Source organism: Salmo salar, chromosome ssa04 (genome assembly GCF_905237065.1).
Source record: "Salmo salar chromosome ssa04, Ssal_v3.1, whole genome shotgun sequence".
Classification (NCBI taxonomy): domain Eukaryota; kingdom Metazoa; phylum Chordata; class Actinopteri; order Salmoniformes; family Salmonidae; genus Salmo; species Salmo salar.
In genome coordinates this window covers 1,828,968-1,889,915 of record NC_059445.1, presented here as the reverse complement: position 1 = coordinate 1,889,915, position 60,948 = coordinate 1,828,968, and the positions used below count along the sequence as shown (strand labels likewise).

The following is a 60,948-nucleotide window of genomic DNA, read 5'->3' as shown; positions in this document are numbered from 1 at the left end:
CGTACCAGGCTTCAGGGCCTTCTCCAGGCCGTGGTAGTAGGACCAGTTACAACAGTGTTATGTAGGGTATATGTAGCGTACCAGGCTTCAGGGCCTTCTCCAGGCCGTGGTAGTAGGACCAGTTACAACAGTGTTATGTAGGGTATATGTAGCGTACCAGGCTTCAGGGCCTTCTCCAGGCCGTGGTAGTAGGACCAGTTACAACAGTGTTATGTAGTATATGTAGCGTAGCCAGGCTTCAGGGCCTTCTCCAGGCCGTGGTAGTAGGACCAGTTACAACAGTGTTATGTAGCGTACCAGGCTTCAGGGCCTTCTCCAGGCCGTGGTAGTAGGACCAGTTACAACAGTGTTATGTAGCGTACCAGGCTTCAGGGCCTTCTCCAGGCCGTGGTAGTAGGACCAGTTACAACAGTGTTATGTAGGGTATATGTAGCGTACCAGGCTTCAGGGCCTTCTCCAGGCCGTGGTAGTAGGACCAGTTACAACAGTGTTATGTAGGCTATATGTAGCGTACCAGGCTTCAGGGCCTTCTCCAGGCCGTGGTAGTAGGACCAGTTACAACAGTGTTATGTAGGGTATATGTAGCGTACCAGGCTTCAGGGCCTTCTCCAGGCCGTGGTAGTAGGACCAGTTACAACAGTGTTATGTAGGGTATATGTAGCGTACCAGGCTTCAGGGCCTTCTCCAGGCTGTGGTAGTAGGACCAGTTCTCAGGGTTTCTCTCCTGTAGACGGCGGTAGACCTCAGTAGCTTCATCCAGACGATCCAGGTTCAAAAACAACTCCTACAGGGGGAATACACTGTTAGTGATCTCTGTGTGTGTTCCAGGTGTGAGTGACAGACAGAGAGACGGTGACAGGCTTCAGTCTTGGTTTCTTTGTGGATCCAAATAAAGAAATCAAATTTGTGTGATGGTTGCAAACACACACATACACACACACACACACCTCGTGTCTCCTCGACGGCCAGTTTGTCACAGATCTGTTCCTCGTAGGTGGTGAGGTTGTCCAGAGCCTCCCTATAGAGTCCAGCCTCCCTCAGCACCTGGTTCTGGTACAGCAGCAGCTCACTGTACTCATAGTCCATCTTGTCTGGAGACGTCTAGGAGAGAGAGGTTATAGCAGGGTTATGTAGTGTCTATGGTTCTGGTACAGCAGCAGCTCACTGTACTCATAGTCCACCTTGTCTGGAGACGTCTAGGAGAGAGAGGTTATAGCAGGGTTATGTAGTGTCTATGGTTCTGGTACTGCAGCAGCTCACTGTACTCATAGTCCACCTTGTCTGGAGACGTCTAGGAGAGAGAGGTTATAGCAGGGTTATGTAGTGTCTATGGTTCTGGTACAGCAGCAGCTCACTGTACTCATAGTCCATCTTGTCTGGAGACGTCTAGGAGAGAGAGGTTATAGCAGGGTTATGTAGTGTCTATGGTTCTGGTACTGCAGCAGCTCACTGTACTCATAGTCCACCTTGTCTGGAGACGTCTAGGAGAGAGAGGTTATAGCAGGGTTATGTAGTGTCTATGGTTCTGGTACTGCAGCAGCTCACTGTACTCATCGTCCACCTTGTCTGGAGACGTCTAGGAGAGAGAGGTTATAGCAGGGTTATGTAGTGTCTATGGTTCTGGTACTGCAGCAGCTCACTGTACTCATAGTCCATCTTGTCTGGAGACGTCAGGGAGAGAGGCTATAACAGTGCTATAACAGAGTTACGTAGTGTTATAACAGGGTTATGTATTGTTATAACAGGGTTACATAATGTTATATAGTGTCTATGGTTCAGATAGAGCAGCAGCTTACTGTACTCATGTGGGGGGGTGAAACAGAAAAAGAGGAGAGAGGGAAAGGGAGAGAGATGGAGAAAGAGAGGGGAGGAGAGGTGAGAGACAAGTATAAAATCCTTTAACATCACAGGCTACATCATTGTACATCTTTACATAGGGCACCACTTCAGTAGAAATACATGCGGGGACAAAGGCAGGAAGCAGGTTGGTCTTATCAGGAGGCCCAGTGAGCACGCTCTATTGTGGTCGTGACAGACACGCCACATAGATTTACATCACCTTAGAGGCACAGGCTGACTGACTATACTGTGTCGTACCGTTACCTAGCTTTACTGTGTCGTACCGTTACCCAGCTTTACTTTGTCGTACCGTTAGCTAGCTTTACTGTGTCGTACCGTTAGCTAGCTTTACTGTGTCGTACCGTTAGCTAGCTTTACTGTGTCGTACCGTTAGCTAGCTTTACTGTGTCGTACCGTTAGCTAGCTTTACTGAGTCGTACCGTTAGCTAGCTTTACTGTGTCGTACCGTTACCTAGCTTTACTGTGTCGTACCGTTAGTTAGCTTTACTGTGTCGTACCGTTAGCTAGCTTTACTGTGTCGTACCGTTACCTAGCTTTACTGTGTCGTACCGTTACCTAGCTTTACTGTAATTCAGACACACCCAGACCCTGAACTGACGAGGGAAAACACTTTGTTGTGAGTGGTAGTCATATATTATGTTCTCAATGCTCCTACTGTTGCACTAGAGCAGTGGCTTCCTCTCCTCGCCCGCCCGCCCGCCCGCCCGCCCGCCCGCCCGCCCGCCCGCCTGCCTGCCTGCCTGCCTGCCTGCCTGCCTTCCTTCCTTCCTTCCTTCCTTCCTTCCTTCCTTCCTTCCTATTGATAAGATAGAACTGAACTGATCAATCAAATACTGTGCCTGGCATATTACTTCCACCTTTAATATGTTCACGTCATTGTTGTAAAATAGAATGCTTTCTCAATGACTTACCTGGATAGCCTAAATGAATAAGTGATTTTCAGAAACAAGGAGAGGAAGCCATTTTGGATTAGTGGTGTGAACGGTGAACCCAGTGTGTACCAAGGACAGACAGATTCAGCCCATAGGTTGGCTTGTCTCTGGACATACCGTACCTGTTGTGTTTTCCTGAACTCCTCTACTATCTTGGCGGCCATCTCGTAGTCCTCTAGGAGGTGATAGGCGATGGCGTAGCCGACCCATGAAGCCCTCTGAGCTGGCCGCAGCTGCAGCAGCTGGTACCTCGTCTCCTACAGGGGGACAAGGAGAAGTTAGCCGTTAGCTTAGCATAGTGTGCTAGTCTCCCATAGGGAAACAATGAGAGAGGGGCTAGCAAGTTATCGGTTAGCTTGACATCAAGTTCCTGTAACTTAAAATGGATTCTTCTTTTGTCCCTTCCGTGAAGTATCCTGATCTCACCAATGAGAAAACAAAGGCAGCAGAAAAAGAGAGAGCAAAAAGAGTAGTTGGCAGAGGAGGAAGTAGATTTAGTTTCTGCTGAGTCATGTTGCCAATGCTAGAATATGCTGACACACTTCTGCTCTGCCACGCTCTGTGCTTTCTTGGTATTTTATATGTCCCATGGACAACTAAATAGGTCGGTTGCCTTCCAAGAGAGCTGGTGTAAATCAAGGTAGTTAACTAAGTCCTGATGTTAGTGATGGATTGTGTTCTTTCTGAATGAATCGCCTGGGGCAGTAAGGACAGGTTTCTCCTTCCCTCACCCTCCTCCCACCATCCATCTCATCTGGATCTGCAGTAAGGACAGGTTTCTCCTTCCCTCACCCTCCTCCCACCATCCATCTCATCTGGATCTGCAGTAAGGACAGGTTTCTCCCTCCTCCCACCATCCATCTCATCTGGATCTGCAGTAAGGACAGGTTTCTCCTTCCCTCACCCTCCTCCCACCATCCATCTCATCTGGATCTGCAGTAAGGACAGGTTTCTCCTTCCCTCACCCTCCTCCCACCATCCATCTCATCTGGATCTGCAGTAAGGACAGGTTTCTCCTTCCCTCACCCTCCTCCCACCATCCATCTCATCTGGATCTGCAGTAAGGACAGGTTTCTCCTTCCCTCACCCTCCTCCCACCATCCATCTCATCTGGATCTGCAGTAAGGACAGGTTTCTCCTTCCCTCACCCTCCTCCCACCATCCATCTCATCTGGATCTGCAGTAAGGACAGGTTTCTCCTTCCCTCACCCTCCTCCCACCATCCATCTCATCTGGATCTGCAGTTGGGACAAGTCTCTGTACATAACCTCTCTCCACTTCACCCTCCTCCCTCACCCTGTAGCCCTCCAGGTCTCTGTACATCACCCCTCTCCGCTTCATCCTCCTCCCTCACCCTGTAGCTCTCCAGGTCTCTGTACATCACCCCTCTCCACTTCACCCTCCTCCCTCACCCTGTAGCCCTCCAGGTCTCTGTACATCACCCCTCTCCATTTCACCCTCCTCCCTCACCCTGTAGCCCTCCAGGTCTCTGTACATCACCTCTCTCCACTTCACCCTCCTCCCTCACCCTGTAGCCCTCCAAGTCTCTGTACATCACCCCTCTCCGCTTCATCCTCCTCCCTCCTCCCTCACCCTGTAGCCCTCCAGGTCTCTCTGTACATCACCCCTCTCCGCTTCATCCTCCTCCCTCCTCCCTCACCCTGTAGCCCTCCAGGTCTCTCTGTACATCACCCCTCTCCACTTCACCCTCCTCCCTCACCCTGTAGCCCTCCAGGTCTCTGTACATCACCTCTCTCCGCTTCATCCTCCTCCCTCCTCCCTCACCCTGTAGCCCTCCAGGTCTCTCTGTACATCACCCCTCTCCGCTTCATCCTCCTCCCTCCTCCCTCACCCTGTAGCCCTCCAGGTCTCTCTGTACATCACCCCTCTCCACTTCACCCTCCTCCCTCACCCTGTAGCCCTCCAGGTCTCTGTACATCACCCCTCTCCGCTTCATCCTCCCCCTCCTCCCTCACCCTGTAGCCCTCCAGGTCTCTCTGTACATCACCCCTCTCCGCTTCATCCTCCTCCCTCCTCCCTCACCCTGTAGCCCTCCAGGTCTCTCTGTACATCACCCCTCTCCGCTTCATCCTCCTCCCTCCTCCCTCACCCTGTAGCCCTCCAGGTCTCTCTGTACATCACCCCTCTCCATTTCACCCTCCTCCCTCACCCTGTAGCCCTCCAGGTCTCTCTGTACATCACCCCTCTCCATTTCACCCTCCTCCCTCACCCTGTAGCCCTCCAGGTCTCTGTACATCACCCCTCTCCATTTCACCCTCCTACCTCACCCTGTAGCCCTCCAGGTCTCTCATCTGGATCTGCAGTAGGGACAAGTCTCTGTACATCACCCCTCTCCATTTCACCCTCCTCCCTCACCCTGTAGCCCTCCAGGTCTCTGTACATCACCCCTCTCCACTTCACCATCCTCCCTCACCCTGTAGCCCTCCAGGTCTCTCATCTGGATCTGCAGTAAAGACAGGTCTCGTAGGATCTGCAGGTTGTCTTTGTCCCACTTCAGGGCGTTCCTGTAACACTTGATGGCCTCGCCGTACTTCTTATCGGAGCGCTGCAGCAGACCGTACACATGCCAGCCTGGGAGACCAGGGGTTAAGGAGACACATGGATGCATAACACAGGTAGAGACTCACCTACACAGACAGAGACACACACACGTATGTATGCACGAACACAAAACACACACACGTATGTATGCACGAACACAAAACACACACGTGGAAAATGCTATCTATTTATATTATCATTCCAAGCACCAGAAAGATAATTATTTATAGACATTATAATAGTTGTTATAATGCTTTGTCCTTCAGCTTCCCACATGTGGTGTGTTTCTCAGACCTGGGTTGAAATACTATTAAAAATAATTAAAATACTTTGGAGTGCTTGTTCTAGCATGCCTCGTGTTCTAGCACGCCTCGTGTCCTAGCACGCCTCGTGTCCTAGCACGCCTCGTGTCCTAGCACGCCTCGTGTTCTAGCACGCCTCGTGTTCTAGCACGCCTCGTGTCCTAGCACGCCTCGTGTCCTAGCACGCCTCGTGTTCTAGCATGCCTAGAACAAACAGATGGGTGGGTTTGTAGTTCTGCGACTATTCTATTGGTCCATTAAGCCAGACAAACTCAACCGATCGCAGACAAACTATTATGCATTATTTCAAATAGTATTTGAACCCAGGTCTGGTGTTGTGTTCTAACACTCAGGTGTTGACCTTGACACAGAAACACCAACGTGTGTTGATAACAGGCTGTGTGGCTCTCCTGTGTGTGGTGCAGAGTTGGGACGACAACAACCATTTATGGAAGACATTTTACTGATAAGTAAAATGGGGTGGCAGGTAGCCTAGTGGTTAGAGGCAGGTAGCCTAGTGGTTAGAGAGGCGGGTAGCCTGGTGGTTAGAGAGGCGGGTAGCCTAGTGGTTAGAGAGGCGAGTAGCCTAGTGGTTAGAGAGGCGGGTAGCCTAGTGGTTAGAGAGGCGGGTAGCCTAGTGGTTAGAGAGGCGGGTAGCCTAGTGGTTAGAGAGGCGGGTAGCCTAGTGGTTAGAGAAGTGGTTAGAGAGGCGGGTAGCCTAGTGGTTAGAGAGGCGGGTAGCCTAGTGGTTAGAGAGGCGGGTAGCCTAGTGGTTAGAGAGGCGGGTAGCCTAGTGGTTAGAGAGGCGGGTAGCCTAGTGGTTAGAGAGGCGACAGGTAACCAAGTGGTTAGAGGAGACAGGTAGCCTAGTGGTTAGAGAGGCAGGTAGCCTAGTGGTTAGAGAGGCAGGTAGCCTAGTGGTTAGAGAGGCAGGTAGCCTAGTGGTTAGAGAGGCAGGTAGCCTAGTGGTTAGAGGGGCAGGTAACCTAGTGGTTAGAGGGGCAGGTAGCCTAGTGGTTAGAGGGGCAGGTAGCCTAGTGGTTAGAGGGGCAGGTAGCCTAGTGGTTAGAGGGGCAGGTAGCCTAGTGGTTAGAGGGGCAGGTAACCTAGTGGTTAGAGGGGCAGGTAACCTAGTGGTTAGAGGGGCAGGTAGCCTAGTGGTTAGAGGGGCAGGTAGCCTAGTGGTTAGAGGGGCAGGTAGCCTAGTGGTTAGAGAGGCAGGTAGCCTAGTGGTTAGAGAGGCAGGTAGCCTAGTGGTTAGAGAGGCAGGTAGCCTAGTGGTTAGAGAGGCAGGTAGCCTAGTGGTTAGAGAGGCAGGTAGCCTAGTGGTTAGAGAGGCAGGTAGCCTAGTGGTTAGAGAGGCAGGTAGCCTAGTGGTTAGAGAGGCAGGTAGCCTAGTGGTTAGAGAGGCAGGTAGCTTAGTGGTTATAGCGTTGGGCCAGTAACCGAAAGGTTGCTAAATCGAATCCCTGAGCTGACAAGGTAAAAATCTGTCGTTCTGCCCCTGAACAAGGCAGTTAACCCACTGTCCCTAGGCTGTCAATGTAAATAAGAATTTGTTCTGAACTGACTTGCCTAGTTAAATAAAGGTTAAATAAATACTAGAGATGTGAAGTTTTAAATGAGTTAAGTCTGCTAATATGGGCTACTGCTAACAAGACAATTGATAGCAACAACATTCTAGTAGTTATTTTAAAATAAAACATTTACTTGTGCACATTAATGTTACAAATGTATCGTTCAATTGGTCTTTATCATGATAATTCAGTAAATGTGTTGTGAAATTGATTGTTGAGTGTGTTTATGTGTGTTGCGGTGTGTCTGTTGTGGTGTGTGTGCTGACTGGAGGCTGGATCTAGCCTGTGTGTGTGTGTGTGTGTAGTGGTGTGTGTGCTGACTGGAGGCTGGGTCTAGCCTGTGTGTGTGTGTGTGTGTAGTGGTGTGTGTGGTGACTGGAGGCTGGGTCTAGCCTGTGTGTGTGTGTGTGTGTAGTGGTGGTGGTGTGTGTGCTGACTGGAGGCTGGGTCTAGCCTGTGTGTGTGTGTGGTGGTGTGTGTGTTGACTGGAGCCTGGGTCTAGCCTGTGTGTGTGTGGTGGTGTGTGTGTGCACAGGCTAGACCCAGCCTCCAGTCAGCACACACACACACACACACACACACACACACACACACACACACACACACACACACACACACACACACACACACACACACACACACACACACACACACACACACACACACACACACACACACACACACACACACACACAGGTGAGACCCAGCCTCCAGTCAGCACACACACACACCACCACAACACACACAGGCTAGACCCAGCCTCCAGTCAGCACACACACACACCACCACTACACACACAGGCTAGACCCAGCCTCCAGTCAGCACACACACACACACCCACCCTTCATCGCCAGGGTCACACACACACCAGCACACACACACACACACACCCTTCATCGCCAGGGTCTCTGTAGGGAGAGAGAAACAATGAGAGGCTTTATAAAGGGGTCTCCATCTCATCTATCCCTCTATCCCTCCCTTACCTCCATGTTCTGTGAACTTGGGGTTGGACAGGATCTGCTTGCAGAACTTGAGTCCGTTTCTGTACTGCTTGTGTGGGTAACATCGCTGGGGAGAGGAAGAGAGAAAATAGTTGATCTTCCAGGTGTTTTGAATGGCTGAAAGCCTGCATGCACCTCCCACTCTAAAGACAATGATTCAGAGAGTCAGTGACAATGTGGTTTGTGCAAGTCAGGATCTGTCACGGTAGAAAAGCATTCTTTATTCATTTACCTCAGAAAAGCTGTTGACAAAAGACCCTGATATGAATGCCAAGAGTGTGCAATGCTGTCATCAAGGCAAAGGCTGGCCACCCTGAAGAATCTCAAATATAAAATATATTTTCATTTGTTCAACACTTTGTTTTGGTTACTACATGATTCCCTATCTGTTATTACATAGTTTTGATGTCTTCACTATTATTCTACAATGTAGAAAATAGTAAAAATAAAGAAAAACCCTGGAAGGATTAGGTGTTCTAAAGTTTTTGACTGGTACTGTGTGTGTGTAGGGATTGAACAGTGTTCCATCCATCCATCCATCCATCCATCCATTCATTACATACATACGAGTCGTGGCCAAAAGTTTTGAGAATTAAAATTAATATTTGTGTCTGCTGCCTCAGTTTGTATGATGGCAATTTGCATATACTGCAGAATGTTATGAAGAGTGATCAGATGAATTGCAATTAATTACAAAGTCACTCTTTGCAATACAAATGAACTGAATCCCCCAAAAACATTTCCACTGCATTTCAGCCCTGCCACAAAAGGACCAGCTGACATCATGTCAGTGATTCTCTCGTTAACACAGGTGTGAGTGTTGACGAGGACAAGGCTGGTGATCACTCTGTCATGCTGATTGAGTTCGAATAACAGACTGGAAGCTTCAAAAGGAGGGTGGTGCTTGGAATCATTGTTCTTCCTCTGTCAACCATGGTTACCTGCAAGGAAACACGTGCCATCATCATTGCTTTGCACAAAAAGGGCTTCACAGGCAAGGATATCGCTGCCAGTAAGATTGCACCTTAATCAACCATTTATCGGATCATCAAGAACTTCAAGAAGAGCGGTTCAATTGTTGTGAAGAAGGCTTCAGGGCGCCCAAGAAAGTCCAGCAAGCGCCAGGACCGTTTCCTAAAGTTGATTCAGCTGCGGGATCGGGGCACCACCAGTACAGTGCTTGCTCAGGAATGGCAGCAGGCAGGTGTGAGTGCATCTGCACGCACAGTGAGGCGAAGACTTTTGGAGGGTGGCCTGGTGTCAAGAATGGCAGCAAAGAAGCCACTTCTCTCCAGGAAAAACATCAGGGACAGACTGATATTCTGCAAAAGGTACAGGGATTGGACTACTGGGGTAAAGTAATTTTCTCTGATGAATCCCCTTTCTGATTGTTTGGGGCATCCGGAAAAAATCTTGTCCGGAGAAGACAAGGTGAGCGCTACCATCAGTCCTGTGTCATGCCAACAGTAAAGCATCCTGAGACCATTCATGTGTGGGGTTGCTTCTCAGCCAAGGGAGTGGGCTCACTCACAATTTTGCCTAAGAACACAGCCATGAATAAAGAATGGTACCAACACATCCTCCGAGAGCAACTTCTCCCAACCATCCAGGAACAGTTTGGTGACGAACAATGCCTTTTCCAGCATGATGGAGCACCTTGCCATAAGGCAAAAGTGATAACTAAGTGGCTCGGGGAACAATATATCAATATAATAATATATATTTTGGGTCCATGGCCAGGAAACTCCCCAGACCTTAATCCCATTGAGAACTTGTGGTCAATCCTGAAGAGACGGGTGGACAAACAAAAACCCACAAATTCTGACAAACTCCAAGCATTGATTATGCAAGAATCGGCTGCCATCAGTCAGGATGTGGCCCAGAAGTTAATTGACAGCATGCCAGGGCAGATTGCAGAGGTCTTGAAAAAGAAGGGTCAACATTGCAAATATTGACTCTTTGCATCAACTTCATGCAATTGTCAATAAAAGCCTTTGACACTTATGAAATGCTTGTAATTATACTTCAGTATTCCATAGTAACATCTGACAAAAATGTCTAAAGACACTGAAGCAGCAAACTTTGTGAACATTAATATTTGTGTCATTCTCAAAACTTTTGGCCACGACTGTACATATATATATTGTTTTCTTTCACTTTTTTTGGAGCGCAAGGATTTCTCCGTACCCTGTAATGACACCTTTAACCCTGTACATGTGACTATTAAACTCATTTCTAATCTCATCCATTATGCTGCTACTGCGGACTGGCCACTCGTGTGTGTGTGTGTGTGTGTGTGTGTGTGTGTGTGTGTGTGTGTGTCAGAGTCTAAAACACAGCTAAATTACCTCCGCTTTCCTCTCGAATAGAAGCTATATTTAGTATCACGCTGTGTTGCTTAATCGCTACAGGGGAGAGGGGGAGAGAGGGAGGGAGAGCAGACTGGGAGCTACTAGCAGAGAGAGGGTGGAAGACCGAGGGAGGCAGGGAGGAGAGAGAGGGGGAGAGAAAGGGGGGTTACCAGATGGCACTTCTGTGGATGTCCTCTTAATATCACTAATGGTGACGACACTGAAACCTTTCACATATTCTGCTCACATTAGCTAAGATCAAAGTAGAAGAGGCCACACACACGCTTCACTGAGAAGTCACACTCTTTAGGCCAAAGTAGACTCTTTGATTGACTTAATCTAAGCTAATCACCTACCACAAGCTAAGAGACAGGGTTCTACCAAGAGACTGTAGACTGCACATTGAGCAGCGAACCACAGGCCACCTCCGTCGTCAGAACTGGAGTTGAGGAACGACAGGCCACCTCCGTTGTCAGACCTGGAGTTGAGGAACCACAGGCCCCCTCCGTCGTCAGAACTGGAGTTGAGGAACGACAGGCCACCTCCGTCGTCAGACCTGGAGTTGAGGAACGACAGGCCACCTCCGTCGTCAGACCTGGAGTTGAGGAACGACAGGCCACCTCCGTCGTCAGACCTGGAGTTGAGGAACGACAGGCCACCTCCGTCGTCAGACCTGGAGTTGAGGAACGACAGGCCACCTCCGTCGTCAGACCTGGAGTTGAGGAACGACAGGCCACCTCCGTCGTCAGACCTGGAGTTGAGGAACCACAGGCCACCTCCGTCGTCAGACCTGGAGTTGAGGAACGACAGGCCACCTCCGTCGTCAGACCTGGAGTTGAGGAACGACAGGCCACCTCCGTCGTCAGACCTGGAGTTGAGGAACGACAGGCCACCTCCGTCGTCAGACCTGGAGTTGAGGAACGACAGGCCACCTCCGTCGTCAGACCTGGAGTTGAGATGAAGTAGTCGACTGTTGGAACCAGTCAGTCAGTGAACTGATTATCCAATTTGAGCTCCTAAAAATATGTTGAGACTACATTCCAGAATGATGCTGTCTGTCAGGTCTTATAGTGGGCTTAGCATCTAACAGTCACCAACGTGTTCTGTCAAATACCACGTCTCAGTCAGGGGATTAAAGCATGTTGTAGCTCGACCTTAGCCTGGGTGCCAGTCAGGTTCTGCTCTCTTTAGCTCCACAATGACAATAGGGAGCAGACAAAAGCACAAACCAATCAGGGACCAGGCTAGCTAGACCCGTCTCTGGGCCTAGTAGTAGTCTATAGTAACACAGAGTGAGACAGACACCATGATGTGTCAAGACACATGTGGATCCAGACTTCCCTTGTAGCTTTAACGTAACATTAGTAACCCCCAGGCAATGCATATCTGACGTCTTTAACACTTAGCCTGCCTAATCCCTAAAATAACTCTGCCCACGGTGTTGTGACGGTACAGAGCAGGGTGAGAGACAACACGATGCTGTGACGGTACAGAGCAGGGTGAGAGACAACACGGTGCTGTGACGGTACAGAGCAGGGTGAGAGACAACACGGTGCTGTGACGGTACAGAGCAGGGTGAGAGACAACACGGTGCTGTGACGGAACAGAGCAGGGTGAGAGACAACACGGTGCTGTGACGGTACAGAGCAGGGTGAGAGACAACACGGTGCTGTGACGGTACAGTGCAGGGTGAGAGACAACACGGTGCTGTGACGGTACAGAGCAGGGTGAGAGACAACACGGTGCTGTGACGGTACAGAGCAGGGTGAGAGACAACACGGTGCTGTGACGGTACAGAGCAGGGTGAGAGACAACACGGTGCTGTGACGGTACAGAGCAGGGTGAGAGACAACACGGTGCTGTGACGGTACATATACCCACAAACTATTAGCTTAAACCCCTGGATGGTTTACTGTAACACTGTTCAACCAGATATCCCTACACAGAACCCTCCTCTCTCCCTCCATACAGTCCTCCTCTCACCCTCCATACAGTCCTCCTCTCTCCCTCCATACAGTCCTCCTCTCACCCTCCATACAGTCCTCCTCTCTCCCTCCATACAGTCCTCCTCTCTCCCTCCATACAGTCCTCCTCTCTCCCTCCATACAGTCCTCCTCTCACCCTCCATACAGTCCTAGTCTTCTCCCTTCACACAGTCCTAGTCTTCACCCTCCATACAGTCCTAGTCTTCACCCTCCATACAGTCCTAGTCTTCACCCTCCATACAGTCCTAGTCTTCACCCTCCATACAGTCCTAGTCTTCTCCCCTCCATACAGTCCTAGTCTTCACCCTCCATACAGTCCTAGTCTTCACCCTCCATACAGTCCTAGTCTTCACCCTCCATACAGTCCTAGTCTTCACCCTCCATACAGTCCTAGTCTTCACCCTCCACACTGTCCTAGTCTTCACCCTCCATACAGTCCTCCGCTCACCCTCCATTCAGTCCTCTTCTCACCCTCCATACAGTCCTAGTCTTCACCCTCCATACAGTCCTAGTCTTCACCCTCCATACAGTCCTAGTCTTCACCCTCCATGCAGTCCTAGTCTTCACCCTCCACACTGTCCTAGTCTTCACCCTCTATACAGTCCTAGTCTTCACCCTCCATACAGTCCTAGTCTTCTCCCTCCACACTGTCCTAGTCTTCACCCTCCATACAGTCCTAGTCTTCACCCTCCATACAGTCCTAGTCTTCACCCTCCATACAGTCCTAGTCTTCACCCTCCACACTGTCCTAGTCTTCACCCTCCATACAGTCCTAGTCTTCTCCCTCCATACAGTCCTAGTCTTCACCCTCCATACAGTCCTAGTCTTCACCCTCCATACAGTCCTAGTCTTCTCCCTCCACACTGTCCTAGTCTTCACCCTCCATACAGTCCTAGTCTTCACCCTCCACACAGTCCTAGTCTTCACCCTCCATACAGTCCTAGTCTTCACCCTCCATACAGTCCTAGTCTTCACCCTCCATACAGTCCTAGTGTTCTCCCCTCCATACAGTCCTAGTCTTCACCCTCCATACAGTCCTAGTCTTCACCCTCCATACAGTCCTAGTCTTCTCCCTCCATACAGTCCTAGTCTTCACCCTCCATACAGTCCTAGTCTTCACCCTCCATACAGTCCTAGTCTTCACCCTCCATACAGTCCTAGTGTTCTCCCTCCATACAGTTCTAGTCTTCTACCTCCACACAGTCCTAGTCTTCACCCTCCGTACAGTCCTAGTCTTCACCCTCCATACAGTCCTAGTCTTCACCCTCCATACAGTCCTAGTGTTCTCCCTCCATACAGTCCTAGTCTTCACCCTCCATACAGTCCTAGTCTTCACCCTCCATACAGTCCTAGTCTTCACCCTCCATACAGTCCTAGTCTTCACCCTCCATACAGTCCTAGTCTTCACCCTCCACACAGTCCTAGTCTTCACCCTCCACACAGTCCTAGTCTTCACCCTCCATACTGTTCTAGTCTTCTACGTCCACACAGTCCTAGTCTTCACCCTCCATACAGTCCTAGTCTTCACCCTCCATACAGTTCTAGTCTTCACCCTCCATACAGTCCTAGTGTTCTCCCTCCATACAGTCCTAGTCTTCACCCTCCATACAGTCCTAGTCTTCACCCTCCATACAGTCCTAGTCTTCACCCTCCATACAGTCCTAGTCTTCACCCTCCACACTGTCCTAGTCTTCACCCTCCATACAGTCCTCCGCTCACCCTCCATATAGTCCTAGTCTTCTCCCTTGAAACAGTCCTAGTCTTCACCCTCCATACAGTCCTAGTCTTCACCCTCCATACAGTCCTAGTCTTCACCCTCCACACTGTCCTAGTCTTCACCCTCCATACAGTCCTAGTCTTCACCCTCCATACAGTCCTAGTCTTCTCCCTCCACACTGTCCTAGTCTTCACCCTCCATACAGTCCTAGTCTTCACCCTCCATACAGTCCTAGTCTTCACCCTCCATACAGTCCTAGTCTTCTCCCTCCACACTGTCCTAGTCTTCACCCTCCATACAGTCCTAGTCTTCTCCCTCCATACAGTCCTAGTCTTCACCCTCCATACAGTCCTAGTCTTCACCCTCCATACAGTCCTAGTCTTCTCCCTCCACACTGTCCTAGTCTTCACCCTCCATACAGTCCTAGTCTTCACCCTCCACACAGTCCTAGTCTTCACCCTCCATACAGTCCTAGTCTTCACCCTCCACACAGTCCTAGTCTTCACCCTCCACACAGTCCTAGTCTTCACCCTCCACACAGTCCTAGTCTTCACCCTCCATACAGTCCTAGTCTTCACCCTCCATACAGTCCTAGTCTTCACCCTCCATACAGTCCTAGTGTTCTCCCTCCATACAGTTCTAGTCTTCTACCTCCACACAGTCCTAGTCTTCTCCCTCCACACAGTCCTAGTCTTCACCCTCCATACAGTCCTAGTCTTCTCCCTCCACACTGTCCTAGTCTTCACCCTCCATACAGTCCTAGTCTTCTCCCTCCATACAGTCCTAGTCTTCACCCTCCATACAGTCCTAGTCTTCACCCTCCACACAGTCCTAGTCTTCACCCTCCACACAGTCCTAGTCTTCACCCTCCATACTGTTCTAGTCTTCTACCTCCACACAGTCCTAGTATTCACCCTCCATACAGTCCTAGTCTTCACCCTCCATACAGTCCTAGTCTTCACCCTCCATACAGTCCTAGTGTTCTCCCTCCATACAGTCCTAGTCTTCACCCTCCATACAGTCCTAGTCTTCACCCTCCATACAGTCCTAGTCTTCTCCCTCCATACAGTCCTAGTCTTCACCCTCCATACAGTCCTAGTCTTCACCCTCCATACAGTCCTAGTCTTCACCCTCCACACAGTCCTAGTCTTCACCCTCCACACAGTCCTAGTCTTCACCCTCCATACTGTTCTAGTCTTCTACCTCCACACAGTCCTAGTCTTCACCCTCCATACAGTCCTAGTCTTCACCCTCCATACAGTCCTAGTCTTCACCCTCCATACAGTCCTAGTGTTCTCCCTCCATACAGTCCTAGTCTTCACCCTCCATACAGTCCTAGTCTTCACCCTCCATACAGTCCTAGTCTTCACCCTCCATACAGTCCTAGTCTTCACCCTCCACACTGTCCTAGTCTTCACCCTCCATACAGTCCTCCGCTCACCCTCCATTCAGTCCTCCTCTCACCCTCCATATAGTCCTAGTCTTCTCCCTTCAAACAGCACTAGTCTTCACCCTCCATACAGTCCTAGTCTTCACCCTCCATACAGTCCTAGTCTTCACCCTCCACACTGTCCTAGTCTTCACCCTCCATACAGTCCTAGTCTTCACCCTCCATACAGTCCTAGTCTTCTCCCTCCACACTGTCCTAGTCTTCACCCTCCATACAGTCCTAGTCTTCACCCTCCATACAGTCCTAGTCTTCACCCTCCATACAGTCCTAGTCTTCTCCCTCCACACTGTCCTAGTCTTCACCCTCCATACAGTCCTAGTCTTCTCCCTCCATACAGTCCTAGTCTTCACCCTCCATACAGTCCTAGTCTTCACCCTCCATACAGTCCTAGTCTTCTCCCTCCACACTGTCCTAGTCTTCACCCTCCATACAGTCCTAGTCTTCACCCTCCACACAGTCCTAGTCTTCACCCTCCATACAGTCCTAGTCTTCACCCTCCACACAGTCCTAGTCTTCACCCTCCACACAGTCCTAGTCTTCACCCTCCACACAGTCCTAGTCTTCACGCTCCATACAGTCCTAGTCTTCACCCTCCATACAGTCCTAGTCTTCACCCTCCATACAGTCCTAGTGTTCTCCCTCCATACAGTTCTAGTCTTCTACCTCCACACAGTCCTAGTCTTTTCCCTCCACACAGTCCTAGTCTTCACCCTCCATACAGTCCTAGTGTTCTCCCTCCATACAGTCCTAGTCTTCACCCTCCATACAGTCCTAGTCTTCACCCTCCATACAGTCCTAGTCTTCTCCCTCCATACAGTCCTAGTCTTCACCCTCCATACAGTCCTAGTCTTCACCCTCCATACAGTCCTAGTCTTCACCCTCCATACAGTCCTAGTGTTCTCCCCTCCATACAGTTCTAGTCTTCTACCTCCACACAGTCCTAGTCTTCACCCTCCATACAGTCCTAGTCTTCACCCTCCATACAGTCCTAGTCTTCACCCTCCATACAGTCCTAGTGTTCTCCCTCCATACAGTTCTAGTCTTCTACCTCCACACAGTCCTAGTCTTCACCCTCCATACAGTCCTAGTCTTCACCCTCCATACAGTCCTAGTCTTCACCCTCCATACAGTCCTAGTGTTCTCCCTCCATACAGTCCTAGTCTTCACCCTCCATACAGTCCTAGTCTTCACCCTCCATACAGTTCTAGTGTTCTCCGTCCATACAGTGCTAGTCTTCACCCTCCATACAGTCCTAGTGTTCTCCCTCCATACAGTCCTAGTCTTCACCCTCCATACAGTTTTAATGTTCACCCTCCATACAGTCCTAGTGTTCTCCCTCCATACAGTCCTAGTCTTCACCCTCCATACAGTCCTAGTCTTCACCCTCCATACAGTCCTAGTCTTCACCCTCCATACAGTCCTAGTCTTCACCCTCCATACAGTCCTAGTGTTCTCCCTCCATACAGTCCTAGTCTTCACCCTCCATACAGTTCTAGTGTTCTCCCTCCATACAGTTCTAGTCTTCTACCTCCACACAGTCCTAGTCTTCACCCTCCATACAGTCCTAGTCTTCACCCTCCATACAGTCCTAGTCTTCACCCTCCACACAGTCCTAGTCTTCACCCTCCACACAGTCCTAGTCTTCACCCTCCACACAGTCCTAGTCTTCACGCTCCATACAGTCCTAGTCTTCACCCTCCATACAGTCCTAGTCTTCACCCTCCATACAGTCCTAGTGTTCTCCCTCCATACAGTCCTAGTCTTCACCCTCCATACAGTCCTAGTCTTCACCCTCCATACAGTCCTAGTCTTCACCCTCCATACAGTCCTAGTCTTCACCCTCCACACTGTCCTAGTCTTCACCCTCCATACAGTCCTCCTCTCACCCTCCATACAGTCCTAGTCTTCACCCTCCATACAGTCCTAGTCTTCACCCTCCATACAGTCCTAGTGTTCTCCCTCCATACAGTCCTAGTCTTCACCCTCCATACAGTTCTAGTGTTCTCCCTCCATACAGTCCTAGTCTTCACCCTCCATACAGTCCTAGTGTTCTCCCTCCATACAGTCCTAGTCTTCTCCCCTCCATACAGTCCTAGTCTTCACCCTCCATACAGTCCTAGTCTTCACCCTCCATACAGTCCTAGTGTTCTCCCTCCATACAGTCCTAGTCTTCACCCTCCATACAGTTCTAGTGTTCTCCCTCCATACAGTCCTAGTCTTCACCCTCCATACAGTCCTAGTGTTCTCCCTCCATACAGTCCTAGTCTTCTCCCTCCATACAGTCCTAGTCTTCTCCCCTCCATACAGTCCTAGTCTTCACCCTCCATACAGTTCTAGTGTTCTCCCTCCATACAGTCCTAGTCTTCACCCTCCATACAGTCCTAGTGTTCTCCTTCCATACAGTCCTAGTCTTCACCCTCCATACAGTCCTAGTGTTCTGCCTCCATACAGTCCTAGTCTTCACCCTCCATACAGTCCTAGTCTTCACCCTCCATACAGTCCTAGTCTTCACCCTCCATACAGTCCTAGTCTTCACCCTCCATACAGTCCTAGTGTTCTCCCTCCATACAGTCCTAGTGTTCTCCCTCCATACAGTCCTAGTCTTCACCCTCCATACAGTCCTAGTCTTCACCCTCCATACAGTCCTAGTCTTCACCCTCCATACAGTCCTAGTCTTCACCCTCCATACAGTCCTAGTCTTCACCCTCCATACAGTCCTAGTCTTCACCCTCCACACTGTCCTAGTCTTCACCCTCCATACAGTCCTCCTCTCACCCTCCATACAGTCCCTAGTCTTCACCCTCCATACAGTCCTAGTCTTCACCCTCCATACAGTCCTAGTGTTCTCCCCTCCATACAGTCCTAGTCTTCACCCTCCATACAGTTCTAGTGTTCTCCCTCCATACAGTCCTAGTCTTCACCCTCCATACAGTCCTAGTGTTCTCCCTCCATACAGTCCTAGTCTTCTCCCTCCATACAGTCCTAGTCTTCACCCTCCATACAGTCCTAGTCTTCACCCTCCATACAGTCCTAGTGTTCTCCCTCCATACAGTCCTAGTCTTCTCCCTCCATACAGTCCTAGTCTTCTCCCTCCATACAGTCCTAGTCTTCACCCTCCATACAGTCCTAGTGTTCTCCCTCCATACAGTCCTAGTCTTCACCCTCCATACAGTTCTAGTGTTCTCCCTCCATACAGTCCTAGTCTTCACCCTCCATACAGTCCTAGTGTTCTCCCTCCATACAGTCCTAGTCTTCTCCCTCCATACAGTCCTAGTCTTCTCCCTCCATACAGTCCTAGTCTTCACCCTCCATACAGTTCTAGTGTTCTCCCTCCATACAGTCCTAGTCTTCACCCTCCATACAGTCCTAGTGTTCTCCTTCCATACAGTCCTAGTCTTCACCCTCCATACAGTCCTAGTGTTCTGCCTCCATACAGTCCTAGTCTTCACCCTCCATACAGTCCTAGTCTTCACCCTCCATACAGTCCTAGTCTTCACCCTCCATACAGTCCTAGTCTTCACCCTCCATACAGTCCTAGTGTTCTCCCTCCATACAGTCCTAGTGTTCTCCCTCCATACAGTCCTAGTCTTCACCCTCCATACAGTCCTAGTCTTCACCCTCCATACAGTCCTAGTCTTCACCCTCCATACAGTCCTAGTCTTCACCCTCCATACAGTCCTAGTCTTCACCCTCCACACTGTCCTAGTCTTCACCCTCCATACAGTCCTCCTCTCACCCTCCATACAGTCCTAGTCTTCACCCTCCATACAGTCCTAGTCTTCACCCTCCATACAGTCCTAGTGTTCTCCCTCCATACAGTCCTAGTCTTCACCCTCCATACAGTTCTAGTGTTCTCCCTCCATACAGTCCTAGTCTTCACCCTCCATACAGTCCTAGTGTTCTCCCTCCATACAGTCCCTAGTCTTCTCCCTCCATACAGTCCTAGTCTTCACCCTCCATACAGTCCTAGTCTTCACCCTCCATACAGTCCTAGTGTTCTCCCTCCATACAGTCCTAGTCTTCACCCTCCATACAGTTCTAGTGTTCTCCCTCCATACAGTCCTAGTCTTCACCCTCCATACAGTCCTAGTGTTTCTCCCTCCATACAGTCCTAGTCTTCTCCCTCCATACAGTCCTAGTCTTCTCCCTCCATACAGTCCTAGTCTTCACCCTCCATACAGTTCTAGTGTTCTCCCTCCATACAGTCCTAGTGTTCTCCATCCATACAGTCCTAGTCTTCACCCTCCATACAGTCCTAGTGTTCTCCCTCCATACAGTCCTAGTGTTCTCCCTCCATACAGTCCTAGTGTTCTCCCTCCATACAGTCCTAGTGTTCTCCCTCCATACAGTCCTAGTGTTCTCCCTCCATACAGTCCTAGTCTTCACCCTCCATACAGTCCTAGTCTTCACCCTCCATACAGTCCTAGTGTTTCTCCCTCCATACAGTCCTAGTCTTCACCCTCCATACAGTCCTAGTGTTCTCCCTCCATACAGTCCTAGTGTTCTCCCTCCATACAGTCCTAGTCTTCACCCTCCATACAGTCCTAGTCTTCACCCTCCATACAGTCCTAGTGTTCTCCCTCCATACAGTCCTAGTGTTCTCCCTCCATACAGTCCTAGTCTTCACCCTCCATACAGTCCTAGTCTTCACCCTCCATACAGTCCTAGTGTTCTCCCCTCCATACAGTCCTAGTGTTCTCCCTCCATACAGTCCTAGTCTTCACCCTCCATACAGTTCTAGTGTTCTCCCTCCATACAGTCCTAGTGTTCTCCCTCCATACAGTCCTAGTCTTCACCCTCCATACAGTCCTAGTCTTCACCCTCCATACAGTCCTAGTGTTCTCCCTCCATACAGTCCTAGTGTTCTCCCCTCCATACAGTCCTAGTCTTCACCCTCCATACAGTCCTAGTCTTCTCCCTCCATACAGTCCTAGTCTTCACCCTCCATACAGTCCTAGTGTTCTCCTTCCATACAGTCCTAGTCTTCACCCTCCATACAGTCCTAGTGTTCTGCCTCCATACAGTCCTAGTCTTCACACTCCATACAGTCCTAGTCTTCACCCTCCATACAGTCCTAGTCTTCACCCTCCATACAGTCCTAGTGTTCTCCCCTCCATACAGTCCTAGTGTTCTCCCTCCATACAGTCCTAGTCTTCACCCTCCATACAGTCCTAGTCTTCACCCTCCATACAGTCCTAGTCTTCACCCTCCATACAGTCCTAGTCTTCACCCTCCATACAGTCCTAGTCTTCACCCTCCACACTGTCCTAGTCTTCACCCTCCATACAGTCCCTCCTCTCACCCTCCATACAGTCCTAGTCTTCACCCTCCATACAGTCCTAGTCTTCACCCTCCATACAGTCCTAGTGTTCTCCCTCCATACAGTCCTAGTCTTCACCCTCCATACAGTTTCTAGTGTTCTCCCTCCATACAGTCCTAGTCTTCACCCTCCATACAGTCCTAGTGTTCTCCCTCCATACAGTCCTAGTCTTCTCCCTCCATACAGTCCTAGTCTTCACCCTCCATACAGTCCTAGTCTTCACCCTCCATACAGTCCTAGTGTTCTCCCCTCCATACAGTCCTAGTCTTCACCCTCCATACAGTTCTAGTGTTCTCCCTCCATACAGTCCTAGTCTTCACCCTCCATACAGTCCTAGTGTTCTCCCTCCATACAGTCCTAGTCTTCTCCCTCCATACAGTCCTAGTCTTCTCCCTCCATACAGTCCTAGTCTTCACCCTACATACAGTTCTAGTGTTCTCCCTCCATACAGTCCTAGTCTTCACCCTCCATACAGTCCTAGTGTTCTCCTTCCATACAGTCCTAGTCTTCACCCTCCATACAGTCCTAGTGTTCTGCCTCCATACAGTCCTAGTCTTCACCCTCCATACAGTCCTAGTCTTCACCCTCCATACAGTCCTAGTCTTCACCCTCCATACAGTCCTAGTCTTCACCCTCCATACAGTCCTAGTGTTCTCCCTCCATACAGTCCTAGTGTTCTCCCTCCATACAGTCCTAGTCTTCACCCTCCATACAGTCCTAGTCTTCACCCTCCATACAGTCCTAGTCTTCACCCTCCATACAGTCCTAGTCTTCACCCTCCATACAGTCCTAGTCTTCACCCTCCATACAGTCCTAGTCTTCACCCTCCACACTGTCCTAGTCTTCACCCTCCTTACAGTCCTCCTCTCACCCTCCATACAGTCCTAGTCTTCACCCTCCATACAGTCCTAGTCTTCACCCTCCATACAGTCCTAGTGTTCTCCCTCCATACAGTCCTAGTCTTCACCCTCCATACAGTTCTAGTGTTCTCCCTCCATACAGTCCTAGTCTTCACCCTCCATACAGTCCTAGTGTTCTCCCTCCATACAGTCCTAGTCTTCTCCCTCCATACAGTCCTAGTCTTCACCCTCCATACAGTCCTAGTCTTCACCCTCCATACAGTCCTAGTGTTCTCCCTCCATACAGTCCTAGTCTTCTCCCTCCATACAGTCCTAGTCTTCACCCTCCATACAGTCCTAGTCTTCACCCTCCATACAGTCCTAGTGTTCTCCCTCCATACAGTCCTAGTCTTCAAACTCCATACAGTTCTAGTGTTCTCCCTCCATACAGTCCTAGTCTTCACCCTCCATACAGTCCTAGTGTTCTCCCTCCATACAGTCCTAGTCTTCTCCCTCCATACAGTCCTAGTCTTCTCCCTCCATACAGTCCTAGTCTTCACCCTCCATACAGTCCTAGTCTTCACCCTCCATACAGTCCTAGTCTTCACCCTCCACACTGTCCTAGTGTTTTCACCCTCCATACAGTCCTAGTCTTCACCCTCCATACAGTCCTAGTCTTCACCCTCCATACAGTCCTAGTGTTCTCCCTCCATACAGTCCTAGTCTTCACCCCTCCATACAGTTCTAGTGTTCTCCCTCCATACAGTCCTAGTCTTCACCCTCCATACAGTCCTAGTGTTCTCCCCTCCATACAGTCCTAGTCTTCTCCCTCCATACAGTCCTAGTCTTCACCCTCCATACAGTCCTAGTCTTCACCCTCCATACAGTCCTAGTGTTCTCCCTCCATACAGTCCTAGTCTTCACCCTCCATACAGTTCTAGTGTTCTCCCTCCATACAGTCCTAGTCTTCACCCTCCATACAGTCCTAGTGTTCTCCCTCCATACAGTCCTAGTCTTCTCCCTCCATACAGTCCCTAGTCTTCTCCCTCCATACAGTCCTAGTCTTCACCCTCCATACAGTTCTAGTGTTCTCCCTCCATACAGTCCTAGTGTTCTCCCTCCATACAGTCCTAGTGTTCTCCCTCCATACAGTCATAGTCTTCACCCTCCATACAGTCCTAGTCTTCACCCTCCATACAGTCCTAGTGTTCTCCCTCCATACAGTCCTAGTCTTCACCCTCCACACAGTCCTAGTCTTCACCCTCCATACAGTCCTCCTCTCACCCTCCATACAGTCCTAGTCTTCACCCTCCATACAGTCCTAGTCTTCACCCTCCATACAGTCCTAGTGTTCTCCCTCCATACAGTCCTAGTCTTCTCCCTCCATACAGTCCTAGTCTTCTACCTCCATACAGTCCTAGTGTTCACCCTCCATACAGTCCTAGTGTTCTCCCTCCATACAGTCCTCCTCTCACCCTCCATACAGTCCTAGTCTTCACCCTCCACACAGTCCTAGTCTTCACCCTCCATACAGTCCTCCTCTCACCCTCCATACAGTCCTAGTCTTCACCCTCCATACAGTCCTAGTGTTCTCCCTCCATACAGTCCTAGTGTTCTCCCCTCCATACAGTCCTAGTGTTCTCCCTCCATACAGTCCTAGTCTTCACCCTCCATACAGTCCTAGTCTTCACCCTCCATACAGTCCTAGTCTTCACCCTCCATACAGTCCTAGTGTTCTCCCTCCATACAGTCCTAGTGTTCTCCCTCCATACAGTCCTAGTGTTCTCCCTCCATACAGTCCCCTAGTCTTCACCCTCCATACAGTCCTAGTGTTCTCCCCTCCATACAGTCCTAGTCTTCACCCTCCATACAGTTCTAGTGTTCTCCCTCCATACAGTCCTAGTCTTCACCCTCCATACAGTCCTAGTGTTCTCCCTCCATACAGTCCTAGTCTTCTCCCTCCATACAGTCCTAGTCTTCTCCCCTCCATACAGTCCTAGTCTTCACCCTCCATACAGTTCTAGTGTTCTCCCTCCATACAGTCCTAGTCTTCACCCTCCATACAGTCCTAGTGTTTCTCCCTCCATACAGTCCTAGTCTTCACCCTCCATACAGTTCTAGTGTTCTCCCTCCATACAGTCCTAGTCTTCACCCTCCATACAGTCCTAGTGTTCTCCCTCCATACAGTCCTAGTGTTCACCCTCCATACAGTCCTAGCCTTCACCCTCCATAAAGTTCTTGTGTTCTCCCTCCATACAGTCCTAGTCTTCACCCTCCATACAGTCCTAGTGTTCTCCCTCCATACAGTCCTAGTGTTCTCCCTCCATACAGTCCTAGTGTTCTCCCTCCATACAGTCCTAGTGTTCTCCCTCCATACAGTCCCTAGTCTTCACCCTCCATACAGTTCTAGTGTTCTCCCTCCATACAGTCCTAGTCTTCACCCTCCATACAGTCCTAGTGTTCTCCCTCCATACAGTCCTAGTGTTCACCCTCCATACAGTCCTAGTCTTCACCCTCCATACAGTTCTAGTGTTCTCCCTCCATACAGTCCTAGTCTTCACCCTCCATACAGTCCTAGTGTTCTCCCTCCATACAGTCCTAGTGTTCTCCCTCCATACAGTCCTAGTGTTCTCCCTCCATACAGTCCTAGTGTTCTCCCTCCATACAGTCATAGTCTTCACCCTCCATACAGTCCTAGTCTTCACCCTCCATACAGTCCCTAGTGTTCTCCCTCCATACAGTCCTAGTCTTCACCCTCCACACAGTCCTAGTCTTCACCCTCCATACAGTCCTCCTCTCACCCTCCATACAGTCCTAGTCTTCACCCTCCATACAGTCCTAGTCTTCACCCTCCATACAGTCCTAGTGTTCTCCCTCCATACAGTCCTAGTCTTCTCCCTCCATACAGTCCTAGTCTTCTACCTCCATACAGTCCTAGTGTTCACCCTCCATACAGTCCTAGTGTTCTCCCTCCATACAGTCCTCCTCTCACCCTCCATACAGTCCTCCTCTCACCCTCCATACAGTCCTAGTGTTCTCCCTCCATACAGTCCTAGTGTTTCTCCCTCCATACAGTCCTAGTGTTCTCCCTCCATACAGTCCTAGTCTTCACCCTCCATACAGTCCTAGTCTTCACCCTCCATACAGTCCTAGTCTTCACCCTCCATACAGTCCTAGTGTTTCTCCCTCCATACAGTCCTAGTGTTCTCCCTCCATACAGTCCTAGTGTTCTCCCTCCATACAGTCCTAGTGTTCTCCCCTCCATACAGTCCTAGTCTTCACCCTCCATACAGTCCTAGTCTTCACCCTCCATACAGTCCTAGTCTTCACCCTCCATACAGTCCTAGTCTTCACCCTCCATACAGTCCTAGTCTTCACCCTCCATACAGTCCTAGTCTTCACCCTCCACACTGTCCTAGTCTTCACCCTCCATACAGTCCTCCTCTCACCCTCCATACAGTCCTAGTCTTCACCCTCCATACAGTCCTAGTCTTCACCCTCCATACAGTCCTAGTGTTCTCCCTCCATACAGTCCTAGTCTTCACCCTCCATACAGTTCTAGTGTTCTCCCTCCATACAGTCCTAGTCTTCACCCTCCATACAGTCCTAGTGTTCTCCCTCCATACAGTCCTAGTCTTCTCCCTCCATACAGTCCTAGTCTTCACCCTCCATACAGTCCTAGTCTTCACCCTCCATACAGTCCTAGTGTTCACCCTCCACACAGTCCTAGTCTTCACCCTCCATACAGTCCTCCTCTCACCCTCCATACAGTCCTAGTCTTCACCCTCCATACAGTCCTAGTGTTCTCCCTCCATACAGTCCTAGTCTTCTCCCTCCATACAGTCCTAGTCTTCACCCTCCATACAGTCCTAGTCTTCTCCCTCCATACAGTCCTAGTCTTCACCCTCCACACAGTCCTAGTCTTCACCCTCCATACAGTCCTCCTCTCACCCTCCATACAGTCCTAGTCTTCACCCTCCATACAGTCCTAGTCTTCACCCTCCATACAGTCCTAGTGTTCTCCCTCCATACAGTCCTAGTCTTCTCCCTCCATACAGTCCTAGTCTTCTACCTCCATACAGTCCTAGTGTTCACCCTCCATACAGTCCTAGTGTTCTCCCTCCATACAGTCCTCCTCTCACCCTCCATACAGTCCTCCTCTCACCCTCCATACAGTCCTAGTGTTCTCCCTCCATACAGTCCTAGTGTTCTCCCTCCATACAGTCCTAGTGTTCTCCCTCCATACAGTCCTAGTCTTCACCCTCCATACAGTCCTAGTCTTCACCCTCCATACAGTCCTAGTCTTCACCCTCCATACAGTCCTAGTGTTCTCCCTCCATACAGTCCTAGTGTTCTCCCTCCATACAGTCCTAGTGTTCTCCCTCCATACAGTCCTAGTGTTCTCCCTCCATACAGTCCTAGTCTTCACCCTCCATACAGTCCTAGTCTTCACCCTCCATACAGTCCTAGTCTTCACCCTCCATACAGTCCTAGTCTTCACCCTCCATACAGTCCTAGTCTTCACCCTCCATACAGTCCTAGTCTTCACCCTCCACACTGTCCTAGTCTTCACCCTCCATACAGTCCTCCTCTCACCCTCCATACAGTCCTAGTCTTCACCCTCCATACAGTCCTAGTCTTCACCCTCCATACAGTCCTAGTGTTCTCCCTCCATACAGTCCTAGTCTTCACCCTCCATACAGTTCTAGTGTTCTCCCTCCATACAGTCCTAGTCTTCACCCTCCATACAGTCCTAGTGTTCTCCCTCCATACAGTCCTAGTCTTCTCCCTCCATACAGTCCTAGTCTTCACCCTCCATACAGTCCTAGTCTTCACCCTCCATACAGTCCTAGTGTTCTCCCTCCATACAGTCCTAGTCTTCACCCTCCATACAGTTCTAGTGTTCTCCCTCCATACAGTCCTAGTCTTCACCCTCCATACAGTCCTAGTGTTCTCCCTCCATACAGTCCTAGTCTTCTCCCTCCATACAGTCCTAGTCTTCTCCCTCCATACAGTCCTAGTCTTCACCCTCCATACAGTTCTAGTGTTCTCCCTCCATACAGTCCTAGTGTTCTCCCTCCATACAGTCCTAGTGTTCTCCCTCCATACAGTCATAGTCTTCACCCTCCATACAGTCCTAGTCTTCACCCTCCATACAGTCCTAGTGTTCTCCCTCCATACAGTCCTAGTCTTCACCCTCCACACAGTCCTAGTCTTCACCCTCCATACAGTCCTAGTGTTCTCCCTCCATACAGTCCTAGTCTTCTCCCTCCATACAGTCCTAGTCTTCTACCTCCATACAGTCCTAGTGTTCACCCTCCATACAGTCCTAGTGTTCTCCCTCCATACAGTCCTCCTCTCACCCTCCATACAGTCCTAGTCTTCACCCTCCACACAGTCCTAGTCTTCACCCTCCATACAGTCCTCCTCTCACCCTCCATACAGTCCTAGTCTTCACCCTCCATACAGTCCTAGTGTTCTCCCTCCATACAGTCCTAGTGTTCTCCCTCCATACAGTCCTAGTGTTCTCCCTCCATACAGTCCTAGTCTTCACCCTCCATACAGTCCTAGTCTTCACCCTCCATACAGTCCTAGTCTTCACCCTCCATACAGTCCTAGTGTTCTCCCTCCATACAGTCCTAGTGTTCTCCCTCCATACAGTCCTAGTGTTCTCCCTCCATACAGTCCTAGTCTTCACCCTCCATACAGTCCTAGTGTTCTCCCTCCATACAGTCCTAGTCTTCACCCTCCATACAGTTATAGTGTTCTCCCTCCATACAGTCCTAGTCTTCACCCTCCATACAGTCCTAGTGTTCTCCCTCCATACAGTCCTAGTCTTCTCCCTCCATACAGTCCTAGTCTTCTCCCTCCATACAGTCCTAGTCTTCACCCTCCATACAGTTCTAGTGTTCTCCCTCCATACAGTCCTAGTCTTCACCCTCCATACAGTCCTAGTGTTCTCCCTCCATACAGTCCTAGTCTTCACCCTCCATACAGTTCTAGTGTTCTCCCTCCATACAGTCCTAGTCCTCACCCTCCATACAGTCCTAGTGTTCTCCCTCCATACAGTCCTAGTGTTCACCCTCCATACAGTCCTAGTCTTCACCCTCCATACAGTTCTAGTGTTCTCCCTCCATACAGTCCTAGTCTTCACCCTCCATACAGTCCTAGTGTTCTCCCTCCATACAGTCCTAGTGTTCTCCCTCCATACAGTCCTAGTGTTCTCCCTCCATACAGTCCTAGTGTTCTCCCTCCATACAGTCCTAGTCTTCACCCTCCATACAGTTCTAGTGTTCTCCCTCCATACAGTCCTAGTCTTCACCCTCCATACAGTCCTAGTGTTCTCCCTCCATACAGTCCTAGTGTTCACCCTCCATACAGTCCTAGTCTTCACCCTCCATACAGTTCTAGTGTTCTCCCTCCATACAGTCCTAGTCTTCACCCTCCATACAGTCCTAGTGTTCTCCCTCCATACAGTCCTAGTGTTCTCCCTCCATACAGTCCTAGTGTTCTCCCTCCATACAGTCCTAGTGTTCTCCCTCCATACAGTCATAGTCTTCACCCTCCATACAGTCCTAGTCTTCACCCTCTATACAGTCCTAGTGTTCTCCCTCCATACAGTCCTAGTCTTCACCCTCCACACAGTCCTAGTCTTCACCCTCCATACAGTCCTCCTCTCACCCTCCATACAGTCCTAGTCTTCACCCTCCATACAGTCCTAGTCTTCACCCTCCATACAGTCCTAGTGTTCTCCCTCCATACAGTCCTAGTCTTCTCCCTCCATACAGTCCTAGTCTTCTACCTCCATACAGTCCTAGTGTTCACCCTCCATACAGTCCTAGTGTTCTCCCTCCATACAGTCCTCCTCTCACCCTCCATACAGTCCTAGTCTTCACCCTCCACACAGTCCTAGTCTTCACCCTCCATACAGTCCTCCTCTCACCCTCCATACAGTCCTAGTCTTCACCCTCCATACAGTCCTAGTGTTCTCCCTCCATACAGTCCTAGTGTTCTCCCTCCATACAGTCCTAGTGTTCTCCCTCCATACAGTCCTAGTCTTCACCCTCCATACAGTCCTAGTCTTCACCCTCCATACAGTCCTAGTCTTCACCCTCCATACAGTCCTAGTGTTCTCCCTCCATACAGTCCTAGTGTTCTCCCTCCATACAGTCCTAGTGTTCTCCCTCCATACAGTCCTAGTCTTCACCCTCCATACAGTCCTAGTGTTCTCCCTCCATACAGTCCTAGTCTTCACCCTCCATACAGTTCTAGTGTTCTCCCTCCATACAGTCCTAGTCTTCACCCTCCATACAGTCCTAGTGTTCTCCCTCCATACAGTCCTAGTCTTCTCCCTCCATACAGTCCTAGTCTTCTCCCTCCATACAGTCCTAGTCTTCACCCTCCATACAGTTCTAGTGTTCTCCCTCCATACAGTCCTAGTCTTCACCCTCCATACAGTCCTAGTTTTCTCCCTCCATACAGTCCTAGTCTTCACCCTCCATACAGTTCTAGTGTTCTCCCTCCATACAGTCCTAGTCTTCACCCTCCATACAGTCCTTGTGTTCTCCCTCCATACAGTCCTAGTGTTCACCCTCCATACAGTCCTAGTCTTCACCCTCCATACAGTTCTAGTGTTCTCCCTCCATACAGTCCTAGTCTTCACCCTCCATACAGTCCTAGTGTTCTCCCTCCATACAGTCCTAGTGTTCTCCCTCCATACAGTCCTAGTGTTCTCCCTCCATACAGTCCTAGTGTTCTCCCTCCATACAGTCCTAGTCTTCACCCTCCATACAGTTCTAGTGTTCTCCCTCCATACAGTCCTTGTCTTCACCCTCCATACAGTCCTAGTGTTCTCCCTCCATACAGTCCTAGTGTTCACCCTCCATACAGTCCTAGTCTTCACCCTCCATACAGTTCTAGTGTTCTCCCTCCATACAGTCCTAGTCTTCACCCTCCATACAGTCCTAGTGTTCTCCCTCCATACAGTCCTAGTGTTCTCCCTCCATACAGTCCTAGTGTTCTCCCTCCATACAGTCCTAGTGTTCTCCCTCCATACAGTCCTAGTGTTCTCCCTCCATACAGTCCTAGTGTTCTCCCTCCATACAGTCCTAGTCTTCACCCTCCATACAGTTCTAGTGTTCTCCCTCCATACAGTCCTTGTCTTCACCCTCCATACAGTCCTAGTGTTCTCCCTCCATACAGTCCTAGTGTTCACCCTCCATACAGTCCTAGTCTTCACCCTCCATACAGTTCTAGTGTTCTCCCTCCATACAGTCCTAGTCTTCACCCTCCATACAGTCCTAGTGTTCTCCCTCCATACAGTCCTAGTGTTCTCCCTCCATACAGTCCTAGTGTTCTCCCTCCATACAGTCCTAGTGTTCTCCCTCCATACAGTCCTAGTGTTCTCCCTCCATACAGTCCTAGTCTTCACCCTCCATACAGTTCTAGTGTTCTCCCTCCATACAGTCCTTGTCTTCACCCTCCATACAGTCCTAGTGTTCTCCCTCCATACAGTCCTAGTGTTCACCCTCCATACAGTCCTAGTCTTCACCCTCCATACAGTTCTAGTGTTCTCCCTCCATACAGTCCTAGTCTTCACCCTCCATACAGTCCTAGTGTTCTCCCTCCATACAGTCCTAGTGTTCTCCCTCCATACAGTCCTAGTGTTCTCCCTCCATACAGTCCTAGTGTTCTCCCTCCATACAGTTCTCTCTCTCTCTCTAAGTCTTGAGGATTTTTCTCCAGCCCTATTATAATACACACACCTAATTCAGCTAATCAGCTGCTGATCAGCACCATGAATAGGCCTAGATGCATCAGGTGTGTTTTAGTACAGTGCTGGGCTGTAACAAAGACCTGCACTGTGCCGACCCAGTAGCTCTCCGGGAGGGTTTGGCCAAAGAAATAGAATCAGAACCCACGCTATGTACGGTGGGTTAGCCAGACATCTCTAGCACATGGTGATGAGTTGAATCCCCTGGTGACACCAGACAGGTGTTACGCACAGCAGGAAGCCACCAGGCTCAGACCAGGAAGTACTTCTTTGACTTCTGTGTGTTTCACAGTAGTGCAGGGGGGGCAACTTGATGTGGGGCACAAAAAACCTTAACCCATCATGAAGGTAGTTGTTCATTGGTACTAGTACCCACATCCAACCCCCAGCCTCTTGAAGTGGAGAGAAATTATTTATGTTTTAAAGTTAATTTGGCACAAATCTACACATTTTGCCATGAGAGAAAATGTTGCTGTTTTAAAGCAAGTTTGCTGCGATCCTACACATTTTGCCATGGGGCAGAGAGAAGATTTTGCAATCTTTTACTAATTTCACACAGTATTACACATTTTGCCACAGGGTGAAGAGAAATGTTTGTGGTTTTAAATATGATATCATAGTGAGACTGACTAATAAAATCAATGGGGACCCCCCTGGCCGGTAATTCAACCATGATAACAAGTTCAGCTAGCTGGCCACTAAACACATTTAGCAACCTACATTTGTTTTGCTTACAAGGGCTAATTGACTGACTACCAGTGACTGACATTACAAGAGAAACTGCTGATGCACAACGACGTTTTGAAACGTCACCTTGTGTTTTCTACTATTCTACCTGGCAACAGTAAATTGAGGCCCTGACTGAGTTCCCTAAAAACAAAAGCAGTTGCTAGAAGGTAAGCAGCTGAAAAGCAAACGTAACCCCTCTTCCAGGATCAAGAGTGAGGAAGCCAAACTGACCACACCATACATACATGCTATAGCATGCTATTGGCAAGGGCTGATCAATATGTAGTACCCTACATCAGTTAGTGACAGGGATTACATGTGTCCCATAAAACAGATCATATGCATCACAACGAAGACTGGTGTGTCAAAAAACATAAGCTAATTTCTGCTTTGAAAGTTTTCCCAGTTAGAGTTGAGTTCAGGACAGGCCAGGCTAGCTAGATGAACAGCTAACTCTCAGCTGTCATTCTGCAAGATAGATAGATTCTCTAACTAGTAACAACACTAGTTGGTACAACTTTACAAACACAGCTAGGTTAGCTAGCAACCACCAAACAGTCTATCAGTCTATCCAGCTATGCTAGCACAAGTAGCTGACTAGCTAGACTTGCTGACACAGGACAATGCTTTATTGTTTGTATGGAAAGCCTATGTGACTATTTAGAGAAATATAACTAGTCATCTAGATAAAACAGCTCAGATTTAGTTTTACTTGGTTAGCTAGATATCTACAGTTAACTAACTAGCTAACGTAGTTACAGTAGCTAAGACAACTTGCTACTAGCTAACTAACTATAGCCCATTTGAAGTTGACAGTTATGGTCCTAAGTAACTGTAGCTAACTAGCTAGTAAACTAATGTACCCCTGATATTAGTTCATTTAACGTTATATGTTTTATTGTCACATACACCGGATAGGTGTCGTAAAATGTGACGTTTTACCGGGACACTACTGATTCCACTTGTCATCCAAAAGTAATAGAACAAATCAAACCAATACAAACGTTACCAAACAGTTGTTGAATGAAGAAACGGGTCTTGGGGAACATTTCATGACTCTAACGACAAGCTGTTTACTAGACCTTGGCTTCCTGGTAGTTAGTTAACTAACGCGTTAGGGCTGCTAGATAGCAATTGTTTAAACTGCCTTGCCTAACTACTGTATAACTAATTACTGTATAACTAGCTACTGTATGCCTAACTACTGTATAACTAACTACTGTATAACTAGCTACTGTATAACTAGCTACTGTATGCCTAACTACTGTATGCCTAACTACTGTATAACTAACTACTGTATAACTAGCTACTGTATAACTAGCTACTGTATAACTAGCTACTGTATAACTAACTACTGTATAACTAACTACTGTATGCCTAACTACTGTATAACTAGCTACTGTATAACTAACTACTGTATGCCTAACTACTGTATAACTAGCTACTGTATAACTAGCTACTGTATAACTACTGTATAACTAACTACTGTATAATGAACTAGTGTATAACTAACTACTGTAGCTAGCTACTGTATAACTAACTACTGTTTAACTAACTACTGTATAACTAACTACTGTATAACTAACTAGTGTATAACTAGCTACTGTATAACTAACTACTGTATAACTAACTACTGTATAACTAACTAGTGTAGCTAGCTAGTCTCCATGGAGAGCGCTGATAACAGACTGAACACCACCATCCACGAACTGTCTTTATTCAGTCTGAGATTGCAGCCGGCCGGTTTACTAAACAGGCGGGACGACTGCAGTTTGTATTCGTGCGGATGGAGGAACCAAGCACCGGGCAAGGACTATGACGGTACCGGTGGCACTTTATAAAAACTGATAGCTACAGTTGCAACAACAAAATACAACAACAATCAAGTCACCACAATTCTTTTGAAGAGTGTGTTCTCTTTCTGCGGTAGGGTTATTGTCGGCATGTTGCCTCGTATTCAGCACATGTAAACAGAGAGTGGTTTAGCTAAATGATTCTCTCTCTCCGCCTTGTTCTCTCCGAGTCACTCTCCTCTCTCACGTGGTGGCAGACAGAAAGGGAAGGGGAGACAACCCAGGGGGTTGAGGGGGTCACAACCCAAAATGACAGACTAGCTTCTCCTCAGGGTCGAACGAGGCCGGTGCGTGTTCGTACGAGGACGCTTTCGAGCGTGCATTTCAGAGAGCTAAATACACACTAATATTGGTCATGTCAACAATGCAACTGTAAATGTTTGGGTTGTTGTCTGATTATGTGCAGCAGCCATATAGCTCTAGTAGCTGGTGAGGATTTGTTGTGCATGTTTAAATGGGTAGGGTCCCGGGCAAGTAGACTAATGTACCCGCACTCAGTGCAACACAACACAAGCTGTTATTCCATCCTAAATCGGCCTACTTTCCTAATACTAACCATTCAAACATGCTCAACAAACCATTATCAAGTAGGTCTATTTTGATGTAGGATGTAAAAAATTTTTTTTAATAATAATTCACCGTCCCAAAAAATGTAGCAAACAATCAACACATTTGATATTTGTTAAATAGTCTGTATATCAATATGCCGACCGGTTCAGACAGACAAAACGGTTTGCCTACCTGACATTTTCAATAACTACACACAAGAGGGCGCCATAGCAATACAAAACCAGAAAAACCTTACCCCTGCACCCGTGAACTGACGGGAGAAACTACCAGACTGTACTAAGTGCGTGAACACAAAGCAAGCTACTTAACGAGGAGAGTTTGTTTGAGTGGAAAAGAGAGAAAGACTGACAAAAAAAAACAAAGAGCGAGAGAAGAAATGTGTGTATGCGCAGCTGATTGAGTAGCCTATGTGTGTGTGCTTGAAAAAACTGAAAGCGATACTGTGTGTTTGTGTGTTATTTATTGTGCTGTGCAGAGGGCTAGTCACATCTCCCGTGTTCCGTAGTGTTATCTGGTGGCCTCATCCTCCTCTACAGCTCACACTGAGGCTTCTGCATTAATCACACTGCTACTTATACAGACTACAGACAGGACTCTACACACACACACACACGCTCTCTCTTCCTCTACTGTCCCTCTTCTCTCACACTCCCTCTTTTCCCTCTCCCGAAGAGCTCTTCCTCTTTTTTCTCTCTTTCTTCCCTCCAACTATTATTTTCTCCTCCCCCTCTCTTAATATATAATGATATACAATATATAGTAATATAGTAATAACATATCATAATATAATATATAGTAATATATAATATATCAATTCCATATATTTTCTCCCCCTCTCATCTTACGTTCTTGTACCACATGCAGTCAAAGCAGTCTCCTCTGTCCCTCCCCCTATATGTGACTACACCCCTCTCCTCCCCCTTATCTTCCTCTCCTCTATTCTAGGTGGTGTGTCCGTCTGTCCTGAGGATGAGTAATGATGTTGTCATCTCCATGATTTTCTATTCATCAACGTCAAGACAGAGAAAGAGAGAGAGGGGCTATACTGTAAAGAGAGAGAAAGAGAGAGAGAGGGGGTATACCGTAAAGAGAGAGAGTAAGAGAGAGAGAGAGGGGGTATACCGTAAAGAGAGGGGCTATACAGATGGAAAAAAAAGGGAGCGAGAAAGAGAATGATTGGTAGAGAAGGCGCATCAGTATGGTTTCTCTCTATCCCTCCAGGAGGACAGCGAGTATGAGTCATGATTATTATAATCTTCAGACTGAATTAAGGCAGCGCTGCTCTTTAGCAGATGTCATTTAAATGATGTAAATGACTTCCGGGGAAAAGCATGACTAAGCATTTGTATGTGTACATCATCAACCTCAAACACATTCATTCATTTTAGAGTAGGTGAATATGGAACAAAATGAAAGTTTGCATTGAATCTCTGGTAGTTCAGTTGGTCGTAACAGATAGTGTTTGTGTTATGCGTGCGAGCAATGAACAAAGGATTCCTACAAGACAAACACTCACACAACACTACAGAACCACAGAGGACAGGGGTCCCGTGTGGCTCAGTTGGTAGAGCGCGGCACCTGCAACACCAGGGTTGTGGGTTCCATTCCCACGGGGGACCAGTATGGGAAAAAGTACAACAATGTATCCACTCACTACTGTAAGTCTCTCTGGTTAACGTCTGCTAAATGACTCACATGTAAATGTTGTACTCTCACACATAAACCACCAGACTGAAGACATATTTAATATGATCAGCGAGAACATTCTCTCTTTATTTGTATCTTTTTAGAAAAACAAGTGTTTTGTTTTATTTTTTGTAATTGTCTTGTGTTAACATTTTCAGAATTCTGTACAGGATAAAAAGAAATCATCACTGCTTTAGGTACAGAGTCAAAATCTCAAACTAGAAAAAAATAACTTCAAAATCAACATTAGAAGAAGTTTACAATAGAAATTAGTAGTAAGACATCGTCAGAAGTGCAATGGCATAGCTCTGATGGGTTAAGAGTGGAAAAAATTACGGAAATAAAAATACTCCTCTATTTTTAATAAAAACAAACAAACGGTCATTTCTTTACAGAGTAGAGACAGTATTATCTGATGTAAAAACATATTTACAAATAGCCATTATTTATTCGATATATTTTTCCTCATCGTCATCACATGTACATCAGCACCAGTGAAAAACTCAAAGTGAAAGTAAAAAGACAAAAGAGAAAGGACAACAGTTAACGACAATAAATGATATCGAAAAATTACGTCTCACGTTTGACTTGGTCCCGGAAATAATGTCTGCTCCACAAATACCACCCTATTCCCTATCTAGTGCACTACTTTCAACCAGGGCCCATAGGGAATAAGGTGCCATTGGGGATACAGACAATGATATTTGGAGGAAGCTTCTTTTTTTTTGTTGGAAGGGAAATCCTTCACTTTGACAAAGAGGACCAAAAGTCAAGGGTCGCGACCTTACGTGACCTTTAGGATCCATAACACTGACCAGGAAGTGTTTAATTCTCACCCTTCACACTCGACGGCAGCCCCCTCTGAGTAGGACGAAGTTACGCCCCTTAGACACTGATCTAAGATCAGTTTTGTGTTTGTCCTCTCCCAACAGTGAAGGTTCGGGTTTAAGGATGGGAAACTGACCCTAGATCTCCCTTTAAGGGATACTCTGACCTGGAGCCGGTCTTTCTCACAACACTACAGAACCACAGAGGACAGCCTACATTCTCAAAATATCAAATAAAAACATTTATCAAAACAATTTCATGGGCATTTTACCAACCGTAGCTGTGCTTTGGAGAGAGGTCTTTCAACTCACTTAGATACACAAAAACAATGTGTATATTTGACAGAATATAATCAACAACATTTGTGTGGTTGCTATGGCGAGGAAGTGAACTAAACACGGGGTTAGTTAAGACTAGTAGAAGGCTTTTTGGCTGGTTTGTTGACATGACAGAATCCTCATGTTCTCATTACACTGACGTTTAGAGAAGCCTGGGGACAAACCTACCTCTTTCTCCATCCAACATCTCACCGTTGGGGGGGAAAGGGGGGAAACACTGGTAATAGAGTAATTGTACTAGCCACCACCACAAGCTCATTTTTAAACCTCTCCATCTCGTTAGGGTTGGAGGCCTGTATGTATTTCTCTTCACAGTCAAACAGTTCATGGTTGCAACACATGGAATCAACTAAACAGAGCTCAGATTGCCTGATTCATCAACAGCTTGTTGTATGTAGGCCTACTAGACTACAGCAACAGAGAAGAGAACAGAGATAGTATGAATTGCGTTGAAGGTAAAGTTAACTGTCAAAATAACATTTCATTTCAGACCAATTCGGGAAGAAATTAGAATTTAAAACAAATCGATAAACACATGTACAAAAACAAAAGGAGAAAAACCCCATGTCCGAGGGGATCCAAGATGGCCGACAACGGTTGTTAGTTTCTATTTCAAATGAAGTCACTTGTGGTGCTTGAATACATTCAATGCCTAGCTAATCCTTCTGCTATACGTGTTTTTAATCCATTTATATATATTTGATAATAACACAGACAGGATGATGTTATGTTGTTGCCACTACTCCCTTAACTGCCTGACTGACTGACTAACTGACTGACTGACAATAATCTACTTCTCCTTTCAGCCGTCGGGGAGTGGTGTGTGTGTGCTGTGTGTGTGGCATGTGTGCAACAGCTACCAGTGAACAGGAAATGAAGAGAAGCTCGGCTCAGAAAGAGAGAGCAGGCCGGTTGCTTAGCAACAGGACTGTGGGGCGACCACACAGCGCCTGCGCTAAATACCGCCACAAAAGAAGACCACAATCTGTTTTGTTTTGATGTTTTCAGTTACACACAGCCAGACGAACAAACCAACGAACGCAGACAAAAACACGTCTCTAGAGAGGAGAGAGGGGAGGGAGGGAGAAAGTGGGGAGGGAGGGAGAGAGAAAGAGTGGGGAGAGATGGAGAGAGGGAGAGGGAAAGAGTGGGAAGGGAGAGAGGGGAGGGAGGGAGGGAGGGAAGGGAGAGTGAGAAAGAGACAGGGGGTAGGGAGGGAAAGAGTGGGAAGGGAGGGAGAGCGAGGGGACGGAAGGAAGGGAGAGTGAGTAAGAGAGAGGGGGGCAGGGAGTGAGAGAGGGAGGGAAAGAGTGGGAAGGGAGGGAAAGAGTGGGAAGGGAGGGAGAGAGGGAGGGAAAGAGTGGGAAGGGAGGGAAAGAGTGGGAAGGGAGGGAGAGAGGGAGGGAAAGAGTGGGAAGGGAGGGAGAGCGAGCGAGGGGACGTAGGGAAGGGAGAGTGAGAAAGAGAGAGGTTGGGCAGGGAGTGAGAGAGGGAGGGAAAGAGTGGGAAGGGAGGGAGAGAGGGAGGGAAAGAGTGGGAAGGGAGGGAGAGAGGGGAGGGTGAATAGAAATGTGAAACAGGGAAGAAATGCGAGTAGAGAGAGAGTGATCTCAACCACTTCTCAGATAGACAGAGGTGACAGCTCTCTTCTGAGCTCTGACGGCTGTCACAGAAGTGGGTTGACGTGACGGCGTGTGTGTGTATTTATCTCCTTGTCTGCCTGTCTGTCTGCTTGTCTGTCTGTCTGTCTCTCGTCTGTCTTTCAAAGGGACCTGCATGTGTAGAAATGCTACGATCACACGCCATCACACACAGCATGAATATAACGTGGAGGGGATAGATGTCAAACCTGTCAGACACAATCCAATAACCCAGGTATCGAAGAAAAACTAATACTGGAAAAATACATATAGATTTCCTACCCCTATATTGAAAAACAAATATTAAAACGATTCTCCCCTGTTTGAGAGCTTGTAGTCAGTCTCTTGTCTTGTAGTCAGTCTCCTGTCTTGTAGTCAGTCTCCTGTCTTGTAGTCAGTCTCCTGTCTTGTAGTCAGTCTCCTGTCTCTCTCCTGTCTTGTAGTCAGTCTCCTGTCTCTCCTGTCTTGTAGTCAGTCTCCTGTCTCTCCTGTCTTGTAGTCAGTCTCCTGTCTCTCCTGTCTTGTAGTCAGTCTCCTGTCTCTCCTGTCTTGTAGTCAGTCTCCTGTCTCTCCTGTCTTGTAGTCAGTCTCCTGTCTCTCCTGTCTTGTAGTCAGTCTCCCGTCTCTCTCCTGTCTTGTAGTCAGTCTCCTGTCTCTCCTGTCTTGTAGTCAGTCTCCTGTCTTGTAGTCAGTCTCCCGTCTCTCCTGTCTTGTAGTCAGTCTCCTGTCTCTCCTGTCTTGTAGTCAGTCTCCCGTCTTGTAGTCAGTCTCCCGTCTTGTAGTCAGTCTCCTGTCTCTCTCCTGTCTTGTAGTCAGTCTCCTGTCTCTCTCCTGTCTTGTAGTCAGTCTCCTGTCTCTCTCCTGTCTTGTAGTCAGTCTCCTGTCTTGTAGTCAGTTTCCTGTCTCTCTCCTGTCCTGTAGTCAGTCTCCTGTCTCTCTCCTGTCTTGTAGTCAGTCTCCTGTCTCTCTCCTGTCTTGTAGTCAGTCTCCTGTCTTGTAGTCAGTCTCCCGTCTCTCCTGTCTTGTAGTCAGTCTCCTGTCTTGTAGTCAGTCTCCTGTCTCTCCTGTCTTGTAGTCAGTCTCCCGTCTTGTAGTCAGTCTCCCGTCTTGTAGTCAGTCTCCTGTCTCTCTCCTGTCTTGTAGTCAGTCTCCTGTCTCTCTCCTGTCTTGTAGTCAGTCTCCTGTCTCTCCTGTCTTGTAGTCAGTCTCCCGTCTCTCCTGTCTTGTAGTCAGTCTCCTGTCTCTCCTGTCTTGTAGTCAGTCTCCTGTCTCTCCTGTCTTGTAGTCAGTCTCCTGTCTCTCCTGTCTTGTAGTCAGTCTCCTGTCTCTCCTGTCTTGTAGTCAGTCTCCTGTCTCTCCTGTCTTGTAGTCAGTCTCCTGTCTCTCTCCCGTCTTGTAGTCAGTCTCCCGTCTCTCCTGTCTTGTAGTCAGTCTCCTGTCTTGTAGTCAGTCTCCTGTCTTGTAGTCAGTCTCCTGTCTTGTAGTCAGTCTCCTGTCTTGTAGTCAGTCTCCTGTCTCTCCTGTCTTGTAGTCAGTCTCCTGTCTCTCCTGTCTTGTAGTCAGTCTCCTGTCTCTCCTGTCTTGTAGTCAGTCTCCTGTCTCTCTCCCGTCTTGTAGTCAGTCTCCCGTCTTGTAGTCAGTCTCCTGTCTCTCTCCTGTCTTGTAGTCAGTCTCCTGTCTCTCTCCTGTCTTGTAGTCAGTCTCCCGTCTCTCCTGTCTTGTAGTCAGTCTCCTGTCTCTCCTGTCTTGTAGTCAGTCTCCTGTCTCTCCTGTCTTGTAGTCAGTCTCCTGTCTCTCTCCTGTCTTGTAGTCAGTCTCCCGTCTCTCCTGTCTTGTAGTCAGTCTCCTGTCTTGTAGTCAGTCTCCTGTCTCTCCTGTCTTGTAGTCAGTCTCCCGTCTTGTAGTCAGTCTCCCGTCTTGTAGTCAGTCTCCCGTCTTGTAGTCAGTCTCCCGTCTTGTAGTCAGTCTCCTGTCTCTCTCCTGTCTTGTAGTCAGTCTCCTGTCTCTCTCCTGTCTTGTAGTCAGTCTCCTGTCTCTCCTGTCTTGTAGTCAGTCTCCTGTCTTGTAGTCAGTTTCCTGTCTCTCTCCTGTCCTGTAGTCAGTCTCCTGTCTCTCTCCTGTCTTGTAGTCAGTCTCCTGTCTCTCTCCTGTCTTGTAGTCAGTCTCCTGTCTTGTAGTCAGTCTCCTGTCTTGTAGTCAGTCTCCTGTCTCTCCTGTCTTGTAGTCAGTCTCCTGTCTCTCCTGTCTTGTAGTCAGTCTCCTGTCTTGTAGTCAGTCTCCTGTCTTGTAGTCAGTCTCCTGTCTTGTAGTCAGTCTCCTGTCTCTCTCCTGTCTTGTAGTCAGTCTCCCGTCTCTCTCCTGTCTTGTAGTCAGTCTCCTGTCTCTCTCCTGTCTTGTAGTCAGTCTCCCGTCTCTCCTGTCTTGTAGTCAGTCTCCTGTCTCTCTCCTGTCTTGTAGTCAGTCTCCTGTCTCTCCTGTCTTGTAGTCAGTCTCCTGTCTCTCTCCTGTCTTGTAGTCAGTCTCCCGTCTCTCCTGTCTTGTAGTCAGTCTCCTGTCTTGTAGTCAGTCTCCTGTCTTGTAGTCAGTCTCCTGTCTCTCTCCTGTCTTGTAGTCAGTCTCCCGTCTCTCCTGTCTTGTAGTCAGTCTCCCGTCTCTCCTGTCTTGTAGTCAGTCTCCTGTCTTGTAGTCAGTCTCCTGTCTTGTAGTCAGTCTCCTGTCTCTCCTGTCTTGTAGTCAGTCTCCCGTCTCTCCTGTCTTGTAGTCAGTCTCCTGTCTTGTAGTCAGTCTCCTGTCTTGTAGTCAGTCTCCCGTCTCTCCTGTCTTGTAGTCAGTCTCCTGTCTCTCCTGTCTTGTAGTCAGTCTCCTGTCTCTCCTGTCTTGTAGTCAGTCTCCTGTCTCTCCTGTCTTGTAGTCAGTCTCCCGTCTCTCCTGTCTTGTAGTCAGTCTCCTGTCTCTCCTGTCTTGTAGTCAGTCTCCTGTCTCTCCTGTCTTGTAGTCAGTCTCCTGTCTCTCCTGTCTTGTAGTCAGTCTCCTGTCTCTCCTGTCTTGTAGTCAGTCTCCTGTCTCTCCTGTCTTAACCTATCGGCCCAGTTGACACACTGCTAAAGGGTTGGGTTTAAAACATGGCCCAAAAGGACAACAAAACCAAATTCACTTCCCTTTCTTGAATGATATTTCACAACCACCAGACCACGTTTACCATACACACACTCACACACACACACACACACACACACACACACACACACACACACACACACACACACACACACACACACACACACACTAAATGCACGACACAGAACTCTTCTTCTTGTCCGTTCATGCTTTACAAAACAAAATATGGCGACTGTCCGTTTGTCTGTCCAGTTCTCTCGTCTCAATAAAGTTTCCCCCACGCAGTTTGTCGTTAGTCCCTCCAGTAAAAACTCCCCAGTACATTTCCAGCTCTGCTATTGGTTGGGGAAGAACTCTTCCATCCAACCGTCACTTGAGTCCAAGTCCGCCCCTGTCCCGTCGGCCAATCCGAACCCCCCGCCCGACGGCGCCACCTGCCCGCCCCCGTATCCATAAGATGACAGGTCCTGACTAGACGTCCTCTGGTAGCCCTGAGGCTGACCTCCGACCCCTACCCCTCCTTGTCCCACATACCCTCCTCCACCCCCACCTCCAGGGCCCACCCCCATCGCCGGCCCCTGTCCAAACGCCCCCATGTTGGGCACGCCCTGGCCCATCACCCCCTGTCCCGGCATTACCATGGGTCTGGGCTGGTTGGTCCTGGGCTGTCCTGGTCCAGCCATGTGAGGGGCAATCATGGGCCCGGCCATGCCCGCCGCAGGGTTCATAGCCCTGGGGTCCATGGGCTGGCCCTGACCCATAGCCTGGGGGTGGGGGTGTCCCTGTGGGTGCCCAGGGAAGTGTTGCTTGGCCAGGCGTGGGTGTGGAGGCTGTTGTCCCGGTCCAGGCTGCATGGAGCCGTAGCCCCCCTGGGCCGAGCCAAAGCCCACCATATCACCTGTAGTCCTGCCTGGTCCTCCTACCCCTCCTGGCCCTCCCATCCCCTGGAGGGACTGCCCCTGCTGGGGTGGCCACCCTCCCATCCCTCCCTGTGGTCCTCCTCCTCCAATTCCCAGCATGCCCTGCAACCTCTGGGCCTGGGCTTTGGGCGGGCCCTTGAGGGGCTGCTGGGACATTGAGTTCATCATCATCCCCTGTGGTCCTCCGTATCCTCCTCCACCTCCAACCCCTCCTCCTGCCTGCCTCTGGGCCTGCGCCGCTGGGTTGTGTCCTGGTGGAAGACCCATGGAGGCCTGGACGCTTTGGTTCTGTTGGTGCTGCTGCTGCATCATTTGGCTCATGGAGGGGTTGAGGCTGTAGAGGGACTGCTGGCCGGCTCCCTGCCCGCCGTAGGGGAGGCCCATGTCGGGTTGTGGACCCACCGAGCCCCCTGGGATGCCCTGGTTCATCTGGACCATCTGCTGGTTCTGTTGTTGTTGTTGTTGTTGTTGGAGGAGGCGGGTGGCGCGGATGTTCTGGAGAGCCTGGCTCCTCACCGCCATCTCCTGGGGCGTTCCTGGTGGGACAGAAAGGAACGAGGAGAGGTTAGAGGTGAGAGAAGCAGAGAGGAGAAGAGAGAGGACAGGACGAGAGGAGAGAGAGGGGACAGGAGGGGAGGAGAGAGAGAGGACAGGAGGGGAGAGAGGACAGAAGAGGAGAAGAGAGAGGACAGGAGGGGAGGAGCGAGAGAGGACAGGAGGGGAGGAGAGAGAGGACAGGAGGGGAGGAGAGAGAGGACAGGAGGGGAGGAGAGAGAGGAGTGTTAAAGACCAATAGAGGGGAGGAGAGAGAGGACAAGAGAGAGAGAGAGGACAGGAGGGGGAGAGAGGACAGGAGGAGGAGGAGAGGAGGAGGAGAGGACAGGAGGGGAGGAGAGAGAGGACAGGAGGAGAGAGAGAGGACAGGAGGGGAGAAGAGAGAGGAGTGTTAAAGACCAATAGAGGGGAGGAGAGGGAGGACAGGAGGAGAGAGAGAGGACAGGAGGGGAGAAGAGAGAGTAGTGTTAAAGACCAATAGAGGGGAGGAGAGAGAGGACAGGAGGAGAGAGAGAGGACAGGAGGAGAGAAGAGAGAGTAGTGTTAAAGACCAATAGAGGGGAGAAGAGAGAGGACAGGAGGAGAGAGAGAGGACAGGAGGGGAGAAGAGAGAGGACAGGAGGAGAGAGAGAGAGGACAGGAGGGGAGAAGAGAGAGGACAGGAGGGGAGAAGAGAGAGGACAGGAGGGGAGGAGAGAGAGGAGTGTTAAAGTCCAACAGAGGGGAGGAGAGAGGACAGGAGGAGAGAGAGAGGACAGGAGGGGAGGAGAGAGAGGACAGGAGGGGAGAAGAGAGAGGAGTGTTAAAGACCAACAGAGGGGTCACTGAGGTTTCTGTGATCAAGTTATTCATAGTTGGTTTTAGGGCCGATTTCAAGTTTTCATAACAATCGGTAATCGGTATTTTTGGCCGCCAATTTACACCTTTATTTACCTAGGCAAGTCAGATTAAGAACACATTCTTATTTTCAATGACGGGATTCGTTTTTGCAACCTTCTGGTTACTAGTCCAACGCTCTAACCACCTGCTTTACATTGCACTCCACGAGGAGCCTGCATGGCAGGCTGACTACATGTTACGCAAGGGCAGCAAGAAGCCAAGGTAAGTTGCTAGCTTAAACTTATCTTATAAAAAACGATCAATCTTCATAATCACTAGTTAACTACACATGGTTGATGATATTACTAGTTTATCTACCATGTCCTGCGTTGCATATAATCGATGTGGTGTTTGTTAATTTCTCATTGAATCACAGCCTACTTCGCCAAACGTGTGATTTAACAAGCGCATTTGCGAAAAAAGCACTGTCGTTGCACCAATGTACCTAACCATAAACATCAATGCCTTTCTTTAAAATCAATACACAAGTATATATTTTTAAACCTGCATATTTAGTTAATATTGCCTGCTAACATGAAATTGTGTCACTGCTCTTGCGTTCATTGCACGCAGAGTCAGGGTATATGCAACAGTTTGGGCCGCCTGGCTCATTGCGAACTAATTTGCCAGAATTTTACGTAATTATGACATAACATTGAAGGTTGTGCATTGTAACAGGAATATTTAGACTTAGGGATGCCACCCGTTAGATAAAATACGGAACGGTTCCGTATTTCACTGAAAGAAAAAACGTTTTGTTTTCGAGATGATAGTTTCCGGATTCGACCATATTAATGAGCTAAGGCTCGTATTTCTGTGTGTTTATTATATTATAATTAAGTCTATGATTTGATAGAGCAGTCTGACTGAGCGGTGGTAGGCACCAGCAGGCTCGTAAGCATTCATTCAAACAGCACTTTCGTGCGTTTTGCCAGCAGCTCTTCGCAATGCATTGCGCTGTTTATGACTTCAAGCGTGTCAACTCCCAAGATTAGGCTGGTATAACCGATGTGAAATGGCTAGCTAGTTAGCGGGTGCGCGCTAATAACGTTTCAAACGTCACTCGCTCTGAGACTTGGAGTAGTTGTTCCCCTTGCTCTACATGGGTAACGCTGCTTCGAGGGTGGCTGTTGTCGATGTGTTCCTGGTTCGAGCCCAGGTAGAAGCGAGGAGAGGGACGGAAGCTATACTGTTACACTGGCAATACTAAAGTGCCTATAAGAAAATCCAATAGTTAAAGGTATATGAAATACAAATCCTATAGAGAGAAAGAGTCCTATAATTCCGATAATAACTACAACCTAAAACTTCTTACCTGGGAATATTGAAGACTCATGTTAAAAGGAACCACCAGCTTTCATATGTTCCCATGTTGTGAGCAAGGCACTTAAAACGTTAGCTTTCTTACATGGCACATATGGCACTTTTACTTTCTTCTCCAACACTTTGTTTTTGCATTATTTAAACCAAATTGAACATGTTTCATTATTTATTTGAGGCTAAATTGATTTTATTTATGTATTATATTAAGTTAAAATAAGTTTTCATTCAGTATTGTTGTAAATGTCATTATTACAAATAAATGAAAGAAAAAAAATTCGGCCGATTGATCGGTATCGGATCTTTTTGGCCCTCCAATAATCGGTATCGGTGTTGAAAAATCATAATCGGCCGACCTCTAGTTTGTTTACTTCTTATAAGGTCACCAATATTCCACATGTGAAGTACATGATGTTGTTATCCAGAATGAAGAATGGAAAGACAAGCAGAGAGAACTAGACACTGAGACGACGTGAGAGAGACTCTTTAACTCTGGAAAGGTAACACTCTGAACATTAAGTGCTGAGTGTTACGTACCAAACCAAAGTTAAAACTAAATCAACCGGAAAGGAGAATCTCTCTCCCTCTATTAGTAGCAGAAACTTGGCGTTAACAGGTCGAGCAGAGAAGGAATGCTAGCATAGCATGGAAAGGTTTTTAAATCCCTCAATAAACCTCTTCTGACACCATTTCACTAATCGTCTGTCTGACTGACTCACTCACTCACTCACTGCCAGGCAGGAACTGAATTGAGACATTAGACTGTCTCAATTCACACCCTATTCACTACGAATTGCACTACCTTTGGCCAGGGTCACATAAACCATCTAGCCATCAGTAGTGCACTATATAAAGGAATATATAGCCTGGGTACAAGTCTGTTTGTGCTACATGTCATACGTCAAACTGTTGGGCATATAACATGTAGTACAAAGAGTGGAATGTTAGCACAAAACAGGTCTGGATTATAGGCTATGGAATATCAGGGTTCCATCTTATTGCCCATAAGTAATGCACTATACTGGGGAATATATAGCCTGGGTACCAGTCTGTTTGTGCTAACATTCCAAATATAAAGAAAGAGGAAAAGGCCATTCACACAGGAGTCAATGTTTCTGACTGACAGAGTGGTATCTGCTGACGACCACGTCTTAACTACCACATCTTAACCAGGACCCAGTTGGACCCTGATCTGATACTCGTCTACAAAACAAGACCTGACAAGACCTCACTAGCTGTGTTTCCATGAACTTGTCCAAAGATTTGGAGAAGGTTTGCATAGAAAACAGATGGCTGCTGAGGTGCCTTCCAATGTTACCACCCTGTGTCTATTAAAACAGCTGGGTGTAATGTTGTCACATCTAAACATTGGGTGTTGGAAGTGTTTCCATTAAGGCTGACAGCCTGTCTGTCCTTCCTCCTATCTGTTTCATGTCTCAGGCAGCCTGTCTGTCCTCCTCCTATCTGTTTCATGTCTCAGGTAGCCAGTCTGTCCTCCTCCTATCTGTTTCATGTCTCAGGTAGCCTGTCTGTCCTCCTCCTATCTGTTTCATGTCTCAGGTAGCCAGTCTGTCCTCCTCCTATCTGTTTCATGTCTCAGGTAGCCTGTCTGTCCTCCTCCTATCTGTTTCATGTCTCAGGTAGCCTGTCTGTCCTCCTCCTATCTGTTTCATGTCTCAGGCAGCCTGTCTGTCCTCCTCCTATCTGTTTCAAGTCTCAGGTAGCCTGTCTGTCCTCCTCCTATCTGTTTCATGTCTCAGGTAGCCTGTCTGTCCTCCTCCTATCTGTTTCATGTCTCAGGTAGCCTGTCTGTCCTTCCTCCTATCTGTTTCATGTCTCAGGTAGCCTGTCTGTCCTCCTCCTATCTGTTTCATGTCTCAGGTAGCCTGTCTGTCCTCCTCCTGTCTGTTTCAAGTCTCAGGTAGCCTGTCTGTCCTCCTCCTATCTGTTTCATGTCTCAGGTAGCCAGTCTGTCCTTCCTCCTATCTGTTTCAAGTCTCAGGTAGCCTGTCTGTCCTCCTCCTGTCTGTTTCATGTCTCAGGTAGCCTGTCTGTCCTCCTCCTATCTGTTTCATGTCTCAGGTAGCCTGTCTGTCCTTCCTCCTATCTGTTTCATGTCTCAGGTAGCCTGTCTGTCCTCCTATCTGTTTCATGTCTCAGGTAGCCTGTCTGTCCTCCTCCTATCTGTTTCATGTCTCAGGTAGCCTGTCTGTCCTCCTCCTATCTGTATCATGTCTCAGGTAGCCTGTCTGTCCTTCCTCCTATCTGTTTCATGTCTCAGGTAGCCCGTCTGTCCTCCTATCTGTTTCATGTCTCAGGTAGCCTGTCTGTCCTTCCTCCTATCTGTTTCATGTCTCAGGTAGCCTGTCTGTCCTCCTCCTATCTGTTTCATGTCTCAGGTAGCCAGTCTGTCCTCCTCCTATCTGTTTCATGTCTCAGGTAGCCTGTCTGTCCTCCTCCTATCTGTTTCATGTCTCAGGTAGCCTGTCTGTCCTCCTCCTGTCTGTTTCATGTCTCAGGTAGCCCGTCTGTCCTCCTATCTGTTTCATGTCTCAGGTAGCCTGTCTGTCCTCCTCCTATCTGTTTCATGTCTCAGGTAGCCAGTCTGTCCTCCTCCTATCTGTTTCATGTCTCAGGTAGCCTGTCTGTCCTCCTATCTGTTTCATGTCTCAGGTAGCCAGTCTGTCCTCCTCCTATCTGTTTCATGTCTCAGGTAGCCTGTCTGTCCTCCTCCTGTCTGTTTCATGTCTCAGGTAGCCAGTCTGTCCTCCTCCTATCTGTTTCATGTCTCAGGTAGCCAGTCTGTCCTCCTCCTATCTGTTTCATGTCTCAGGTAGCCTGTCTGTCCTATCTGTTTCATGTCTCAGGTAGCCTGTCTGTCCTCCTCCTATCTGTTTCATGTCTCAGGTAGCCTGTCTGTCCTCCTATCTGTTTCATGTCTCAGGTAGCCTGTCTGTCCTCCTCCTATCTGTTTCATGTCTCAGGTAGCCAGTCTGTCCTCCTATCTGTTTCATGTCTCAGGTAGCCTTTCTGTCCTCCTATCTGTTTCATGTCTCAGGTAGCCTGTCTGTCCTCCTCCTATCTGTTTCATGTCTCAGGTAGCCCGTCTGTCCTCCTCCTATCTGTTTCATGTCTCAGGTAGCCCGTCTGTCCTCCTCCTATCTGTTTCATGTCTCAGGTAGCCAGTCTGTCCTCCTCCTATCTGTTTCATGTCTCAGGTAGCCTGTCTGTCCTATCTGTTTCATGTCTCAGGTAGCCTGTCTGTCCTCCTCCTATCTGTTTCATGTCTCAGGTAGCCTGTCTGTCCTCCTATCTGTTTCATGTCTCAGGTAGCCTGTCTGTCCTCCTCCTATCTGTTTCATGTCTCAGGTAGCCAGTCTGTCCTCCTATCTGTTTCATGTCTCAGGTAGCCTTTCTGTCCTCCTATCTGTTTCATGTCTCAGGTAGCCTGTCTGTCCTCCTCCTATCTGTTTCATGTCTCAGGTAGCCCGTCTGTCCTCCTCCTATCTGTTTCATGTCTCAGGTAGCCCGTCTGTCCTCCTCCTATCTGTTTCATGTCTCAGGTAGCCTGTCTGTCCTCCTATCTGTTTCATGTCTCAGGTAGCCCGTCTGTCCTTCCTCCTATCTGTTTCATGTCTCAGGTAGCCTGTCTGTCCTCCTCCTATCTGTTTCATGTCTCAGGTAGCCTGTCTGTCCACCTCCTGTCTGTTTCATGTCTCAGGTAGCCTGTCTGTCCTCCTCCTATCTGTTTCATGTCTCAGGTAGCCTGTCTGTCCTCCTCCTATCTGTTTCATGTCTCAGGTAGCCTGTCTGTCCTCCTCCTATCTGTTTCATGTCTCAGGTAGCCTGTCTGTCCTCCTCCTGTCTGTTTCATGTCTTAGGTAGCCTGTCTGTCCTCCTCCTATCTGTTTCATGTCTCAGGTAGCCTGTCTGTCCTCCTATCTGTTTCATGTCTCAGGTAGCCTGTCTGTCCTCCTCCTGTCTGTTTCATGTCTCAGGTAGCCTGTCTGTCCTCCTCCTATCTGTTTCATGTCTCAGGTAGCCTGTCTGTCCTCCTCCTATCTGTTTCATGTCTCAGGTAGCCTGTCTGTCCTCCTCCTATCTGTTTCATGTCTCAGGTAGCCTGTCTGTCCTCCTCCTGTCTGTTTCATGTCTCAGGTAGCCTGTCTGTCCTCCTCCTATCTGTTTCATGTCTCAGGTAGCCTGTCTGTCCTCCTCCTGTCTGTTTCATGTCTCAGGTAGCCTGTCTGTCCTCCTCCTGTCTGTTTCATGTCTCAGGTAGCCTGTCTGTCCTCCTCCTATCTGTTTCATGTCTCAGGTAGCCCGTCTGTCCTCCTATCTGTTTCATGTCTCAGGTAGCCTGTCTGTCCTCCTCCTATCTGTTTCATGTCTCAGGTAGCCAGCCTGTCCTCCCTCCTATCTGTTTCATGTCTCAGGTAGCCCGTCTGTCCTCCTATCTGTTTCATGTCTCAGGTAGCCTGTCTGTCCTCCTCCTATCTGTTTCATGTCTCAGGTAGCCTGTCTGTCCTCCTCCTATCTGTTTCAAGTCTCAGGTAGCCCGTCTGTCCTCCTATCTGTTTCATGTCTCAGGTAGCCTGTCTGTCCTCCTCCTATCTGTTTCATGTCTCAGGTAGCCTGTCTGTCCTCCTCCTATCTGTTTCATGTCTCAGGTAGCCTGTCTGTCCTTCCTCCTATCTGTTTCATGTCTCAGGTAGCCTGTCTGTCCTCCTCCTATCTGTTTCAAGTCTCAGGTAGCCTGTCTGTCCTCCTCCTATCTGTTTCATGTCTCAGGTAGCCAGTCTGTCCTCCTCCTATCTGTTTCATGTCTAAGGTAGCCTGTCTGTCCTCCTCCTATCTGTTTCATGTCTCAGGTAGCCTGTCTGTCCTCCTCCTATCTGTTTCATGTCTCAGGTAGCCTGTCTGTCCTCCTATCTGTTTCATGTCTCAGGTAGCCTGTCTGTCCTCCTCCTATCTGTTTCATGTCTCAGGCAGCCTGTCTGTCCTCCTCCTATCTGTTTCATGTCTCAGGTAGCCTGTCTGTCCTCCTCCTATCTGTTTCATGTCTCAGGTAGCCAGTCTGTCCTCCTCGTATCTGTTTCATGTCTCAGGCAGCCTGTCTGTCGTCCTCCTATCTGTTTCATGTCTCAGGTAGCCTGTCTGTCCTCCTCCTTTCTGTTTCATGTCTCAGGTAGCCTGTCTGTCCTCCTCCTATCTGTTTCATGTCTCAGGTAGCCAGTCTGTCCTCCTCCTATCTGTTTCATGTCTCAGGTAGCCTGTCTGTCCTCCTATCTGTTTCATGTCTCAGGTAGCCTGTCTGTCCTCCTATCTGTTTCATGTCTCAGGTAGCCTGTCTGTCCTCCTCCTATCTGTTTCATGTCTCAGGTAGCCTGTCTGTCCTCCTCCTATCTGTTTCATGTCTCAGGTAGCCTGTCTGTCCTCCTCCTATCTGTTTCATGTCTCAGGTAGCCTGTCTGTCCTCCTCCTATCTGTTTCATGTCTCAGGTAGCCTGTCTGTCCTCCTCCTATCTGTTTCATGTCTCAGGTAGCCTGTCTGTCCTCCTCCTATCTGTTTCATGTCTCAGGTAGCCTGTCTGTCCTCCTCCTATCTGTTTCATGTCTCAGGTAGCCTGTCTGTCCTCCTCCTATCTGTTTCATGTCTCAGGTAGCCTGTCTGTCCTCCTCCTATCTGTTTCATGTCTCAGGTAGCCTGTCTGTCCTCCTCCTATCTGTTTCATGTCTCAGGTAGCCCGTCTGTCCTCCTATCTGTTTCATGTCTCAGGTAGCCTGTCTGTCCTCCTCCTATCTGTTTCATGTCTCAGGTAGCCCGTCTGTCCTCCTATCTGTTTCATGTCTCAGGTAGCCTGTCTGTCCTCCTCCTATCTGTTTCATGTCTCAGGTAGCCAGTCTGTCCTCCTCCTATCTGTTTCATGTCTCAGGTAGCCAGTCTGTCCTCCTATCTGTTTCATGTCTCAGGTAGCCAGTCTGTCCTCCTCCTATCTGTTTCATGTCTCAGGTAGCCAGTCTGTCCTCCTCCTATCTGTTTCATGTCTCAGGTAGCCTGTCTGTCCTCCTCCTATCTGTTTCATGTCTCAGGTAGCCTGTCTGTCCTCCTCCTATCTGTTTCATGTCTCAGGTAGCCTGTCTGTCCTCCTCCTATCTGTTTCATGTCTCAGGTAGCCAGTCTGTCCTCCTCCTATCTGTTTCATGTCGCCAGTCTGTCCTCCTCCTATCTGTTTCATGTCTCAGGTAGCCTGTTTGTCCTCCTCCTATCTGTTTCATGTCTCAGGTAGCCCGTCTGTCCTCCTCCTATCTGTTTCATGTCTCAGGTAGCCTGTCTGTCCTCCTCCTATCTGTTTCATGTCTCAGGCAGCCTGTCTGTCCTCCTCCTATCTGTTTCATGTCTCAGGTAGCCCGTCTGTCCTCCTATCTGTTTCATGTCTCAGGTAGCCTGTCTGTCCTCCTCCCTATCTGTTTCATGTCTCAGGTAGCCTGTCTGTCCTCCTCCTATCTGTTTCATGTCTCAGGTAGCCAGTCTGTCCTCCTCCTATCTGTTTCATGTCTCAGGTAGCCAGTCTGTCCTCCTATCTGTTTCATGTCTCAGGTAGCCAGTCTGTCCTCCTCCTATCTGTTTCATGTCTCAGGTAGCCAGTCTGTCCTCCTCCTATCTGTTTCATGTCTCAGGTAGCCTGTCTGTCCTCCTCCTATCTGTTTCATGTCTCAGGTAGCCTGTCTGTCCTCCTCCTATCTGTTTCATGTCTCAGGTAGCCTGTCTGTCCTCCTCCTATCTGTTTCATGTCTCAGGTAGCCTGTCTGTCCTCCCTCCTATCTGTTTCATGTCTCAGGTAGCCCGTCTGTCCTCCTATCTGTTTCATGTCTCCAGGTAGCCTGTCTGTCCTCCTCCTATCTGTTTCATGTCTCAGGTAGCCCGTCTGTCCTCCTCCTATCTGTTTCATGTCTCAGGTAGCCTGTCTGTCCTCCTCCTATCTGTTTCATGTCTCAGGTAGCCCGTCTGTCCTCCTATCTGTTTCATGTCTCAGGTAGCCTGTCTGTCCTCCTCCTATCTGTTTCATGTCTCAGGTAGCCTGTCTGTCCTCCTCCTATCTGTTTCATGTCTCAGGTAGCCTGTCTGTCCTCCTCCTATCTGTTTCATGTCTCAGGTAGCCAGTCTGTCCTCCTCCTATCTGTTTCATGTCTCAGGTAGCCAGTCTGTCCTCCTATCTGTTTCATGTCTCAGGTAGCCAGTCTGTCCTCCTCCTATCTGTTTCATGTCTCAGGTAGCCAGTCTGTCCTCCTCCTATCTGTTTCATGTCTCAGGTAGCCTGTCTGTCCTCCTCCTATCTGTTTCATGTCTCAGGTAGCCTGTCTGTCCTCCTCCTATCTGTTTCATGTCTCAGGTAGCCTGTCTGTCCTCCTCCTATCTGTTTCATGTCTCAGGTAGCCTGTCTGTCCTCCTCCTATCTGTTTCATGTCTCAGGTAGCCCGTCTGTCCTCCTATCTGTTTCATGTCTCAGGTAGCCTGTCTGTCCTCCTCCTATCTGTTTCATGTCTCAGGTAGCCCGTCTGTCCTCCTCCTATCTGTTTCATGTCTCAGGTAGCCTGTCTGTCCTCCTCCTATCTGTTTCATGTCTCAGGTAGCCCGTCTGTCCTCCTATCTGTTTCATGTCTCAGGTAGCCTGTCTGTCCTCCTCCTATCTGTTTCATGTCTCAGGTAGCCTGTCTGTCCTCCTCCTATCTGTTTCATGTCTCAGGTAGCCCGTCTGTCCTCCTATCTGTTTCATGTCTCAGGTAGCCTGTCTGTCCTCCTATCTGTTTCATGTCTCAGGCAGCCTGTCTGTCCTCCTCCTATCTGTTTCATGTCTCAGGTAGCCCGTCTGTCCTCCTATCTGTTTCATGTCTCAGGTAGCCTGTCTGTCCTTCCTCCTATCTGTTTCATGTCTCAGGTAGCCTGTCTGTCCTTCCTCCTATCTGTTTCATGTCTCAGGTAGCCAGTCTGTCCTCCTCCTATCTGTTTCATGTCTCAGGTAGCCTGTCTGTCCTCCTCCTATCTGTTTCATGTCTCAGGTAGCCAGTCTGTCCTCCTCCTATCTGTTTCATGTCTCAGGTAGCCAGTCTGTCCTCCTCCTATCTGTTTCATGTCTCAGGTAGCCAGTCTGTCCTCCTATCTGTTTCATGTCTCAGGTAGCCAGTCTGTCCTCCTCCTATCTGTTTCATGTCTCAGGTAGCCAGTCTGTCCTCCTCCTATCTGTTTCATGTCTCAGGTAGCCTGTCTGTCCTCCTCCTATCTGTTTCATGTCTCAGGTAGCCTGTCTGTCCTCCTCCTATCTGTTTCATGTCTCAGGTAGCCTGTCTGTCCTCCTCCTATCTGTTTCATGTCTCAGGTAGCCCGTCTGTCCTCCTATCTGTTTCATGTCTCAGGTAGCCTGTCTGTCCTCCTCCTATCTGTTTCATGTCTCAGGTAGCCCGTCTGTCCTCCTATCTGTTTCATGTCTCAGGTAGCCTGTCTGTCCTCCTCCTATCTGTTTCATGTCTCAGGTAGCCAGTCTGTCCTCCTCCTATCTGTTTCATGTCTCAGGTAGCCAGTCTGTCCTCCTATCTGTTTCATGTCTCAGGTAGCCAGTCTGTCCTCCTCCTATCTGTTTCATGTCTCAGGCAGCCTGTCTGTCCTCCTCCTATCTGTTTCATGTCTCAGGTAGCCAGTCTGTCCTCCTCCTATCTGTTTCATGTCTCAGGTAGCCTGTCTGTCCTCCTCCTATCTGTTTCATGTCTCAGGTAGCCTGTCTGTCCTCCTCCTATCTGTTTCATGTCTCAGGTAGCCTGTCTGTCCTCCTCCTATCTGTTTCATGTCTCAGGTAGCCAGTCTGTCCTCCTCCTATCTGTTTCATGTCTCAGGTAGCCTGTCTGTCCTCCTATCTGTTTCATGTCTCAGGTAGCCCGTCTGTCCTTCCTCCTATCTGTTTCATGTCTCAGGTAGCCTGTCTGTCCTCCTCCTATCTGTTTCATGTCTCAGGTAGCCTGTCTGTCCTCCTCCTATCTGTTTCATGTCTCAGGTAGCCAGTCTGTCCTCCTCCTTTCTGTTTCATGTCTCAGGTAGCCTGTCTGTCCTCCTCCTATCTGTTTCATGTCTCAGGTAGCCTGTGAAAGCCAGCATGGATAGAATGCAAGAATTGTGTAATATTTGCCATGTTATAATAATTGTCATGTGCCAATGTATCACCACGGTCCGTGCCGCGGTGAACCTGCACACTGGATCTGAGATAAAATGGTGAACTTGCATCCAACCAGAAAAGCAAGGAGAAGCTTTTGTTGAAATAGGTTTTGCAAGCAGTCGGCATTTAGAATGAACTGTGTAGCCTAGTGGAGCTTTATAGTTATGTCATCACGTGCCCCGCGTCCCTTAAAAAGCATTCAGCAATCATCATTTACTCTGAAAAACACTGTTTCCGTCATCATTTGTCGCAATAAAGAAAGTTGGACAAAAGAAAACTCCACCCCTGTCGAACAAATAAAAATGTTGTTGATCTTTACAAAATGTGCCCTATATCTGCCGTTTCCATTACACGTCGCAATAATTTAAACCTGCATACTGACTCCTCTCTCTCTGTCTCCCCTCTCTTCTGCTTCTCTCTGGTTAACTATTTCCTCCTTCTGTTAGACAGACTATATTTAATAGCTGCAAATGCCTCTATGTCTTCATCAACCTCTCTCGCTTCTAACTCCCCCTGTCTCTGTTTCTCTCTGTCACACTCTCTCTTTGTCTCTCTCTGTCTCCCTTCCTTCCTCCCTCTCAGGGAGGAGCAGATCTGTCTCTCTCTGTCCCTGACTCTTTTTCTTCCTTCCTTAATTCCTCTCTCCCTCTCTCTCTCCCTCTCTCTCTCTCTCTCTCTCTCTCAGTGAGGAGCAGATCTCTCTCTCTCTCTCTGTGAGGAGCAGATCTCTCTCTCTCTCTCTGTGAGGAGCAGATCTCTCTCTCTCTCAGTGAGGAGCAGATCTCTCTCTCTCTCCCTCTCAGTGAGGAGCAGATCTCTCTCTCTCTCTCTCTCTCAGTGAGGAGCAGATCTGTCTCTCTCTCTCTCTCAGTGAGGAGCAGATCTCTCTCTCTCTCTCTCCCTCTCAGTGAGGAGCAGATCTCTCTCTCTCTCTCTCTCTCTCTCTCTCAGTGAGGAGCAGATCTGTCTCTCTCTCTCTCTCTCTCTCTCTCTCCAGTGAGGAGCAGATCTGTCTCTCTCTCTCTCCTCTCTCTCTCTCTCTCAGTGAGGAGCAGATCTGTCTCTCTCTCTCGTTCTCTCTCTCTCTCTCTCTCTCTCTCTCAGTGAGGAGCAGATCTGTTTCTCTCCCTTTCTCTCTCCCTCTCTCTCTCTCTGAGGAGCAGATCTGTCTCTCTCTCCCTCTCTCTCTCAGTGAGAAGCAGATCTGTCTCTCTCTCCTCTCTCTCTGTGAGGAGCAGATCTGTCTCTCTCTCTCTCTCTCTCTCAGTGAGAGGCAGATCTGTCTCTCTCTCCCTCTCTCTCTCAGTGAGGAGCAGATCTGTCTCTCTCTCCCTCTCTCTCTCTCTCTCTCAGTGAGGAGCAGATCTCTCTCTCTCTCTCTCTCTCTCTCTCTCTCTCTCTCTCTCTCCCCTAGTGAGCAGCAGATCTGTCTCTCTCTCCCTCTCTCTCTCTCTCTCTCTCTCTCTCTCTCTCTCTCTCAGTGAGGAGCAGATCTGTCTCTCTCTCCCTTTCTCTCTCTCGGAGGAGCAGATCTGTCTCTCTCTCTGACAGCGTCGCCGGAACTCTGGGGGATCCGGGACCGGTTGCCAAGGTAACAGGCAGAGACAGAATATTTTTTCCGGAGGAAATTACCAAAGAGGAGAAGCGGAACGATGTGGAACGCCTACGACAGGGGGGAGAGGAGAGAGAGAGAGAGAAAGAGAGAAAGAGAGAGAGAGAGAGAGCGAGAAAGAGAGAGAGCGAGGGGGGGAGAGAGCGAATACGCAGAGGAGAATCCGATTGGTCAGAGATGATATCATCTTCAACAGTGTGTGTGATAAGGTTTATGAGCACGTGTGTATGTGGGTATGTCAGGGTTTAGGTGTGTGTGTGTATGTGGGTATGTCAGGGTTTAGGTGTGTGTGTGTGTGTGTGTGTGTGTGTGTGTGTGTGTGTGTGAGAGTGTTGCACCCTTGTACTGGTTGAGCTGTGGGTGTATGTGTATGTGTGTGTGTGTCTGCACAGTATATAAGCTTCTTGGTCAGGATGGTTGTATGTTAGTGAAAAAAGGGAGGTGGTGGATCTTGGTCAGGATATTAATATGTTATCTTGGTACTGGTTGACCTGTAGGTAGGGGGGTGTATATAGTATATAATATGTTATCTTGGTACTGGTTGACCTGTAGGTAGGGGGGTGTATATAGTATATAATATGTTATCTTTGTACTGGTTGACCTGTAGGTAGGGGGGTGTAAATAGTATATAATATGTTATCTTGGTACTGGTTGACCTGTAGGTAGGGGGGTGTATATAGTATATAATATGTTATCTTGGTACTGGTTGACCTGTAGGTAGGGGGGTGTATATAGTATATAATATGTTATCTTGGTACTGGTTGACCTGTAGGTAGGGGGGTGTATATAGTATATAATATGCTATCTTGGTACTGGTTGACCTGTAGGTAGGGGGGTGTATATAATATGTTATCTTGGTACTGGTTGACCTGTAGGTAGGGGGGTGTATATAATATGTTATCTTGGTACTGGTTGACCTGTAGGTAGGGGGGTGTATATAGTATATAATATGTTATCTTGGTACTGGTTGACCTGTGGGTAGGGGGTGTATATAGTATATAATATGTTATCTTGGTACTGGTTGACCTGTAGGTAGGGGGTGTATATAGTATATAATATGTTATCTTGATACTGGTTGACCTGTAGGTAGGGGGTGTGTATATAGTATATAATATGTTATCTTGGTACTGGTTGACCTGTAGGTAGGGGGTGTATATAGTATATAATATGTTATCTTTGTACTGGTTGACCTGTAGGTAGTGGGGTGTATATAATATATAATATGTTATCTTGGTACTGGTTGACCTGTAGGTAGGGGGGGGTATATAGTATATAATATGTTATCTTGATACTGGTTGACCTGTAGGTAGGGGGGTGTATATAGTATATAATATGTTATCTTGGTACTGGTTGACCTGTAGGTAGGGGGGTGTATATAATATATAATATGTTATCTTGGTACTGGTTGACCTGTAGGTAGGGGGGTGTATATAGTATATAATATGTTATCTTGGTACTGGTTGACCTGTACGTAGGGGGGTGTATATAGTATATAATATGTTATCTTGGTACTGGTTGACCTGTAGGTAGGGGGGTGTATATAGTATATAATATGTTATCTTGGTACTGGTTGACCTGTACGTAGGGGGTGTATATAGTATATAATATGTTATCTTTGTACTGGTTGACCTGTAGGTAGGGGGGTATATAGTATATAGTATGTTACCTTGGTACTGGTTGACCTGTAGGTAGGGGGGTGTATATAGTATATAATATGTTATCTTGGTACTGGTTGACCTGTAGGTAGGGGGGTGTATATAGTATATAATATGTTATCTTGGTACTGGTTGACCTGTAGGTAGGGGGTGTATATAGTATATAATATGTTATCTTGGTACTGGTTGACCTGTAGGTAGGGGGGTGTATATAGTATATAATATGTTATCTTGGTACTGGTTGACCTGTAGGTAGGGGGGTGTATATAGTATATAATATGTTATCTTGGTACTGGTTGACCTGTAGGTAGGGGGGTGTATATAGTATATAATATGTTATCTTGGTACTGGTTGACCTGTAGGTAGGGGGGTGTATATAGTATATAATATGTTATCTTGGTACTGGTTGACCTGTAGGTAGGGGGTGTATATGTATATAATATGTTATCTTGGTACTGGTTGACCTGTAGGTAGGGGGGTGTATATAGTATATAATATGTTATCTTGGTACTGGTTGACCTGTAGGTAGGGGGGTGTATATAGTATATAATATGTTATCTTGGTACTGGTTGACCTGTAGGTAGGGGGGTGTATATAGTATATAATATGTTATCTTGGTACTGGTTGACCTGTAGGTAGGGGGGGTGTATATAGTGTATAATATGTTATCTTGGTACTGGTTGACCTGTAGGTAGGGGGGTGTATATAGTATATAATATGTTATCTTGGTACTGGTTGACCTGTAGGTAGGGGGGTGTATATAGTATATAATATGTTATCTTGGTACTGGTTGACCTGTAGGTAGGGGGGTGTATATAGTATATAATATGTTATCTTGGTACTGGTTGACCTGTAGGTAGGGGGGTGTATATAATATGTTATCTTGGTACTGGTTGACCTGTAGGTAGGGGGTGTATATAGTATATAATATGTTATCTTGGTACTGGTTGACCTGTAGGTAGGGGGGTGTATATAGTATATAATATGTTATCTTGGTACTGGTTGACCTGTAGGTAGGGGGGTGTATATAGTATATAATATGTTATCTTGGTACTGGTTGACCTGTAGGTAGGGGGGTGTATATAGTATATAATATGTTATCTTGGTACTGGTTGACCTGTAGGTAGGGGGGTGTATATAGTATATAATATGTTATCTTGATACTGGTTGACCTGTAGGTAGGGGGGTTAGTATATAATATGTTATCTTGGTACTGGTTGACCTGTAGGTAGGGGGGTGTATATAGTATATAATATGTTATCTTGGTACTGGTTGACCTGTAGGTAGGGGGTTGTATATAATATGTTATCTTGGTACTGGTTGACCTGTAGGTAGGGGGGTGTATATAGTATATAATATGTTATCTTGGTACTGGTTGACCTGTAGGTAGGGGGTGTATATAGTATATAATATGTTATCTTGGTACTGGTTGACCTGTAGGTAGGGGGGTGTATATAGTATATAATATGTTATCTTGATACTGGTTGACCTGTAGGTAGGGGGGTGTATATAGTATATAATATGTTATCTTGGTACTGGTTGACCTGTAGGTAGGGGGGTGTATATAGTATATAATATGTTATCTTGGTACTGGTTGACCTGTAGGTAGGGGGGTGTATATAATTATGTTATCTTGGTACTGGTTGACCTGTAGGTAGGGGGGGTGTATATAGTATATAATATGTTATCTTGGTACTGGTTGACCTGTAGGTAGGGGGGTTAGTATATAATATGTTATCTTGGTACTGGTTGACCTGTAGGTAGGGGGTGTATATAGTATATAATATGTTATCTTGGTACTGGTTGACCTGTAGGTAGGGGGGTGTATATAGTATATAATATGTTATCTTGGTACTGGTTGACCTGTAGGTAGGGGGTGAATATAGTATATAATATGTTATCTTGATACTGGTTGACCTGTAGGTAGGGGGGTGTATATAGTATATAATATGTTATCTTGGTACTGGTTGACCTGTAGGTAGGGGGGGTGTATATAGTATATAATATGTTATCTTGGTACTGGTTGACCTGTAGGTAGGGGGGTGTATATAGTATATAATATGTTATCTTGGTACTGGTTGACCTGTAGGTAGGGGGGTGTATATAGTATATATTGTTATCTTGATACTGGTTGACCTGTAGGTAGGGGGGTGTATATAGTATATAATATGTTATCTTGGTACTGGTTGACCTGTAGGTAGGGGGGTGTATATAGTATATAATATGTTATCTTGGTACTGGTTGACCTGTAGGTAGGGGGGTGTATATAGTATATAATATGTTATCTTGGTACTGGTTGACCTGTAGGTAGGGGGTGTATATAATATGTTATCTTGGTACTGGTTGACCTGTAGGTAGGGGGGTGTATATAGTATATAATATGTTATCTTGATACTGGTTGACCTGTAGGTAGGGGGGTGTATATAGTATATAATATGTTATCTTGGTACTGGTTGACCTGTAGGTAGGGGGTGTATATAGTATATAATATGTTATCTTGGTACTGGTTGACCTGTAGGTAGGGGGGTGTATATAGTATATAATATGTTATCTTGGTACTGGTTGACCTGTAGGTAGGGGGTTATATAGTATATAATATGTTATCTTGGTACTGGTTGACCTGTAGGTAGGGGGGTGTATATAGTATATAATATGTTATCTTGGTACTGGTTGACCTGTAGGTAGGGGGGTTATATAGTATATAATATGTTATCTTGGTACTGGTTGACCTGTAGGTAGGGGGGTGTATATAGTATATAATATGTTATCTTGGTACTGGTTGACCTGTAGGTAGGGGGGTGTATATAATATGTTATCTTGGTACTGGTTGACCTGTAGGTAGGGGGTGTATATAGTATATAATATGTTATCTTGGTACTGGTTGACCTGTAGGTAGGGGTGTATTAGTATATAATATGTTATCTTGGTACTGGTTGACCTGTAGGTAGGGGGGTGTATATAGTATATAATATGTTATCTTGGTACTGGTTGACCTGTAGGTAGGGGGGGTGTATATAGTATATAATATGTTATCTTGGTACTGGTTGACCTGTAGGTAGGGGGGTGTATATAGTATATAATATGTTATCTTGGTACTGGTTGACCTGTAGGTAGGGGGGTGTATATAGTATATAATATGTTATCTTGGTACTGGTTGACCTGTAGGTAGGGGGGTGTATATAGTATATAATATGTTATCTTGGTACTGGTTGACCTGTAGGTAGGGGGGTGTATATAGTATATAATATGTTATCTTGGTACTGGTTGACCTGTAGGTAGGGGGGTGTATATAGTATATAATATGTTATCTTGGTACTGGTTGACCTGTAGGTAGGGGGGTGTATATAGTATATAATATGTTATCTTGGTAC

The 60,948-nt window shown here is 48.0% G+C and overlaps 2 protein-coding genes across 2 annotated transcripts in view; both read right to left on the bottom strand.

Moving 5' to 3' along the window:
• Positions 1 to 237: 237 nt before the first annotated feature.
• LOC106593272 (N-alpha-acetyltransferase 15, NatA auxiliary subunit-like) lies at positions 238 to 36,860 on the bottom strand. The gene is made up of 8 exons (XM_045717599.1): positions 36,842 to 36,860; positions 36,344 to 36,368; positions 10,967 to 11,531; positions 8,217 to 8,301; positions 5,227 to 5,384; positions 2,915 to 3,049; positions 946 to 1,101; positions 238 to 784 (listed from the first exon to the last, which is right to left on the bottom strand). Exons 1-8 carry the CDS (start codon positions 36,858 to 36,860, stop codon positions 632 to 634), a joined length of 1,296 nt encoding a protein of 431 aa, XP_045573555.1. The 3' UTR covers positions 238 to 631.
• A 4,379-nt stretch (positions 36,861 to 41,239) lies between these two features.
• LOC123742542 (mastermind-like protein 3) overlaps positions 41,240 to 60,948 on the bottom strand; it is a 229,890-nt gene continuing 210,181 nt past the window's right edge. Inside the window, exon 8 of the mRNA XM_045717598.1 lies at positions 41,240 to 42,886. Coding sequence (XP_045573554.1) covers positions 41,766 to 42,886 — 1,121 coding nt within the window. The 3' untranslated portion in view covers positions 41,240 to 41,765. The remainder of the gene's footprint in view (positions 42,887 to 60,948) is intronic.

What these genes read in the sequence shown, in the direction of transcription:
- LOC106593272 (XM_045717599.1), bottom strand. An exon ending in GCTGCCGTCGAGTGTGAAGG is followed by an intron (nt 11,532 to 36,343) that starts GTGAGAATTAAA and finishes TCTCAACTCCAG; the next exon opens with GTCTGACGACGGAGGTGGCC. An exon ending in GTGCAGTCTACAGTCTCTTG is followed by an intron (nt 8,302 to 10,966) that starts GTAGAACCCTGT and finishes TCCTCTCCCCAG; the next exon opens with CGATGTTACCCACACAAGCA.